We start from the raw sequence: 72,089 nt of genomic DNA, 5'->3' as shown, positions 1-72,089 counted from the left end.
GTCCAAAGTACAAACACGCACGCTCGGAATCAATGCTCACCAAACACGACATTAGCAGAAGGTGCCCAAAGGGTGGCACTCAAGAGCTAAAATTCCTTGTAGTACATCACTACGTTCATGTTTGTTGGTCAACAATTGTGTCCCGTTAGTATGTAAGATAAGATCCTGGCACACGCCCTTCAGACAAAAGTCTGATGCTCGGTTGGCCAAAAATCTGATCATGTGTACGAGGCTTAACACTCTTATTGTGAGGGATTAGCTCATTAGTGGGTTGTGGATGAGTCGTGGCATGGTGAAAAGGCTCCCCTTGGTGAAGATCTTTGTAAATACACCACACTTGTGTTTCACCAAGTCTGTGTTCACAAAGTGCAGGTATCAAAACAGTAAAATAAAACAAAAAAACAAAAAATAAACCCTTGCCACATTGGGCGTCTAACTAGAAACACAGTAACCTAACTACTTGTCCTGGTGCAGCCTACTGTTGGCCAGGTACCTGACGGCCACACAGAATAAAGCATGTGACATAGTCCAAAGTCACACAGACTTAAACTGGCCATACATTATACAACTTTCCTATTCAATTTCCTTTAGATTTACCTTCAGCCCTGTAGTGCAAGGACCGGCCTGATTGCATACAAAGTAAAAGGGTTTAGGTCTGACCTCATATTATATGGTTTCTATTGGAAAATTGAACAAAAAAATTGTATATGTGGCCAGCCTTCATCCCACCATACAAGCACATGGCTGATCCCCAGTCTGTCCTGCACAACAATCTGGTTCTAGGGTGGAGCATCCTCCCCAAGCAGCCTGGGAGTTTTATAGAGCCAAGAGTACTCAACCTGCTCCAGCTGAGCTCGTTAAAGCGAGAGTAAACTCCCATGGGTGATTTTTACCTATTGGTAAGCCTATAGTGAGTTAAGTGATGCTTAGTAGCACATTATAACTTTGCCTTGCAGGTTTAAAAAACAAACAAAAAAAAAGCCAACAGTTAAATACCGCTTTAATCCCTCCTTGAGCCAAACAGGGGCTCTACATGGTACAAAAAAAAAAAAAAAACAATTTGTACACAGCATGAATCTGAGACATGAATATGAACCTTGCTTTGTGCACTGGTGCGCAGTCATGTTGCAACAGGAAGGGACCGTCCCCAAACCGTTCCCACAAAGTTGGGAGCATGAAATTGTCCAAAATGTCTTGGTATGCTTACGCTTTAGAGTTCTCTTCAGTGGAACTAAGGGGCCAAGCCCAACCCCTGAAAAACAACCAAACACTATAATCCCCCCTCCACCAAATGATATGGACCAGTGCAGAAAGCAAAGTCCATAAAGACATGGATGAGCGAGTTTGGGTTTAAAGGGATGAGGTGACAACCTTAGCTGCAGGGAACTCAAAGGTGTTCTATCAGGTTGAGCTCAGTTCCTCCACCCCAAACACATATTAATTACACAGGTTTTGAGGCTGATTTAATGCAGAGAAGGCACCAAGTGAGTTTAATTACCATCTTAATCAGCTACAGAACCTGTGTAATTAATATGTGTTCGGATTTAAAGGGAACAGCGCAGCCGGCTAGTTCTGGGAGGGCGTCTATTGATGTCCTCCCGTGTATCTGCTTCTCGTGAACCCCCTGGGGCGTGCATCCAGAAATGTCCACGATTGCTGGGCCTGTGAGATCCAACGCATCGCGGTAAAGAGCCAATCACAGCGGACCTTTACCATGTGATCGTTCCGCTCAATGTCAACAAACCAGCCAATTGTCCGGTTCAGCTCTCTCTTCTCCTCAAACCAATACAGCCTGTGAGGAGAGGAGGGAGACAGTAAAGCAGTTTGAGTGGGCTGGATTTGGAGTGCCCACAGTGCCATCACAGTGCCCTATAATGCCACTACAGTGCTTATGAGTGCCTTACGGTGTGACTACAGTGCTCATCAGTGCTAATACAGTGCTCATCAGTGAGTGCTTATCAGTGTGAGTGGGCTGGATTTGGAGTGCCCACAGTGCTCATCAGTGCCACTACATTTCTCATCAGTGCCCATCGGTGTGTGCTTATCAGTGCAGCAGCAAGTGTGGGCTGGATTTGGAGTGCCCAGAGTGCTCATCAGTGCCATCATAGTGCTAATCAGTGCCACTACAGTCCCATCAGTGCCACATTAGTGCCCCTTTAGTGCCATCAGTGTCCTATAGTGCCACATCTGTGCCCATCAGTGCCCCTACAGTGCCCTACAGCAGTGGTTCTCAACCTCAGTCCTCAAGTACCCCCAACGGTCCATGTTTTCGGGTTTTGCTTTCCTTTGCACAGCTGCATTAAATCAATATCAATGATATGGTATTGATAAGAGGTATTTTATCAAAGGGAAATCGCAAAACATGGCTCATTGGGGGTACTTGAGGACTCAAGTTGAGAACCACTGCCCTACAGTGCTCAGCAGTGAGTGCTTATCAGTGCCATCAGTACAGCAGCGTGAGTGGGCTGGATTTGGAGTGCCCACAGTGCTCATTGATGCCACATCAGTGCCATCACAATGCTCATTAGTGCCACATCAGTGCCATCACAGTGCTCATCAGCGCCCTACAGTGCCACATCTCTGCCACTACAGTGTCATCAGTGTCCTTCAGTGCCTTACGGCGCCACTACAGTGCACATCAGTGCCATACAATGCCCATCAGTGAGTGCTTATCGGTGCCATCAGTGCAGCAGCGTGAGTGGGCTGGATTTGGAGTGCTCACCAGTGCCATCACAGTGCCACATAAGTGTCAAATCAGTGCCATCACAGTGCACATCAGTTCCACTACAGTTATATCAGTGCCGCTACAGTGCTCAACAGTGCCCTACAGTGCCATCAGTGCCCATCAGTGAGTGCTCATCAGTGCCATCAGTGAGTGCTCATCGAAACCAGTAAAGTGCTCATCAGTGCCATTTTTCAGCTGTCCCTGAACTCTCCTCTATGTTATCTTAACAGCACATGTACGCAGGGTCGTTTATAGTCCAGGCAGTTGAGGTTAGAATCATTTTTTGGAAAGCAAAAACAAAACACGTTCAGGACAGATGTTCAGAGGCAGTTGAAACGCCAAATGCCTGTAACAGCTTGTAAACGCGGTAACTCCCGTTTAGCTGCATTCCATTTACAGGCGTTTTTAACTGCTTGCCGATCAGCTGGCACTGCTGGGTGAATTGCCGTAGCAGTATGGCAGACACTTTAAGAGATATAGGGGGCGCGCCCACGGGCAACCCTGGAGCTGATGCATGTGGCCAGCAGCCGTGATGACCGTGATGACCCGTGTCCGCTCCTCAGAGAGCCAGAATGGGGATCTGTCAATGTAAGCAGACAGATCCCCATTCTATCAGGGCAGTAGAGAGGGATTAGAGAGAATTTGCTGTTCCTAATCCGCTCTGATCGCTGTATAAATGTCACTGGTCCCAAAAAAGTGTCAACAGTGTCCGCCGCAATGTCGCAGTCCCGCTAAAAATCACTGATCACCACTATTACTAGTAAAAAAAAAAATATATAATAAAAATGCCTATTGTAACTGTACTGATTAAATGAAAATCGTACGATCTGGTATCGTACGAGAATAATTTTCGTGCTTGTCCGATCGGATAATATCGGATGAACTGTCATGATCGGCTCTCGAAAGCTCCGTACTAACAATCTGATTATCGAAAGATCGATTCGAAAGCAGTATTTTTCATATGATTTTCGGATTGTATGGGCCATTAGTATCTCAAGAAATGAGAAATGAGGCCGTCAGTACATCAGGTGTGATCAATTATCAGTGATTGTGAAGGTTATAGAGTCTACAAGCTATGGTGCCAAAGACCAAATAATATACACTGATTTTGGCTATTTTTACCAAAGATATGTAGCAGTATACATTTTGGCCAAAATGTACAAAGAAAAATTACTAGTTTGTTTCTGTTTGAGAATTTTGTAAAAAAAATGCATTTTTCTTTACAAAATGTTATGTCTTTTTTTTATTTATAGCGCAAAAAATTAAAAACCCAGCGGTGATTAAATATCACCAAAAGAAATCTCTATTTGTGGGAAAAAAGGACAAACATTTCATATGGGTACAGTGTTGCATGACTGAGTAATTGTCATTCAAAGTGTGAGAGCGCTGAAAGCAGAAAATTGGCCTGGTTAGGAAGGGGGGTATAAGTGCCCACTGGGCAAGTGGTTAACAACTTAAGGATCTGAAGAATTTCCCCCTTAATGACCAGGCCATTTTTTGCCTTTTTTTGCCATTTTTTTCTGGCTCTCATGCCTACAATCGCACGCGGCGGGCAGACATCGCAACCACCGGCCACACGCATCGTGTCCCCCACCACGCAGCGTGCGTGGGCACACCTGCTATGGCTCTTAAAGGAGCCAACAAGCAGCTACGGCGATTCGTGGGAACGTGCCGACCTGCTGCAGTATAATGACGGCGGCTGGTCTGCATGTGGTTAAAGAGGGAAAAAAACAAAATGGCAAAATGCATGAAAAACTGCATGCAACAACGCATCAAAAACGTGGGTTTAAAAACACAAAGTGCACCGCAAAACGCGCCTAAAAAACCGCATCAACCACAACCGCATAAATGTGAACCTAGGCTAAAGGCAAAACTTTTATTTTAGTTTTGGATAGAATGGAGAGGGATTAGAACACCTGTCAGGTTTCTACTGCCGTCTGTGCCTTCTCAGGAGAAGTTCACCTTTTCTTGAGAAGAGGAGATTAATGGTTGATATGATCAACATGTATAAATACATCAGTGGTCCGTATAGTGAACTTGGTGGTGAGTTATTCACTTTCAGGTAAATATAGAGGACAAGGGGGCACTCTTTACGTCTGGAGGAAAAGAAATTTAGCCACCACCTACAGAAAGGCTTCTTCACAGTAAGAGCTTTGAAAATGTGGAATAGACTCCCTCAAGAATTAGTTCTGGCCAGCTCAGCAGACTGTTTTAAAAAAGAGCTGGATGCAGTCCTAAATGCAGAAAAAAATAACTGGATATTACCATTTATAGCTGATATAGGGAATACTTGATTATCATCTGCGTGGGTCAGGAAAAAATGTATTTTTCCCCCACTGGAGCAAATTAAACCTCACATTCTATCATGGTGTAGCCATGCCCCTGTACTAGTGTTTCTTAATGTTATGGTTCACCTGTCACCCTGCCCAGCCCGACATCCATATCTCAGTCTTTCAAAGACACAGACCAGTCCATAGCTTTGTTTTGTTCTGTTTTTATTTGAGGGGATTAAACTTGGATGGGAATGTGGGATGCCCAGGACTTTTAGAACAACCAATTGGTGAATTTTAGAACAGCCAATTGGTGAATTTTAAAACAATCAATAGAGACAAACTATGTATACTCCCTGTACATTTTACTACTTCAGTCTCCTCCAGCACTTTGCTTACTTGCAGGCTATTCCTCCTCCAGTACTTCACTTGCTGCAGACTGTTACTCCTCCAGGCTAGCTAGCACAACATGGGTAGGCCTGACACTGCTTCAGCCAGGCCTCAATTAACTGCCTTTTGCAGGCAGGGACCCCGGGCTACTGTGGTATAGAAAAAAGTTCTGGTGCTAGCTATCCTCTATTCAGCTACCATTCCCAGATAGCTCTCTTCAGGCCCTGCCAGCCAGCCTGGCTGCAATGACCTCTTTCTACTGCCCTTCCCACAGTCCTCTCTTCTGGTTCTGCACCCATCTTAACTGCAATCCCCTAGTTCTCTTAGGTGTGCCTCCCCAGTCCACCCGACTATGCTCACTCACCAGCCCTCCCGGCTGCAACCAGTAGTCCTCCCTGGAGACCCTTAGAAGTGTTCTTTCCTGCTGTCCTCTGCTTGCAAGGGCATCCCATAAAGTAAGTTTGGAGGGGGGAAAAGGGAACAAACTTGGATGGGACATACATTATTGAGCACCTTCTACCTAGGTAGGTGCTAGAGCAGGTTTTTTTTGGTAAGTGTAGGTAAATTTAGGCTGGTTTGGAAGCTAGGCCTATTTGTTTTGGTTTGTGTGGGCTGGGAGTGGCTCAGAGTAGCAGCTATGACTCACAGACAGCATCACCTCACTGTTATCTCCCTCTTTCTTCTAGAGGATTCTAGAAGAAGAGGAGGGGAAGAGAGGTAGAGTTGTCTGGGGTGTCTCAGTTAGACCTGACCAATCCTCAACTAGGATTGGTGGGGGGCAGGCCTGCTTGAAATACCTAGAGCCAGCCCAGCTGGGGGGAGTTGTCGGGTGAAAAAACTGAGGATGGAGTACTAGGCTTTTGGGGGCCTTTGAGGGAGCTCCCCAGTCTGGGGGGGGTGACCTTGGGCCTGGGACTTGGGTGCAGGACAGAGCCCTTCAAGAACTCATGATGGACCCGAACAGAAGGCACAGGAGGAGTCAGAGAGGACAGCAGGAGCTCGTACTGCCAGGCAAGTCTTCAGGACGGAACCACCGGTCGCAGCCAGGAACCACGGGGGGTATCACTACACATATACAAATAAATTACGTATCAAAAATATAGATCTTCTCTTGGCATTTACAGTATGTACATTGTAGCTGTGGGGACTTATGGTTAGGTATACAAACAATTTCCACACATATTAGGACCATATCATCTCCCCCTCAGGAGAAATCCTCTGTCCGCAGGATCCGTTGCTCCAGCCAGGGATAGATAGACAGCCGTCACATCCTGAAGAGTCCTACAAAACCGACAAACATTGTATCCTACCACTAACTGTACACTTTACAACATTTCTTTCAGAAGAGGGTTATAAATCCTGCTGACAGAAAAAATAACAGCAACAACACACAGGTCCAGTAGTTCTGTCAGAAGGGGGTTAGAACCCACTGACAGAACATCAAGGGGGAAAACACAATATGTGTATTATTTTTTAAAGGTAACATTCTTCTTGCAATTCCTGGTGGGAGGCGCAATTCCTGATGGGAGGTACGATATAACAACACATGTAACACCATAATGCACATTGACATCAAGATGTATGCACTGCATCACATGGATTAAAACATTGTATATATAAAACAAGGAGGAGGACAAACCAAATAAAAGGTAATAAAATCCAGCTAAATTGCCATGGTGCAGTCATTGGGCTTCAAGACAAAACAAATACTGCATCATCGTATTATTAAACAAAATACAAAATAGAACTTACTAAAAACACATTTTTTTTACACACCTTGTTTCAGTCCACTTTTTCCATTCCACTTCCAAAAAAATTCTCCCTCCTTATTCCAAAATGTCAGTGTACAATCTATATGAATTTCAGGAAACAGACAAAATTATTAGAATTATTTAGGCCCTGAAAAATATGGGCCCCTAATTTATAGATCCACCTGCTCTCCAATCTCAGAATATTTTAAACAAGTTCATCCCCTCTTTCGCTCCTATGGTACCCATCCAGAACCCAGAAAAGGGGGATGCCATGTTATTGTGATTGGTGTAAAGCATAGACGATTGGAGATTTTCCGAACATATGAGTGGAATATGGTCTGAAAATTCGCATTTCAAATGGAAATTTTGTCTTACAGCCATATGTTATGCTTTGCATCTATCTATTAAAGTTCTTGCGGTAAAACCAAGGAAACTTAGACTTCTGTAGTGTATCAATGCTTTACTAAACAGGAAAAACTGCACATACAACTGTAGGATTCACAATACAACACAATTCATAGCTTACAAAATATGCCTACAAATATAAGCATGTACAATATGTACGCATTAAGTTAACTAAGCAGTTACTCAGCTTAGGGGTTTGAGATGTAATGTCCTTCATGGTTCCTTGCTCAGCCCAACTTAAAATGTCTCCAAAGCTATCCAGCTTCCGGCAGCCATGTGTCACTCCATCGTCCTTCCAAACACATCTGTTGTCCAAACACATTTCTTTCAAACGCTAAATCTCCTCCCACTAACTTCTGTTTACATCACATCCTGCCAAGAACTTCCTGTCCCAGCTCCAAAACCTACCCAACTGGTTTATTTACATATCAATTGGGGGGGGGGGGGGCTGGCTTCCTTAAAAACATATGCTCTATATTATTCTTAAAGTGATTAATAGCCATAGCAACACACCATAAAAGCCACCGCAACCATGAAGGAGGAGATAAATAACTTCTTCTTTGTTGTAGTTAGCAATGTCTATCAGTCATAGTTTTTACATTTCAATCCATTTGCTAATGTATACATATTTGCAAGTTGAACAGGCTCCACGTTTATAGGTGACCTTAGTTCAGCAGCATAATCTGTGATTTCTACAAAAGTGACTCCAGATATATACAGTTGTGCTCATAAGTTTATATACCCTTGCAGAATTTATGATTTCTTGGCCATTTTTCAGAGAATATGAATGATAACAGTGTTGGGACCCTTACTTTTTAATACCTTTATAAATCATATAGGGTCTGGGATTAAAAGTACCATTTCAGTCTTTGCAGATGACACCAAACTATGCAGTGGAATAACGTACTTACAGGATGTCTCCAGTTCGAAGTCGACATCAATGCACTGTCTAATTGGGCGACTGTGGCAGATGAGGTTTAACCGCTTGCGGACCAGCTGCCGCAGTTTTACTGCGGCAGGTTGGCTCCACTGCGTGAAATCACGTAACTGTACATGATCTCGTGAGGTCCGGATAGCAGACGTGCGTGCTCACCTGCCGCGAGCTTCGTGAGTCTGACCGCGGGTCCCACGGATTCGATGTTCGCAGGGATACCCACGATCGTCTCACAGAGAGGAAGAACGGGGAAATGCTAATGAAAACAAGCATTTCCCCATTCTGCCTAGCAGAGGCGGCTCTAGACTTTGTGAGGCCTTAGGCAAAACTTAGACATGAGGCCCCACTGTATTATGAACTGTATTAGGAGGGTACAGTATAGGGGAGTGGACAGTACAGGGGGTAGGTAAGTGGGCATAATAAAGATATATTTTCCTCAAGCAGAGGAAAGAAAGGAAAGAAAGATGGAAAGAAAGATGGAAAGAAAGAGAAAGAAAGATGGAAAGAAAGAGAAAGAAAGATGGATAGAAAGAGAAAGATGGAAGGAAAGAAAGAGAAAGAAAGAGAAAGAAAGAGAAAGAAAGAGAAAGAAAGATGGAAAGAAAAATGGAAAGGAAAGAAAGATGGATAGAAAGAGAAAGATGGAAGGAAAGAAAGAGAAAGAAAGAGAAAGAAAGAGAAAGAAAGATGGAAAGAAAAATGGAAAGGAAAGAAAGATGGAAATAAAGATGGAAAGGAAAGAAAGATGGAAAGAAGGAAGGAAAGAAAGAGAAGGAAAGATAGAGAAGGAAAGAAAGAGAAGGAAAGAAAGAGAAAGAAAGATGGAAGGAAAGAAAGAGAAAGAAAGATGGAAGGAAAGAAAGAGAAAGAAAGATGGAAGGAAAGAAAGAGAAAGAAAGATGGAAGGAAAGAAAGAGAAAGAAAGATGGAAGGAAAGAAAGAAAGAAAGAAAGAAAAGAAAGAAAGAAAAGAAAGAAAAGAAAGAAAAGAAAGAAAAGAAAGAAAAGAAAGAAAAGAAAGAAAGAAAAGAAAGAAAAGAAAGAAAGAAAGAAAGAAAGAAAGAAAGAAAGAAAGAAAGAAAGAAAGAAAGAAAGAAAGAAGGAAGGAAGGAGAGGGGGATGGGGAAAGAATGAAGGAAAGAGAAAGAAAGAGACAAAAAGAATGGAAAGAAAGAAAGAGAGGGGGGATGGGGGAAGAAGGGGAAGGAAGAGCATCCCCTACATCAGTGTACTCACTGGGAGGCAGGAGGGACTGGATGGATGGAGGGATCAGACTCCCCTCTTCCTGGGCTTCAGCTTGAATCTTCCCGCCCACACATCCCCTTCTGTGAGGCAGAACAGAGAACACTGCCGAGGAGAGTGGGCGGGGCAGACACAGGAGGAGAGGGCGGGAGGAGGAGGGGCAGAAGCTCTCTCTCCTCTTCTGTCTGGCTGTGCGGGCAGAAGGGGGAGGGGGGAGATCTGTCAGAGCTCTACTGAGCGGCTCTCCCTGTCTGTGATCCGGAGATGTATGTGAGCTCTGATCACAGGTCTCACTTGCCGCCTGTTATCTCTCCCTGTAGCAGACCGAGGGGACTCGGGACGGAGATCTCTGCTGCTGAATGAGGCGGCTCTCTAATTAGGTAAACTAGCCAGCTGTGCGAGGCCCCTATGACTGCGAGGCCTGAGGCCACCGCCTATTTCGCCTAATTAGAGAGCCGCCTCTGCTGCCTAGTAACACTGACACTGATCACAGCTCCCTGTAATTGGGAGTGGTGATCAGTGGCGTGTCACACATAGCCCATCCCCCCACAGTAAGAATCACTCCCTAGGACACACTTAACCCCTGCAGCGCCCCCTCTTGGTTAACCCCTTCACTGCCAGTCACATTTACACAGTAATCAGTGCATTTTTAATCGCACTGATCGCTGTATAAATGTGAATGGTCCCAAAATAGCGTCAAAAGTGTCCGATCTGTCCGCCATAATGTCGTAGTCACGATAAAAAATTTTGGGGGATATTTACTATAGCAAAAAGTAAAAAATATTGCTTTTTTTTCAAAACTGACGCTTTTTTTTGTTTATAGCGCAAAAAATAAAAAACGCAGAGGTGATCAAATACCACCAAAAGAAAGCTCTATTTGTGGGGAAAAAAGGACGTCAATTTTGTTTGGGAGCCACGTTGCACGTGCCGAATCGCAAAAGGTGCTCTGGTCAGGAAGGGGGCAAATCCTTCCGGGACTGAAGTGGTTAATGTTGATGAATGTAAAGTTATGCACTTGGGGGCTAAGAATATGCATGCAACATACATACTAGGGGGAGTACAACTGGGGAATCCGTAGTGGAGAAGGATCTGGGAGTTTTGGTAGATCATAAGCTCAATAATAACATGCAATGCCAAGCTGCGGTTTCCAAAGCGAGCAAAGTCCTTTTTTGCATTAATAGAAGTATGGACTCAAAGGAGAGAGATATAATTTCTCCCCTGTACAAATCATTAGTAAGACCTCATCTGGAATATATAGTTCAGTTTTGGGCACCAGTTCTCAAAAAGGATATCGGGGAACTGGAGAAAGTGCAGAGAAGGGAAAACAAATGGAGGCATGGAGGAGCTCAGCTGTGAGGAAAGATTAGAGAAACTGAATTTATTCTCTCTTGAGAAGAGGAGATTAAGCGGAGATATGATCAACATGTACAAATATATAAGGGGTCCATTTAGTGAACTTGGTGTTGAGTTATTCACTTTACGGTCAACACAAAACAAGGGACACACTTTAAGCCCAGAGGAAAAGAGATTTCATCTCCAAATATGGAAAGGTTTCTTCACAGTAAGAGCTGTGAAAATGTGGAATAGACTCCCCCCACAGGTGGTTCTGGCCAGCTCAGTAGATTGCTTTAGGAAAGGCCTGGATTCTTTCCTAAAGGCACACAATATAACTGGGTACTAACATTTATAGGTAAAGTTGATCCAGGGAAAATCCGATTACCTCTCGGGGGTCAGGAAGGATATATGTCCCCCTGCTGTAGCAAATTGGATCATGCTTTGCTGGGGTTTTTCGCCTTCCTCTGGATCAACTGTGAGAATAGGATTGGGTATATGGGATTGTTTGATATTATTTTTTAATTATTTATTTATTTTTATGGTTGAACCAGATAGACTTGTGTCTTATTTCAACCTAACTATGCAATTATGTAACACAAAAACATTTCTTTCACTCATTGTTAGTGTTTGGCTGAAGCCATTTATTATCAGTTAACATTGTTTACTCTTTTTAAATCATAATCACAGCAGAAACTACCCAAATGACTCTGATCAAAAGTTTACATATCCTGGTGATTTTGCCCTGATAACATGCACACAAGTTGACACAAAGGGGTTTGGATGGCTTTTAAAGGTAACCATCCTCACCTGTGATCTGTTTGTGTGTGATTAGTGTGTGTGTATATAAAAGGTCAATGAGTTTCTGGACTCCTGACAGACCCTTGCATCTTTCATCCAGTGCTGCACTGATGTTTCTGGACTCTGAGTCATGGGGAAAGCAAAAGAATTGTCAAAGGATCTGCGGGAAAAGGTAGTTGAACTGTATAAAACAGGAAAGGGATATAAAAAGATATCCAAGGAATTTAGAATGCCAATCAGCAGTGTTCAAAGTCTAATCAAGAAGTGGAATATGAGGGGTTCTGTTGAAACCAAACCACGGTCGGGTAGACCAACTGAAATTTCAGCCACACCTGCCAGGAAAATTATTTGGGATCGGTAGATAAGTATTTATTAAAAAGTATTTTTAATAAATACTTATCTACCGATTTACACTATGGAGAATTTATTTTCTATTCCCCCGGGTCCCCCTTGCTGAGTGCTTTGATCCGCTGGACGGAGGGTTCCTGCTTGTCTTTCCCTTTTGAGGAGGTCGAATGTGCTGTCCCCATTGAGTGGATATCCGTATACAAGCTGGTTTATAGCTTGCCTTTGGTAAGCGTGCATTTTTATAGGTGGTGGATTCTTCACTAGGTGCTTTTCGATGATTTTTGATTAATCACCATTGGACATTGATTTGGCTTCGGGGGACTTTTCCTTTCGGTCATCGATATTTATTTCCACAATTTATGTTATCACAATTGATTTTGGTTATTCACCACTGGATACCGATTTGGTTTTGGGACTTTTTCTCAATATAGTGACATAAATTGTAAAATTATATGACATTGAACAGATTGATTTTTTATGAATACGTGTATTTAATCTAATTTTGTATTTTTATATTTTTTGTTTTACTTTCAGTAGTATATCAATTCAATCCTGTAGCGTGGTTCCTTTATATTATTTTAACTTCCCTCTCTACCCTGCTCCTTTTGGACGAGGATTGCATGGAGATCGTATATTGAGGAATTACACTCATTGATGTGCCCGCCTACTTGGTACCATTTGGAGGCCTTGCGTGGATGAGTGGGGACCTGCCCGGTACTATTGTGTCTAGCTGACACAGGTGCTGCCTGTCCATGAGTCAGATATTCACTGGACCAGTGGCAAAATTAATGATGACCGTTATGGTGTGATCCCCTCAGGACAGGTGCCCCTGACAAAGGGACGTATTGTGTCCTGAAACGCGTCGGGCTGTCTGGACTTCACATGGGATTCTATCACCGTAGTCTTCAGTGTTCTTATCGGTTTGAAAACTGTATAGTTATATATTTGTATACGATTCTTGAATAAATCCTTTTTCTATGATATTTGTACATTGTTGCCTTTAAAGTCCCAACTCTTTTGGGGGTACTCTCTTTTCTATCAATCTATGGTTAGTCCCTCATTTCATGGTAATATCATTTTTCTATTGAATGTTTTTCCATTGCACTAATTTGAGGCATATTCTAATATATATATATATATATATATATATATATATATATATATATATATATATATATATATATATATATATATATATATATATATATATATATATATTACAATATATTCATCTGGCATTCATTTTATTGTTTTATTTATAGTTCTATGAGACTTTTTTTGGGAAGGAAGTCACTAGTTACAGCACCCAGCCTTTACTTGTTGCTCTATTTCAGTGGTGATCAAATGGAAAATTATAAAGGGCCTCAAGTGCAGCCGCTAACAATTCCAAAGGATCGCACAATTGCAGTGTATTTTCCCACCTCCAAGCCCAAGAACCTTGGTCCTGCTTCATTTTTTGCAGTGTAATGCAATGCACACTGAAGAAGTTAGAGCACAATAACTCCCAGCATTGGTGTCAGTGGCTACAGTAACAACCCCCAGCACTGGTGTCAGTACTATTAACTTTAATAATGCATTTTTTTTAAAGTATGCTATACACTACTGGATGTTGATATTTTTCACCAGCACCCCATTCCTGAGTACCAGCGGGACTAGATATACTTTCCTTTTTTTCTTAGAGCAGCACTACAAGTATTAGCACACTATTAACATAGACACATTGGTGGTCAGTGGAAGTTAGTCCCCTGTCATGAGAAAAAAAAAAAGTAAAAATGTTTTGGGTAATGTAATTGTACCATATCCATATTATCTATTTACTACAAAAAAAAAAAACATATTTGGACTTAAATGGTACCAAAGAGGGACACCCAGAAGAAAATATCATGAAAAAATATTTTATTACAAATGTTAAAAAAATGGTTAAAATCATTAGACAATAATCACTAGCGTATGATATAGTCCATATTAACTGTCATTGCATATTTAACTTTGCTGGACAATCCAAGAGTTTGACGCGTTTCCCATCTCTAAGCTTCTTCAGGACCTTTTTATCATGGCAGCAAAAAGAAATTGTCAAGACAAAGAAAGCACAAAAATCTATATATGACAACATCATAATATATATAACATTTTATATTATCTGTGTCAACTTACACATTACTTATATATAAGATATAGCAAGGAGATGGTGGTGAGGTATCGGGTGTGAGTAGAAGGCTTGTGTGGTTGACAGAGCAACACTTGGAAAACCATAATGATACTTGGTAATAAGAGTATTTATCAAACCTATGTATAAATAACCAAAGGTGGTTATACAGACAGCACAATAGATGATAACTGAATCCACACAAATAGCATATCTCTCCCAAAGAACAACTTACTTCAAAATAGATCACAAAAGAAACCAGATCCATATAAGTGGGAACAGTATTATATCATATCCCAATATATTTGTCTTCCATCAGGACCAACAAATTGTACACAGTGCAAAAGCAGTCTGTACTTCCCTGTGTATATTATGTGGTCCCTAAGTTTAGAGTCAGATAGGGGTTTTCCCCCAAAAAGTTACCTGTATTCACAGCAGTCCCCTATCCAATCCTAGTTGGATAGGTAAGTATTCCTTATGTATGCCTTAGTATGTATACAGTAGCAGGTCAAGCACTGCCACATGCCAAACCATCGGAAAACACATACCCGTATTTATCGGCGTATAACACGCACCCCAAGTTTAGGAGGGAAGTTTAAGGAAAAAGAAAAACTTACATTTAAATGCCCATCAATGCAGCCTTATCGTGTCCATCTGCAGCCTTTTCAGTGTCAGTGCAGCCTTGCCCCAGTGTCCAGTGCAGCCTTGTCAGTGCAGCTTTGCCCCAGTGCAGCCTTGTCAGTGCAGCTTTGCCCCAGTGCAGCCTTGTCAGTGCAGCCTTGCCCCAGTGCAGCCTTGTCAGTGCAGCTTTGCCCCAGTGCAGCCTTGTCAGTGCAGCTTTGCCCCAGTGCAGCCTTGTCAGTGCAGCTTTGACCCAGTGCAGAATTGTCAGTGCAGCTTTGCCCCAGTGCAGATTTGTCAGTGCAACTTTGCCCCAGTGCAGCCTTGCCCCAGTGGTCAGTGCAGCCTTGCCCCCAGTGTCCATTACATGCTTGCCTTGGACAGATCGCCGCCGACATACACAAAGCGTGTCATTTTAAATATGGCTCTGCGGAGTTCGGAGGGACTCGGTGACTGGGCGGAGCCAAGATACACATAGCTGAGTGTACTCGGCTCTTCTCGTTGCCGCTCACAGTCACGCCCAGTCCCACCCTATGATGGACATAACATAGGTCCAATGGCAGGACTGGGCGTTACTGTGAGCGGCGCCGGAAAGAGCCGAGAACACTCGGCTATGTGTATCTTGGCTCCGCCCAGTCACTGTGATCTCGGCGGCGCTCGTTCAGCTCCGCCGAGTCCCTCCGAACTCCGCGGCGCCATATTTAAAACTACACTCTATGTGAATGTCGGCGGCGATCGCTCCAATAGATCACAGTTAGCGGGGATCGGCGTATAACACGCACCCACGATTTTCCCCTGATTTTAAGGGGAAAAAAAGTGCGTGTTATACGCCGATAAATACGGTAACATACTGTATAAGGTAATATAACCCCCATATGGGTTCAATATCTATCCTTTGCTTCTCACAATATGCACTTACCTAAAACACCTCTACACCTGCATCCTACCATCTGAGGATCAACATTACACCCGCCTGTTTATATAGCAAGCATTGGCACCAAAACCAATAAGTTAATTAGCCATGGGGAGGAGGTTATACCACAAATAACGTCACACGTATGGGCCCATATGCTGATTACCTTACTAATCGACCTACCAGCCAATTACCACAGTATGAACATGTATGGTACCACATGGTCTCCTCTGATTGAAGACCTGAGACCCTCCTACAGATCTCCCCTTTCTGCAGCCCCACTTGCTACCGCCCACTCCATCAATCATGTAAGTGCTATTTTAATAATGCTAAACTGCCCAGAAACACCTTTCACATACCAAACCCATTTGAATGCAGGGTCGTCATGACAGGGTTAATTATTTTTCTTTTCTGACTCCGGGCCTTTCTATATACAGTATCTCACAAAAGTGAGTACATACCTCACATTTTTGTAAATATTTTTATTATATCTTTTCATGTGACACTGAAACACTGAAGAAATAACAATGTTATATAAGCTGTACACTCACTACTTTACATCGTAGCAAAGTGTAAATTTGCTGTCCCCTGAAAATAACTCAACACACAGCCATTAATGTCTAAACCGCTGGCAACAAAAGTGAGTACACCCCTAAGTGTAAGCTAGGTCTGTTTGTTTTGATCTGTGTGGGCTGGGAGTGGCTAAGGCTCTATTCACACTAATGCGTTTTTTTATGCATTTTGCAGAAATGCATGGGAATTTTTTAACATGGGTTCCTAAGGAACATGTTCACATCAATGCATTTTTGTGCCTCTGCGTTTTTGGAAAGGGTCGGGGACTTTTTTTCATGCAAAATGCAGCGTTTTGCATGTAATAGAATTCAATGGACCCGCATCCAAAACGCAAGTATCGCGCTTTTGCCGCGTTTTGCGTTTTTTTTTTTCTTTCTTTTTTTTTTTTTTACACTGTACACAGTATAAAAAAAAACTGTAAAAAAAAAAAAAAAACGCAAAACGTGGCAAAAATGCATGTAAAAATGCATGTTCAAAAATGCGGCAAGCCCCGCAAAAAGCACTGCAGAAACGCTTAAAAGCAGCATGCATAGATGTGAATCGAGCCAGTGTAGGCTGGTGACTCACAGATAGCATCATCTTTCAGTTACCTCACTTCTTCTTCTAGAGGATTCTAGAAGGAAGGAGGGGAAGAGAGGTGGAGCTGTTTGGGGATTGGTCAGAGCTCTCTGAGAGCTCCCTGAGACACCCCAAAGAAGATTGGCAGGGGGCAGGCCTCCTTGATATACCCAGGGTCAGCCCAGCTGGGGAGGAGTTGTCGGGTGGAAGAAGCTGGAGATGGAGCACTAGGTCACTAGGCACAAAGAGGAACCAAGAAAGACAGCGGGAGCTAGTGTTGCCGGGCCATTCTCCAGGAGGGATCCACCAGAGTGAAGCCAGGAGGGCTGGTGAGTAACAGGCACAGTTGGGAAAGCTGAGGAGGCATGCCGGAGCAGACTGGGAGTGTGCAGTCTGAGATGGATGTAGAGCCATCAGGAGAGACTGATGTCATGGGCAGTGAAGTTGGGCAGCTGTAGTCAGGAGGGCTGGCAGGGCCTGAAAAGAACTGACTGGGAGCAGTAGTCCACCATAGGACAGCTAGCACTAAAAGACTTTTCTTCCACTATTTGTTGCTACACTAAAGGGGCCCTTGGTCCCTGCCTGCAAATGGCAGTTGCTTGGGCCTGACACGTTCAGAGTTGGGCCTACCGTGTGCTCATTTTAAAGGCTTATATGCAAGTTATTGCCATAAAAAGTGTTTGGGGACCCAGGTACTGCCCCAGGGGACATGTATCAATGCAAAAAAAAGTTTTTAAAACGGCTGTTTTTTCAGGAGCAGTGATTTAAGAATGCTTAAAGTGAACCAATACAAATTAAATATTCTGTAGCACCACCCTGTCAGAAACCATGAAATCAAACTGAGACATAAGTACAGTTAAATCACACTTGTTTAATAATAAAAGGAAAAAGAACAAACGTAGTCAAAACATAGCCAGAGTTCAGTAACCAAAACGGATAGTCAGCCAAGCCAGAAGTCAGGGATCAAAGTAGTGGAACAGCAAGCAGGATCTGGAGCCAGAAGGGATGTCAGCAAAGCCTGTCTTTAACCAGGAACGCAGGATATGTTTCTTGTGATGTTGACCAAGGCAAAGGCAGAGACCCTCTGGACTGGACGGCTTAAGTAGGCAGGACTGATGAGCAGGAAATGAACAACAGCTGAGTAACTGTGGGGAGAGATGAGAGCTAGCAATTAGCCGATAGCTGAGGGGCCAGCTCAGAGAAGGAAGGGCTGAGCCCAGCCCTGACAGTACCCCCTCCTCAACGACCCCCCCCCTCGGAGGACTACCAGGATTGAGGGATAAATGTCTATGGAAATCACGGAGGAGGACAAGGGCATGTACGTCCGAGGATGAGACCCAAGAGCGTTCCTCTGGACCGTACCCCTTCCAATGCACCAGGTACTGTATGCGCCCACGGAACCTACGGGAGTCAACAATGGACTGTACTTCATACTCCTCATGGTTCTCAACCTGTACAGGGTGAGGACATGGCACCGAGGTGGTAAATCGGTTGCAGACCAAAGGATTTAATAAGGAGACATGAAATGCATTGGAAATACGCATATTAGAAAGAAGGTCTAATGCGTAAGCCACTGGGTTAATCCTGCGAAGAATACGGAAAGGCCCAATAAACCAAGGTGCGAACTTCAGTGAGGGAACACGAAGTCAGAGGTTGCGAGATGACAGGCAGACCCTGTCCCCAACCTGGTAGGAAGGCACAGGCAGGCGTCTGCAGTCAGCATGGAGTCTGTACCTATCATTAGCATGACGCAAAGCCTCCTGGACTTGTGCCCAAGTGGAACGAAGACCATGGAGATGCTCCTTTAACGCAGGAATACTCTGCGGAACAAACGAGTCAGGCAACACGGAAGGTTGGAAACCATAATTCGCCATAAACGGGGACAATTGAGATGTAGAATTTAAGGCACTGTTGTGAGCAAACTCTGCCCACAGTAATAGGTCTGACCAGTTGTTATGATGGTCAGAAATATAGCAGCGTAGGAATTGCTCCAAGGACTGATTGGCTCGTTCTGCGTTGCGGGTTGCGCTGCATTAGACTGCGGGTGATACACGGATGAGAAAGAAAGCTAAATTCCTAACTGTGCACAAAAGGCTCGCCAGAACCGGGACACAAACTGACTACCCCGTCTGAGACAATCACCTTGGGTAGCCCATGTAAGCGAACAAATCTCCCGAGCAAAAATGGAAGCCAGTTCCTTAGAAGTGGGCAATTTCTTAAGTGGAATACAATGATACATCATTGAGAATCGGTCAACCACCATACGGATAACTGTGTTGCCCTGGGAGTTGAAATCCATAGACAGGTGGGTCCAGGGCCTCTCTCCATTGGGTATGGGTTGTAGGAGGCCCACTGGAAGGTGTTGTGGAGTCTTACTCTGAGCACACATGGAACAGACAGCTATGAAGGCAGTTACATCAGCACGTAGACTAGGCCACCACAATTGTTGGGAAATAGCCCAAACAAGTTGATTCCTCCCAGGGTGGCCAGCAGCCTTGGGAGAATGGTAAGTCTGGAGCAAGGCAGTACGGAGACTCTTGTGACCACTGCTTTGTCCCAAAGGTTTCTTAGGCGGAGCATGGACCTGAGCAGCAAGAATTTTGTCACCCAAAGGAGAAGTGAGACTGGTGCGAACCGTAGCCAGAATATGATCAGGAGGAATCACAGGAACCGGAACCGACTCATACTTGGAAGTGGAGGAAAATTGTCGTGACAAGGCATCAGCCCTTACATTCTTAGTACCGGGTAAGAATGAGACAATGTAATTGAAAATTGACAAGAAAAGATCCCATTGCGCCCTTCTGGAAGAGAGGCGTTTAGCCTCAGACAAGAATGTGAGATTCTTATGGTCAGTAAGAATGAGAACCAGTACAGTGGTACCTTAGAGGAGATGTCTCCATTCTTTCAGGACTAAAATGATCGCCAACAGCTCTCTGTCACTAATCTCGTAATTGCACTCCGCAGGTGACAATTTCTTGGAAAAGTAGCCACAAGGATGCATAGCACTCTCAGAGGTAGGACGTTGAGACAGAAGGGCGCCAACACCAGTCTCAGAAGCATCAAACTCAAGGATAAAAGGCAATGTAGGATCAGGATGTGCCAACACAGGAGCAGAAACAAAGGCAGCCTTGAGACTCTCAAAGGCCTTTATGGACTCCGGAGACCAACTCTGTGGGTTACCATCTTTTCTGGTCATATCAGTCAGGGGCTTGACCAGAGACAAGACATTACGAAAAAACTTCCGATAATAGTTGGCAAAGCCCAGGAAACGCTGCAGAGGATGTAAACCCATGGGTTGGGGTCACTGTAGGACTGACGAAAGTTTCTCTGGGTCCATCGAAAAACCAGCAGTGGAAATGACAGAACCTCAGCACAAAGCCAATCAAAAGAGGGGTTGTGCCTCTGTAACCAAGGATAACCAATAACCAGCGGAAACTTGGGTGAGGAAATAACTTGGAATTGGATTATCTCATGGTGAAGAGCCCCTACGGCCATGGACAACGGAACCGTCTCATGAGTCACATGGGTAGAGGTCTCCCATCAAGAGCCTCAATAGCAAGTGGAGTGTCACGCAGCTGCAGCAGAATTGAGTGCTTCGATACAAAGGCAGCATCAATGAACAGGCCTGCAGCCCCAGAGTCGATTAGAGCCTGTATCTCGATGGACGACTTAGCCCAAGAAAGGGTAACCAAAACCAGGGGCTTATCCTTTTGGATAACTGGAGATGAAACAACGCCACCTAAGGTCTGTCCGTGACTGGACCTCAAGGTTCGGGCGTTACCTCGACGGGTAGGACAAGACTTCAAAAAGTGACCTGCCTGGCCACAATAAAGGCACAATCTCTCCCTCCTCCTAAAGGTTCTCTCATCCACAGAGAGACGCGTAAAGCCCAAGTGCATGGGTTCACCTTCACTGACCGACTCGGTACCAGGAGTCATGGGAGGTGAGAGAGGCATGGGTGGGACTGCAAAGCTTGGAGACAAACATACAGGAGTCTTCCGCAAGCGCTCCTTAAAAGAGAGCCTTTCTCTGAGTCTGGAGTCAATGAGGATGGCAAACATGATAAACTTCTCCAGCTCAGTGGGTATATCTCGGGCTGCTATCTCATCCTTGATGGTATCCGAGAGACCATGAGAAAAAGCAGCCACGAGGGCCTCATTGTTTTATGCAACCTCTGCTGCCAGAGTATGGAATTCAATGGTGTAGTCAGCAACAGTTCTTGTACTCTGTTCGAGGGACATGCGGCACTTGGCAACAGAAGCGGAGCATGCGGGAACATTAAATACCCTTTTAAACAAAGCCACAAACTTAGGGTAGCTCAAGACAACAGGAATATGCGTCTCCCATAGAGGGTTTGCCCAGGCCAAGGCTCTCTCAGAAAGCAAAGATATCACAAAACCTACTTTGCTTCTGTCTGTGGGAAACGCCTGGGGTAGCATCTCAAAGTATTTCTCAACCTGGTTGAGAAACCCTCTGCATTGGACTGGATCGCCCACAAATCGCTGGGGAAGTGGAGCAGAACCAGGCATACTTCTTATAGAAGTAACACTGGAGGCGGGTGCCTGCACAAAGACACAGCAGCAGGGTCGACCTGCAACATAGGTTTTGCCAGGGTGGCCACAGTGGGAGATTCCAGGTGAGCTGTGCGACTGTGCTGTGCGAGCGTTTGTAATGCCATGGCGAACTGATCCATGCGGTGATCCAGTTCATTCAATCTGGAAAAAATATTACCAACAAGTGGATTGACTGCATCTTCTGAATTTATGGCCTTCACCTACTGTCAGGAACCATGAAATCAGACTGAGACAGAAGTACAGTTAAATCACACTTGTTTAATAATAAAAGTAAAAAGAACAAAGTCAAAACATAGCCAGAGTTCAGTAACCGGAACGGATAGTGAGCCAAGCCAGAAGTCAGGGATCAAAGTAGTGGAACAGCAAGCAGGATCTGGAGCCAGAAGCGATGTCAGCAAAGCCAGTCTTCAACCAGGAACGCAGGAGATGTTTCTTGTGATGTTGACCAAGGTGAAGGCAGAGACCCTCTGGACTGGACGGCTTAAGTAGGCAGGATCGACGAGCAGGATATGAACAACAGCTGAGTAACTGTGGAGAGAGATGAGAGCTGGCAATTAGCTGACAGCTGAGTGGCCAGCTCAGGGAAGGAGGGGCTGAGCCCAACCCTGACACCCCCCCGAAGGAGCCACTTGGTGAATTTGAATTCTCTGATCTCCGCCTCAACTCCAAGAATGACCTCAGCCCCTCTGACACACCTGGTTAAATAAAATTATTTCAAACACATTTAAGGACACATGGTAAATACCGTTATCCTGGCTTTGGATTATCACTAAAAATAGACATACACCTGGTAGTGAAAACAAGTTGCATATATTAGCACGGTTTAAAGCATATGGAAACTTACAACGCTGTTAAACCTTGCTACAAATAACTAATACATTAGAAAAGACAACCTTCAATATTTAGCAAATGCAGGTATAGAAATTGCAGTAATCTATATACCCTTAACACAGGCGCTGAGAGGGAGGAGAGAAGACTTGTCAACTTCTTAGCTCCTTCTGTGCTGTTAACACCTTTGAGAGGCAAACACACAACGAAAAGAAAAGGGTTACATAAGTACAGTAAGCACAGTTCTGTAATGTTGCAGGTCCTGAGGTGAAGAATACTAGCGTCTTCTGCTAGCAAACGGTGGGGCCCTTGTTTTGAGAGAGGGTTTAAACAAGCTTGCACGGAGAAGTAATCCTCTAGATTGAGAGAAATTGCGTGAAAAGACTCCTGCACTGTCAACTGAATCCTATACTAAAGGGACACTGCTGCAACACACAAAACTGCTCCAAAACAGACAAAACAATAGTACAATAAGGGGGTGGTGGTTGCGCTGTGATAGAAGGGGGGGGGGGAGAGGGAGGGGAGCTAAACTATAATGAATACAAAAATAACAAATGACCTAAATATATGAGTAAATTATGTGAAAAAGGACTCACAGATGCAAATATATAAATAAAGAAGTGAAATATAAGCACAAACAAATATCACTAGGTGGTGTATAACAAAAGTGCTATGATCAAACAAAAAAATATATTTAAAAAGTATTAGAATGAAGGTATATACCAGCAAGCAGTGTACAAGGGTATGTGAATCTGCTTCAAAAGGTGCATAAATCCAAAGTATATCAAATATCACGAAAACTTATCAAATGAAATAACTTGAGACGTGTATATATATGTGCTAATATTATGATCAACTGATGACATAAGTACACAAGTGAATAATTATTAACAATAAGAAAGAACAAAATGTGAATAAAATATATATAAAATTATTTGTAAAAGTCCATTAAATAGTCCCAGTAGTTGATGTTGGTGACACGCCAACACTTGGCGAAAAAAATGTTATAATCCAAAAAGAGAAAAAAAAAAATAAAGTGACAACAGTCCCACCACCAAATGTGACACTTCTGGATGCAGATAAGGTACTGATGGTGGACCGGGGAGGGGAAGGAAAGTGTACTACAAGTGGGGGCACCTCCGTGTTCCCAGGCCCCTTACCTTACAGTTTTTAGCAATGAGCGCACGCCTCAACCCACGAGCGCCAAGCTCGTATAATCCCAAGCTCTGGATCTTCCAACAAATCTCCCCGCTTCCTGTTCCTCACCGCCCGTTATGCAGAGTTATGTTGTGCGGTATAAAAAACAGAAACCGCACATAGCGTGATCCCGTATACCATATACTTTATTAAAAGAGTAACGAAATATCATGCACTTACATTTAAAAAACAGCTGGGGGGTAAAACATCCACGAGCGCCGAGCTCGTCACATCCAGCTAGTGTGTGGCAGCGTCCCGTGCTCCTAACGCGTATCGTCACGTCACGTGACTTCTTCAGAGGATCCTCTGATGTGACGATCTCGGCGCTCGTGGATGTTTTACCCCCCAGCTGTTTATTAAAAGAGTAACGAAATATCATGCACTTACATTTAATAAAGTATATGGTATACAGGATCACGCTATGTGCGGTTTCTGTTTTTTTATACCGCACAACATAACTCTGCATAACGGGCGGTGAGGAACAGGAAGCGGGGAGATTTGTTGGAAGATCCAGAGCCTGGGATTATACGAGCTCGGCGCTTGTGGGTTGAGGCGTGCGCTCATTGCTAAAAACTGTAAGGTAAGGGGCCTGGGAACACAGAGGTGCCCCCACTTGTAGTACACTTTCCTTCCCCTCCCTGGTCCACCATCAGTACCTTATCTGCATCCAGAAGTGTCACATTTGGTGGTGGGACTGTTGTCACTTTATTTTATTTTTTCTCTTTTTGGATTATAAAATTTTTTTCGCCAAGTGTTGGCGTGTCACCAACATCAACTACTGGGACTATTTACTGGACTTTTACAAATAATTTTATATATATTTTATTCATATTTTGTTCTTTCTTATTGTTAATAATTATTCACTTGTGTACTTATGTCATCAGTTGATCATAATATTAGCACATATTTATACACGTCTCAAGTTATTTCATTTGATAAGTTTTCGTGATATTTGATATAATTTGGATTTATGCACCTTTTGAAGCAGATTCACATACCCTTGTACACTGCTTGCTGGTATATACCTTCATTCTAATACTTTTTATATTTTTTTTTTTGTTTGATCATAGCACTTTTGTTATACACCACCTAGTGATATTTGTTTGTGCTTATATTTCACTTCTTTATTTATATATTTGCATCTGTGAGTCCTTTTTCACATAATTTACTCATATATTTAGGTCATTTGTTATTTTTGTATTCATTATAGTTTAGCTCCCCTCCCTCTTCCCCCCCTCCCCCTCTTCTATCACAGCGCAACCACCACCCCCTTATTGTACTAATCCTCTAGATTGTTCCCTTGGGTAGAGATTTAAAAGGGCAAACTACTAGAGATGGCTTGAAACAAGCATCCCGTGACACTAAAAAGGGAAATTGGTGTCTGCATGCAGTGTCAGTATGGTGTCAAGCAGGATGTTGAGTTTACACCAGCTCGCCAGTCCTCTGTGCGATGACACAACAATAGTCCCAGGCCTGGTTCAGGCTCTTGATGCTCCTAGCGATGTTGTAAGGCACCGGATCTCTTGCTGATGGCCGATCGAAATCGAGACTTGCAAGGTGAACAGGTAGCAGCTGACCCAATACCCAGATGGGAATCTTGATCCCTGAAAGGCGTGGGTCGTCTCTGCTGAGCTGAGTGGTGCTCGGCTGCTGAGTAGGGTCCCTGGACTAAATAATATTTGACTACGTGGCTGTCTCTGCTCCTGGCTCCATTCAGGCATCTTCACTCCTCCATCTCCAGGGAACACTCTATTGGAAGTCTCTAGAAAAGCTTGGCGTTCTCCCCCTTAGATGCTGCCAGAGTCTCTCTCTCAGTCTCAGCGGTTTTCCTCACACCTGTCACTTCACCACACTCTCTCTGTCTCTTTCTCCTCTGGCTGCTCTCCTTATTCTCCTCACAGACTCTTTTTCCCAGGCTTTAGGATACCCTTCCTCCTCTGTTGGGGCACACAGTCCCTGGTGTCAGCGTGTCTCTCTCCTCACTCTGGCACCTCAGTTCCTTCCCCTCACACACTCCTCCTCTCCTCGCTGTTAAATGTCACTGTGTCTCAGCAAAGGACCTTTTGAGCCTTGGTATCTCCCTCTCTTTTAAGCAATCTCCTCTCCTCTGTCTTCTGTCAGCACTCTCTCTCGCTTTTACCTCAGTACTTCCCTCTGTTCTGTCCCCTCAGCACTTCCTGAAACTCCCCTTTTTTCCAGTGTTCTCTGTCTCTCTCAGTTATTCTGGAAGGACCAGTCAGCATCTCTCTGTCTCCATCTTGTGGCCAAAAGGAGAAATTTCCCTGGGGGGGGGGGGGGGCAATACCCACTAGTAGACTGTATAAATATAGCAAATACACTGCCTGTACTGACTGAATATAGCGTTTACACTGTATATATAGGCTATGCTAAATGCAGAGTGTATATGTATATATACTAGTCTGAGTGTATATATACAGTGGGGACGGAAAGTATTCAGACTCTCTTAAATTTTTCACTCTTTGTTATATTGCAGCCATTTGCTAAAATCATTTAAGTTCTTTTTTTTTCCTCATTAGTGTACACACAGCACCCCATATTGACAGAAAAACACAGAATTGTTGACATTTTTGCAGATTTATTAAAAAAAAAAAAAATTGAAATATCACATGGTCCTAAGTATTCAGACCCTTTGCTCAGTATTTAGTAGAAGCACCCTTTTGAACTAATACAAACATGAGTCTTTTTGGGAAAGATGCAACAAGTTTTTCACACCTGGATTTAGGGATCCTCTGCCATTCCTCCTTGCAGATCCTCTCCAGTTCTGTCAGGTTGGATGGTAAACGTTGGTGGACAGTCATTTTTAGGTCTCTCCAGAGATGCTCAATTGGGTTTAAGTCAGGGCTCTGGCAGGGCCATTCAAGAACAGTCACAGAGTTGTTGTGAAGCCACTCCTTCATTATTTTAGCTGTGTGCTTAGGGTCATTGTCTTGTTGGAAGGTAAACCTTCGGTCCAGTCTGAGGTCCTGAGCACTCTGGAGAAGGTTTTCATCCAGGATATCCCTGTACTTGGCCGCATTCATCTTTCCCTCGATTGCAACCAGTCATCCTGTCCCTGCAGCTGAAAAACACCCCCACAGCATAATGCTGCCACCACCATGCTTCACTGTTGGGACTGTATTGGACAGGTGATGAGCAGTGCCTGGTTTTCTCCACACATACCGCTTAGAATTAAGGCCAAAAAGTTCTATCTTGGTCTCATCAGACCAGAGAATCTTATTTCTCACCATCTTGGAGTCCTTCAGGTGTTTTTTTTAGCAAACTCCATTCGGGCTTTCATGTGTCTTGTAAACAAAACAAAAACCATTGTGCATAAGTGTGTAGGCCCGACAGATCAATGTTCAAGATGGACAGAAGCTTTCAGCCTTGCTGCCCTCAAGGATAGGGGTATCCTAACAATCAGACAAAAAACAGAAAAGAAAGGGCGCACCGGCCTTGTGCATTATCCTTAAAAAAGTTTATTACAAAAGAACACATAAAAAAAAAAACCTACTCACAAGGATAGATGGAAATTTTGAGGGGACAGCAAATTTACACTGTTATACAAGGATTACACTCACTACTTTACATTGTAGCAAAGTGTAATTTCTTCAGTGTTGTCACATGAAAAGATATAATAAAATATTTACAAAAATGTGAGGGGTGTACTCATATTTGTGAGATACTGTGTATACGAGACTGTGTGTGTGTGTATAATATATATATATATATATATATATATATATATATATATATATATATATATATATCAATTACACTGCCATTAACTGAATAACCTGCCTGCTTAAAGGGGTTGTAAAGATGTTTTTTTTTTTTTTTTAAAATAACAAACATGTTATACTTACCTTCACTGTGCAGCTCGTTCTGCACAGAGTGGCCCCGAACCTGGTCTTCTGGGGTCCCTCGGCGGCTGTTTCAGCTCCTCCCCGCAAGCATTTACCACCTTCATGCGAGCTCCCTCGCACGGTGGTGAGTGCTTGCGGGCGCGCTCCCGTGATACAGCCGGCGGCTATAGCCGCTCGCTGTATCACTCGGCCCCGCCCCCCAGCGCGCCGCGTCATCGGATGTGATTGACAGCAGCGCGAGCCAATGGCTGCGCTGCTTTCAATCCATCCACTGCAGCCAATCAGCGACCAGGCTGAGCTGCAATGAAGCTGACGAGGACGAGGAGCGAAGATTCGAGGCGTCAGGTAAGTAAAACGGGGGGGCTGGGGGCGGCGGTACTGTCAAAAGTTTTTTCACCTTAATGCATAGAATGCATTAAGGTGAAAAAATTTTTACCTTTACAACCCCTTTAATCTAACTCAAGCTATCTCTCTGTCCACGCCAAATAACAAAACACAGGGCCGCCGTGTACGCTGCCTTATATAGTGTGGGGCATGGACTTAGTCCCCCTGAGCCATGATTGGCCAAAGGCACCCTGCCTTTGGCCAATTGTGGCTCTCTTAGCAGAGGGCACTGTGATAGGTCAGGTGCATGCTTTGGCCAATCATCATACAGCAATGCACTGCGATCTCGCAGTGCATAATGGGGCGTGCTCAGCACTTGAATTTGGCGCAAACACCCCATAATGTTAGCTGTTCTGCGAACGGGTGAACACCCGATGTTCGAGTCGAACTTATGCTAGACCCGAACATCAAGCTCATCCTTACTTGTGACCCTACAATAGGGATAAAACTTTTTTGCGGAAGAGAGTTTAACAAGACATGTGGCCACTTATTAAAATTAGAAGAAAAGAGGTTTAACCTTAAACTACGTAGAGGGTTCTTTACTGTAAGAGCGGCAAGGATGTGGAATTCCCTTCCACAGGCAGTGTTCTCAGCGGGGAGCATTGATAGTTTCAAAAAAATATTAATTAAGCAGCTGAACGACCACAACATACAGGTATATACACTGTAATACTGACATATAATCACACACATAGGTTGGACTTGATGGACTTGTGTCTTTTTTCAACCTCACCTACTATGTAACTATGATTATGATGATGAGGTGACTGATGCGACTTGGGTGCCAGATAGAGCAGAGGAGGAAACTGAAGGTGAGGTGAGTCCGACATCAAGAAAGAGTAGAGAGCAGCCACCCTATTCCATCACATTCTGCAGCTGTTATCTCCCAGCTAGGGTTGCCACCTCATCCCTTTAAAACCGAACACGTATTAATTACACAGTTTCTGTGGCTGATTAAGGTGATAATTAAACTCACTCGGTGCCTTATCTGCATGATATTAGCCTCAGAACCTGTGTAATTAATATGTGTTCGGGTTTAAAGGGATGAGGTGGCAACTCTACTCCCAGCCCACTGCCCAAAGCTCAGCTGTCTGGGCCTTTTTCAGCACATCTGCAGCAGATCGCACTGTTGCTATCTGCAAACTGTGTCTCAGGCACATCAAACGTGGCAAAAACACCAGCCATTTGGGTACCACATGCTTAACAAGGCATTTAACATCCAACCACTCAGCCCGTTGGCAAGAGCACCTAAAAGCCACACAAAAGAGGCACAAATCTGTCCCTCCTCCTCCTTACCCACTTCAGTCTGCCCCTGCTATACTGAGTCATTACCTCTCAGCAGCCTCCACTGACAGGGATGATGGTATAGCACAGGGTGTCCCAGGTCCTAGCAGCACACCACCAGCTGTAGACTGTAGCCGGCAAATTTCTCTCCCCCATCTGCAGCAGAGTAAAATAAATAAATACAGTCCCTGCCACCCACATGCCCAGTGTCTAAATACAAGCTTGTCAAAGCTGTTGGCTCTCCAACTTCTGCCTTTCAGCCTGGTGGATTCTGCCCCCTTCTGTGAATTTGCACAATGTGCTGTACCACAATGGCAGGTTCCCAGTCACTACTACTTTTCACGTAAGGCCGTTCCATCTCTCTACCATCACGTGGAAAGGAATGTTCTGGCATCATTTGGCAAGGCAGTCAGCCGTAAAATCCACCTTACTGCTGACACGTGGTCTAGCAAGCATGGGCAGGGACAATATATTTAGTTTACAACACACTGGGTAAGGCTGCTTGCAACTCGAAAGGATGCAGGACAGGGCTCGGTGCTGCAGCTTGTTGTGTCCCCACGTCTCCAAACAGCTGGTGATAATGATGCCAGACCTGTGAGCTCTACCCCCCTCCTCCTCCGCCACCTCCATGCCCCCTCTGTAGAATTGTCCTATGAACATCAGGTACCCCTAAGCGTTCAAAGGGCTATTCCATGAGTCAGGCTAAAAGGTGCCATGCAGTGCTTCAGCTGGTGTGTTTAGGGGACAGGAACCACACCGGAGCAGAGATTCCTGCAGCTCTGCAGGGACAGGCCCAGAGGTGGTTTACACCATGCCAGCTGGAGCCAGGAATGGTGGTGTGCGATAATGGCTCAAATCTCCTGTCCACCCTTAGACAGGGAAAGTTGACACATGTGCCATGCCTGACACATGTCCTCAATTTGGTAGTGCAGCATTTCCTAAATACGTACCCAGGGTTGCAAGATGTGCTAAAACTGGCCAGAGGAGTCCGTAGCCTATTCAGGCGGTCATACACAGCCAGTGCTCGGTTGGCTTAAATTCAGTGGGAATTCCACCTGCCTGCAAATAGCCTGATTTGTGCCATGTCTACCAGGTGAAACTCGACTTTGGCAATGCTGCAGCGGCTATACATGCAGCAGAGGGCCGTTAACGAGTACCTGTGTGAGTACGGCATGACGACAGGCTCAGGTCACCTCGTTTTTTTTTTCCCCACGCCAATGGCTGATCATTAAAGATGCATGCACTATATTTTTACCATTTGAGGAGGCCACAAGGATGGTGAGCCATGACAGCGCATGCATCAGTGACACAATTCCTGTTGTGCTCCTGCTGGAGCAGACTCTGCGTGGCATTATGGACAGGACACTAAAGGCAGAGTGTCAGGTCACCTAGAGGTTGGGTGACAGATGCACACTGTTGGGATCGGGAGTGCACCACAAGGCAGTGGACCCTACGGCTGACTGCTGCGGATGGGAGTCCGGGTGGTAAGGAAGGCAGGGCCGCTGGGACACCAACACTGATCCCACCGGGGTTAGAGCGTAGGATTCCCTGGGGTGCAGAGTCTAAGAGCCAGCAGGTGTTCACCAGAGCCACTAGAGGTGAGGATTGACTGGGCTGCAACTGGCTCCAGGTCGCGACCCCCAGGGTCCCCCAGCTCACACCCACAGTAGGCAACAGGAGGATAGGGATAGTAAAGGAATAAGCCAATGTCAGGGCCACAAGCAGACAAGGACAACAGAGTTCACGCCAAGGTTCAGGGTCACAGGCAAACAGGGATAGTCGGGGACACGCCAGAGGTCAGGGTCACGAGCAGACAGGAATAGTAGAGAACACACCAAGGTCGGTAACAGAAACAAACGTAGAGCACATGGCAGGCAGGAACAGGAAGCCAAACACGCAAAGGTTGATCAGCAGGGCTGGCCTGCAGTGCAGAGGTTAATATAGAGTTCTCTGATAGGAGCTGGGGTGGAGCGGTGCTAGAGGAGAGTTAATAAATGCAGTCAGGTGAGAGTCAGCTGGTCTTTAGAGATGAAGAGGAGGACTTCCTTTACTCTTACCCACTTTATCCATATACCATCATTCCTATGTCACAGAACACACAGGCACACACAGGCGGAGAGAGGGGAGGAGGATGAAGATTCTGGCACTTTCATAGGCTTCGAAGAAGAGGAAGACATGCGTCAATCTGTAAGCGATGGCTTTTCAGACCCAGGACCCTTGGGAGTAGTACGTGGCTGGGAGAAGGAAATTCCAGATGCTGTCATGAGTGACCCCGAGGAGTCTGCTTCTCAAGTCTCTGAAGCATGAGGTTGCCCATGCGCCCCAAATTTGCAAAGCCTGAGAAAGGACCCAAGAATACGTGACATAAAGGAGAAGGATGATTGCTGGTTGGCAACCCTCTTTGACCACCATTATAAGGGGAAGGTCTCAGAACTCATCCTGCCCCCACAGAGAGTGCAGAAGATAAAATCTCTTGAGGATACGTTAAAGAGGACTTTATTGAATGTTTTTTCTGACTCCAGTAGATTACAGTATCGTGGAAAGCTTTGTTTTAAGTCTTCTGTTAGTCAAGAGAGGAGAGTTGGAGAAGGCGTCCACCTAAGTGAGGCATTTCAGAATTTTTTTAAGTCTTCGCCGCCCAGAGCTGTCAGCTTCCACATTCCATCAGCAGCGTCTGCATCACATGGTGGACAATTGCCTCGGGGCCAAAACAGAGATGGAGAGCTTTCCAGCTGACGATCCACTGACTTACTGGGTCATGAGAATAGACCACTGGCCAGAACTTGCTATTGAGTTGTTGGGCTGCCCTGCATCCAGCGTGCTTTCAGAACGGGCATACAGTGCTGCAGGAGGTTTAGTTACTGATCATAGAACGCGTCTGTCCACAGACTCCATGGACCGTTTGATTTTATAAAAATTAATCAGTCCTAGATTACCAGCTATGAAGCCCCTGATGCCGATGTCACTGATTAAGTCTTTTTTGGATGTGGAATCTCTGCAGGACTTCGAGGCTGCCTAGCTTTGAGGGTGTTCAATCATTTCATCTGGAAGAATGTTTTTGGTATAGGTTTTTCATGGACACAATGAACAAACAAAGACCAATTTTTCAGCACCTTTTGGACAGGTGCATATCATTGCAATTTTTTTGCCTTCATCAAGAGCACCTCTATAGGGTTATGGTGGGAAGGTGCCACCGACACCCAAAGAGTAATTTTTCTGCACCTGTTTGACAGGTGCATATCATTGCAATATTTTACAGCAAGGCCAATTCTTGCTTTCATCAAGAGTACCTCTATTAGACATGTGTGATTTGTTTCGTACGAATCGAAAATTCGTACAAATTTCTGAAAATTTGTACATTCAGAAGCATCCGAAATACGAATTGCTATGCTTCTGAATTTTATACGAAATACGAAATTTCTTTTACAAATTTCGGATTCAAATTCTGTTACAACGGAAACGTGACTGGTGTTTTGTTGACCAATCAGAGGTTTTCTTCTGCTGATGAGTGAGGGTTGGGAAAATGACCTTTTTTAATATGGGAGTGGGAGACTGGTACTGGTAGTCAATGGGAGATTCAGAATCGGACAAAATAAGAATGTTTGTTAATATCGTTTCATTATTGTCATAATAATTACGATTATTCGTTATGATGAAGTTAAAAACCCAGGAAGTCAGCACAGCACAGGGATGGTGGGAGCCCCTCATAATGAGCACAGCAGGAGTACAGCCCCAGGAGAAAGTCAGCACAGCACAGGAATGGTGAGAGCCCCACATAATAAGCACAGCACAGGTATGGTGGGAGCCCCTCATAAAGAGCACAGCAGGGGTACAGCCCCAGGAGGAAGTCAGCACAGCACAGGGATGGTGGGAGCCCCTCACAATGAGCACAGCAGGGGTACAAACCCAGGAAGTCATCACAGCACAGGGATGGTGGGAGCCCCCTTATAATGAGCACAGCAGGGGTACAAACCCAGGAAGTCATCACAGCACAGGGATGGTGGGAGCCCCCTCATAATGAGCACAGCAGGGGTACAAACCCAGGAAGTCATCACAGCACAGGGATGGTGGGAGCCCCCTCATAATGAGCACAGCAGGGGTACAAACCCAGGAAGTCATCACAGCACAGGGATGGTGGGAGCCCCCTCATAATGAGCACAGCAGGCGTACAGCCCCAGGAGGAAGTCAGCACAGCACAGGGATGGTGGGAGCCTCTCATAATGAGCATAGCAGGGGTACAGCCCCAGGAGGAGGTCAGCACAGCACAGGGATAATGGGAGCCCCTCATAATGAGCATAATGAGTCTGACGACTGCCATATAGAGAAAAGTTTTTTTTTGCTTTTTAAATTTATCATAATGAACGTTAGGTTCATTAACTTTTCTTAAGAATTACAAACGAAAATTCGTATTTCGTACGAATCCAAATTGCATTTCGGACACGAATTACGAAATACGAATTAACGGCTAATACGAAACGGAATGGAATGAAACAAATTTATTGACGGCGCACATGTCTAACCTCTATAGGATTACGGTGGGAAGGCGCCACCAACCCCCAAAGACCAGTTTTTCTTTACCTGTTTGACAGATGCATATCATTGCAATTTTTTACAGCAAGGCCAATTCTTGCTTTCATCAAGAGTACCTCTATAGAGTTACGGTGGGAAGGTGCCACCGACACCCAAAGACCAATTTTTATGCATCCGTTACTTCTATTCAAAGTCAAAGTGACACCAGAATGTATCTAAAAAATCTCTAATCTTGTTCCCAGTGCACTACATTGTGGCCTCATCATACACAATGGCTCCCCACCCAGCTGTTGCTGAGCAAAATAAAGGCAGCTTGCAGGGAAAATGTCATTTTTTTTGGCTTTATATTATGCAATTGTTGCTGCAGCAGATTCTAGACATGGTAAGATCTGCCACTTTACAGGTAGACTAAGGGGACCCCCCAGGCACTATATTGGAAGGAAATTTTCATTTGTATGCTTTCACTTTAAAAATCCAAAAATCACTGCTCATTTAAAAATGAAGTTTTTCACAAACTTTTTTTTTTTTTTTATTGATACATGTCCCCAGGGCAGGATCCAGACCCCTATATCCATTGTACGCCCAATTACTTGCATATAACCCTTCAAAATGGGCAATTTTGATTTTTGACATTTGGGTGTTATTGGCTTTAATGGGGTTCGTAATTCGGGTCCGAACTTTCGCTGTGTTCGAAAGTTCTGGTGCGAACCGAACAGGGGTCCGTTCGGCCCATCCCTAATAGGGATTAGGGATGAGCCGAACATCCTCCTGTTCCATTCGCAGCAGAACATGCGAACACCGTTAAAGTCTATGGGACATGAAAATTAGCACTTTTGATTATTCATGTTCAAGGCTTATATGCAAGTTATTGTCATAAAAAGTGTTTGGGGACCTGGGTCCTGCCCCAGGGGACATGTATCAATGCAAACATTTTTTTTTTAAATGGATGTTTTTTTCGGGAGCAGTGATTTTTTTTAATGCTTAGAGTGAAACAATAAAATTGAAATATTCCTTTAAATATCGTGCCTGGAGGGTGTCTATAGTATACCTGTAAAGTGGCGCATTTTCCCGTGTTTAGAACAGTACCACAGCAAAATGACATTTCTAAAGGAAAAATTGTCATTTAAAACTGATCGCGGCTGTAATGAATTGTCGGGTCTGATATGGAAATTAAGGGGAACCCTGCGCCAAATTTAAAAAAATAATGTATAGATATATAGATAAAGCTCATTGAAAAAAAGAGCATAGGATCCCCCCCAGTCCATTACCAGGCCCTTTGGGTCTGGTATGAATATTAAGGGGAACCCCGAACCAAAATTTAAAAAAAAATTGCGTGGGGGTCCCCTAATATCCATACTAGGCCCTTCGGGTCTGGTATGGATTTTAAGGGGAACCCTGCGTCAAAATTAAAAAAAAAATGGTGTAGGGTCTCCCCCAAAATCCATACCAGACCCTTATCCGAGCACGCAACCTGGTAGGCCACAGAAAAAGAGGGGGGGGCAAGAGAGCACCCCCCTCCTGAACCGTACTAGGCCACATGCCCTCAACATGGGGAGGATGCTTTGGGGTAACAAGGGAGAAGTACATATCATAGTTACAGTGATATGTTTTGCATTATAATAACTTATACACTAGAGTTACATCATCAACTAACTGTAGACTGAAGTGTCTAATATCCGGTCCTACAGAATCCGTGTGATTGCGGCCCTCATGAGTGAGCCTTGGGTAACTCTCTTATTCCACCCCCAGCACCCCTTCATGGGAACACACTGTGCTGGAGAGCGGAATGGGTTCCATTTACTAATGTCCTGAGGACCTAGAGAGACATTAGCGAAGTATATAAAAAAAAAAAAAGAAAAGAAATTTTTGGCACATTGACCAAATGATCTTGGTTGCAAAAACAGATTGCCAAACGGGTTACATTTCAAGCTTAAAACAACAGTCACTTTGGCACAGCTGCTGTTTAGGCATGATGCATAAAGATGCTATTATTCATACGTATACCTCAGGGACTAACTACTAGGTAAAACTTACTACAACAGTTCACTCCAGTGTGCACCCACTGCGGGAGTGAGTTCTATTCATGCCTGCCAGGTATGGAAAGTCAGGGAGAGAGAAATAAGAAAAAAAAAGAGAAATAAAAAAAAAAAAAGGGGGTTGGGGGAGGAGAGAAGAGGGAGGAGTAAGAAGGAGAGAGGTGAAGTGCAGATAAGAGAAGAGTTTGGCTGTCTGCTCGGTGCCCCCACTGGTATTAAAAGTCTATTTCTAGTAATTTGGATGTTCTCTTATTCCTATGTATTTGGACCATGGATCCCAAATCTTCTCAAATTTTGCTGAGGTGTCTAGTAAAGAGCTTACTAATTTCTCCTGAGCCATTATCCATGACACTTTCCGTTTAGCTGCTATGAGAGAGACTGTGGGCTTCTTCCAAGCTTTAGCAAGGGTAATTTTGGCTCCCAGGAGAACGAAAAATACTAATTTCTGTAATGATTTTGAGATCCCTGGAATGGGATGGTTGAGAAGAGCTGTTAGAGGAGACTTGGGAATGGTCTTACCTGTTATTTTGGATATGGCGTAAAATATTTTTTGCCAAAAGGTCCTGATTTTAGGGCATTCCCACCATATATGTATCATGGAACCTTTCATGTGACATCCGCGAAAGCAGAGAGGGGAGATCGCGGGATGCATCATTGCAAGCCGGGAGGGGGTCAAGTACCATCTAGTGATTACCTTTAGGCTAGCTTCAATCAGGGAAATATTATAGATGCCTTTGAATGATCGGAAGAAGGCCGTGTGCCAGTGATCTAGATCCCATGTGTCCTGTAAATCCCTCTCCCATGCCAGCATGAACGTTGCTTTCTTATCTGTAGCAGCAAGCGAAGAGTAGATTAAGGATATTCCCCCCTTCTGCTCCAGGAGACCCCCACACCATATTTAGTATGGGGTGAACTGCGGTGGTTCGGGTTTCTCAACCCAGATTGATTGGAGAAAGTGTGAAATTTGATAAAACCTGAACCTCTCCGAATTGGGGAGACTCAGATGTTTAACGCAGTGGTTGAGGGAAAACGGCCCCGCTGCGGTAAAATATTTCCCGATCCGGTACATCCCCCTATCCAGCCACCACTGAAAGGCTTTTATGTCCAAACCCGGTGGGGAAATGCGGGGTTACGGAAAATGTGCGATAGAGGTTTGCTGTGCGATACTAAGGAAGGGCTCTTTCTGAGAGTGTCCCATATCGTCAGAGATTGTGATAAGACGGGAGACAAGACCGGGGCCCTAGCCTTTGGTGGGCACCAGAGGAGGAAGTCAATTGTAAATGTTGATACTGCCTGTCTTTCCATTTCTACCCAATCAGGTCTGGCTGTTTTGGCATAAACTGTTGATATCTGTGCCAATCTAGCCGCCTGGTAGTACCAAAAAAGATTTGGAAGTCTCAGTCCTCCCTTTTTTCTTGGGCCGAATAGGGCGTTTCTCGGGAGCCTATGCCCCTTTGATCCCCAAATGAATTTTACTTCCTTGTTTTGGAATGCTGAGAGGTGATCCTTCCGTATAGAGATCGGGAGCGCTCTGAAAATATATAAGAGACGCGGTAGCAGAGTCATTTTTACAGAGTTTATTTTACCGAGCCAGGAAATGTGGTGTGGGGACCATTGTTTGAGATCGGATTCAAATTTTTTGTAAATGGGGGGGTAATTTGCTTGGTATAGCTGTTCAAATTTGGGGGTAAGATTGATTCCAAGGTATCGAATGCTGGACTCGCTCCAAGAAAAGCGGAACTCCTCCTGCAACCGAGACACCAAAGCTGACGGGAGGGACACATTGAGTGCCTGAGACTTGGAGTAGTTGACACATAATCCAGAGATCTGTGCAAAGTCTTCTAGGAGTTTACATAGCACTGGGAGGGAGGTTACTGGTGACGTTATGTAAAGAATGAGGTCATCAGCAAAAAGCCCGCATTTATGTGTTTTTGGCCCACAGTTCACCCCCGCTATGTCCTGATTAGTGCGTATAGCAATTGCCAATGATTCAATCGCTATCGCAAAAATCAGTGGCGAGAGCGGGCAACCTTGGCGGGTCCCTCTAGCTATTTTAATAGGATCAGAGAGTTGTCCTTGTAGTTTGATTCTAGCTTCCGGGCTAGAGTATAGGGAGTGTAGTAACCCTGTGAACCGTGGGCCAAAACCCCATTGTTGTATAATTGAGAATAGGTAAGACCAAGACACAGAGTCAAACGCTTTTTGTAAATCTAGAGATAGCAACATTCCCTTTTGTGCCTCACTACCATCCCAGCCCGATTGCAGGAGGGAGACTACATCCACCGTTCTTCTGATTTGGTCAGGGCCTTGCCTTCCCGGGATAAATCCCACTTGGTCCTTATGGATGTAGGATCCAATAAAGGAGGCCAAACGGTCTGCCATAATTTTAGTCATAATTTTTAGATCGTTATTGATCAGGGATATGGGTCTATAGTTGGATACTTCTCCTTGGTCTTTGTCTGGTTTCGGTATTACGGTTATGAATGCAGCGTTCATTTGCGGGTCCAGAGGCTCTCCCTTGGTTTTGAAGTTAATGAATCTAGCAAGATAAGGCGCTATGGTATTTGCATAAGTTATATAGTATGGTACGGAGAAGCCGTCTGGACCCGGAGCCGACCGCCTCTTAAGATTTTTAATAACCGCTAGCACATCCGCGGCGGAAACTGGAGCTTCGAGTCTATCTCTGTGCTCTGCCGAAAGGGTAGGAATCGGGAGATTATTCAGGAATTTCGTCAGAGTTTGGGGATTACTTGCCTTATGTTCGCTATATAGATCTGCATAAAATCCATGGAAGGCTTTCATGACCTTCAATGGGTTTGTTGTGTGGGGTTGGCCCGCTAGTTTAATTTTGGGGAAGGTATATGAGCGAGGGCGCGGGGAGAGATGGGACGCCAAGAGAGACCCAGCCCTATCCTTCTGATAGTAATATTTTGCTCCTAGCCATGATAAACTTTTATCCGTTTTAGCTGTAAGAGCTAAGTTTAATTCTAGGCGTGCTGCATCCAATCGGGATACGGGTACTAAAGCAGGGTCTCTCTTGTGCTCCGCACATCATTTTTGGAATTTCTTTTCTAGGTTGACTATGTCTATCCCGTGTTCTTTTTTAATATTGGCTGCTATTTGTATTAATTTCCCTCTTATTGTGGCCTTATGAGCTGCCCATAAGGTTTCCGCGGAGACGTCTGCCGTGTCATTTTGATTAAAATATTCCATGATGGCCTTTTCAATTTCTACTTTCCAGGCGGGGTCAGAAAGGATGTTTTCTTTTAGTCTCCAAAGGTTGTATTTGCGGTGTGGGGTTTGGTTATTTAACAGAACACTTAACAGGGAGTGATCCGACCAGACCGTGTCAGTAATTTGTGATCTTTGGGCTGCCTGGATCAAGTCATTCGAGACTAGCAGATGGTCTATACGAGCATAGGATTGGTGGGCATGGGAGAAATGAGTGTAATCTTTTTTGGTGGGGTTTAATTCCCTCCAAATGTCAGTGAGTCCTTGTGAATAAAACAGCTTAGCTATTTTCGAGCTAGTTTTAGTTGGACGGATGTTTTGGGCGGATGGGGGTTTAGATTTGTCTAGTCCCTGGTCGAAGGCCACATTGGAGTCTCCCCCAAAAATTACAGAGCCTTCAAGCATTGGTCCGAGTGTCTTAAACATTGAGCTAAAGAATTTATGCTGTCCTATGTTAGGGGCGTAGTAAGATACTAGGGAATATAATCTGCCCTCTACGGAACCCTTAACTAGGATGTACCTACCCTCTGGATCTCGTTGGACCTTATGTAGCGTGAATCTGCAATTTTTAGAAATAAGGATAGCAACCCCTCTGGTCTTATCTTCCGCATTAGCTAGATAAAACAATGGGAACTGAGAGTGGATAAAGTTAGGTTTGTACCGGATCGGGAAGTGGGTTTCTTGGAGAAATAGAAGATCAATCTTGCGGGATTTCATAAAATCAAGTACTTTCCTTCGTTTAGAAGGAGAATTCAGCCCTTGGGTATTGTGTGTGGCCACCCTTAATAGGGAGGTCAGATTGTCAGAGTCAGCCATGAAGCAGAAGTAGGGGGACTACCCCCCATCCCTCAGCGCTTACCTGTTCCAGTTGGAGAGTGGGAACCGAAGTTGGGACCATTAAGACATCCTTTCGCTTCTTTCTGGGGGAGTGGGTATAACCCAGCAGACAGCCAACTACAAAAAAATAAATTGTTAGAGAAGATAGTAGAGAAGAGATCATAGAGAGTGGGGAAGAGGGGAAGATCAAGTCCTCTCGGGACTTGTGTGAATAGTGATGGCAACAGAGCACACCGCTCTTCACAGTGGAGGAAATGCCCAAACCCTGCTGACAGGGAGGATTCCTAACCCAGGAAACCAGTATTACCTGGTCCTTGGGATTAATGGAGGTGCAGCCTAACTGCCGCGACCTCGGCGCACCTAAGTAAAATACTGAACACTAAAACTGCTGATCGGATCTAGTCCGACCTGGGGAACCGAAGGGGACCCCGCCCACCCTTTTTTCCCACCTTCCTCCCCTCCCACCCAGGACACATTTCCGGGTGGATGAGGAGGGCTCCCTGGGCTATAGCCCATGCAAAACGAGACTCATTTTTGCGTCCAAGGCATAACATAAGGAGGAGTCATGAGTTCATACTCCGTTACCCTGTGCCTTGGAGGCCTGGGTCATAAAGTGGTGTTAAGGTTCATGTTGGTTGACATTAAAATACCTAGCTCCAGGTAAGTCCCAATAGGATTACCCCCAAGGGACTACCCTGGGACAGAAATACTTGCTTATGGCTTTCTTATTAGGAGAAGATATAGAAGGATGAGGGGGGGGAGAGGAAAAAGGGGACATAACGTCCCCTCCCTCCTCCCCCCCGGCCAAAAAATAAAGAAAGTCTCTAGCACAGACCATCCAATGCTGGGATGACCAAAGGGAAAAACAAACCAGCTTTAAAAGGAAAAAAAAAAAAAAAAAAAGTAAAGTCAACCGAGTTCGTGTAGGAGCCTACAAAGGGAAAAAGAGATCAGGGATAGCCCATCCAACATCTTCTTGACTCGAGGACTCATGGAGGTTTGGCTTCCTTGGGGCGCTTGTATTTAGGTTTTTCCCACAGGGGTTGCAAGGGGCTTGCAGGGGATGGGCGTTTGTATGACCCCGCCGCAGAATTGTTGAAGTCCATTGCTGACTCTTGCGAGATGAGGCGGAGGTCTAACAGGATCCGTTCTCCTTCTTGGAGGCTGCGGAAAGAGTAGGTTTTGCCTCTGTGCTCAAACTTGAGTGCAAATGGGAAGGCCCATTTATATTTGATTTCGTTTTGCGCCATCACCGAGAGTAGGGGCTTCAGCGCCCTCCTTTTTTGTATTGTGTTAGGTGAAATGTCTGCAAAGACTTGTACGGCGTGGCCTCTGCACGTGAGGGGCTGTTGGTATCTGCACTTTTTCATCACCTCTTCTTTAACCGAGAAGTAGTGTGGCTTGACCACAATATCTCTGGGGAGGCCATCTTTCCTCGGCGGTCCTAATGTCCTGTGAGCGCGGTCAATTTCCAACTTATGTGGAGGAATGTCAGGGATAAGTTGTTTAATGAAGTCTTGGACCGCCATCGTGGAGTCGGTTATAGATTCTGGGAGACCTCTAAGCCTAAAGTTTTCCCTTCTGGACCTGTTTTCAAGGTCATCGATGCGTGAGAGAGCAATGTCCAGTTGGTCCTGTAGGACCTGTATGTGGTTGGAGTTCTGCTTGGTTTTAGAGATGGTCTGGTCAAGTTTATCTTTAATCGCCTCCATCCTGGAGCCCAGGGCCTGGAAGTCCTCTCTAATGTCGCCCGTTATTTTGGCTGCAGTTTGGGCCAAACCTCTATCCAGCAGAGCTGATAACTGGGAGAACAGGTCAGGGGCTGTGAGGATAGAGTGGGCCGGAGTGAGCGCCATTTCAGGCCCTGTTGTAATGTGAGGGGAGGGAGGCTGCGAGGGGGGTGTCAAGGGTTGTTCTGCAAGGTGCTCTGAAAGGGCCGTGAATTGAGCCAAATGTTGAGGAGTACTCACTGGGGTCCCAGAGAGAGAGAGAGAGAGCGCGTCACTGCGGCATAGGAAAGCTTTTCTCCTGGGCTCTCTGCAGCTGTCTGTGCGCCGTGCAGCATGGCGCCCGCCATCTTGGATTTGGCCCGCTCCGCCGAGGCTCTGAACAGAGGCTCCAGGTCCTTTCTGGACGATCCGGCCGGCATAGGGTTGTTCCCCAACACTTCCTATTAGCCTTGAGGTGGGTGTTGTGGCCCACGGGGTCCCGGTTCCCCCGCTATGTGCGCCGGGTGGTCAGGGCAGTGCGGAGCTCCGGGCTCAAGCGGCCATCTTGGAGGAGTCCGCGCATGCGCCTGTCTGCTGAAGAGGTTTTAGTAGGGAAAACTGTCAGGGTTAGAAACACTACTCCTAGTGAAGATAACATCAGCCTAGACTTAGAGAAAACAGAACAGACCCCTCCTGTTAGCCCCAAACCAATTCCCAAAACTGAACATGAACCCAAACCCAAATCCCTTTATCCTGGGGAGGAGTTAGAAAGACTCAGAAAAGGGGCTTGGGAGGTTCCTTATCCTTTATGAAGGGAAGGTGAGTCTCCTGTAATAGCAGTAAGGACAGTGACAGCAGGAGACAGACGCCCATATGCACCTGTCACTGTATGGTGGGAGAAGTCATCTTCTCCTACACATGTAATGGCTTTAGTTGATAGCAGAGCTAAAGTTACACTTTTGCAAGGTAATGCTTCCCATCACAAAGGAGAATTGATTTATGTAGAAGGTTTGGGAGGACAAACTACACCAGCAGTTAGGATACGGGTGAAATTGGCTATTGGCAAGGGATCAGGATTTATGACAAATGTTTTGGTATCAGAGTTACCCGAAAATATTCTTGGGATGGATGTACTTCAAGGTCAGTCAATTCAGACTGAAAGAGGTACATTCACATTTGGGTATCCTGATAAAGTGTTTCTGGTTAGGGCGGTGAAGGCTGTGGTCAGAGGTCACGCGAAATGGACTCCTGTCTACATTCCTCCACCAGAGAAGTCAATCTGTCTCAAGCAGTACAGACTTCCTGGAGGCCACAAAGAATTTGGGGAGACTATTCAAGAACTGTTGAGAGTAGGGATCCTTAGACCTGCTGTAAGTCCTTTCTCGTCTCCGGTGTTCCCAGTAAAAAAACCTGATGGGACATATAGAATGACTGTGGATTACAGAGGTCTAACAAAGTGGCACCTCCATTGAAGATAGTTGTACCAGATATGATCTCAATTGTTGAGAAAATTGCTAAAAATGCAGGAGAATATCATGCTGTGATAGACCTGGATAATGCTTTCTTTTCAATTTTGATAGACCCAGAGTGTTAAGACCAGTTTGCTATGGTGTGGGACGGCCGCCAGTACACTTTCACTGTCCTTCCGCAAGGCTATCTTCATTCTCCAATGATTTGTCATGGACTGATTGCTCGAGATTTAAGTACCCTGAATTTGAAAGTCGCTGTGTTTCACTACATTGATGACATCATGATCTCTGGGACAAAAGAAGATGTAACTGTTCTCCAAGTGCTCTATCAACAGATGCAGTGCTTCAGAGGGTGGGCTATCAACAAAGACAAAGTCCAAGGACCTGCCACAGAAGTGAAATTCCTGGGAATGATGTGGACTGAGCCGCAGAGGAAAATTCCAGAGACAGTTGTGCAGACTATCCAGGCGCTGTCACCCCCTACTACCAAAAAGGAGGCACAGAAGTTCACTGGAGTTGTGGGGTTCTGGAGATCGTTCATCCCACATCTTGGACTGATTTGAGGCCTATGCATAATGTCACCAGAAAGAAGACTGAGTTCTCATGGGGACTGCATTCCTGGCTGCTAAAGAAGCCATTTTGCTGCATCAGGGATTAGGAAACGTGAGACAAGGAGTACCATTTCAGCTGGATGTAGTGGAGCAGAATGGTACCATATCTTGGAGTCTGTGGCAGCCAAATGAAAAGAAAGGACTGAGAGCAATACCCACTGGATTTTGGTCCAAACAACTGACAGGGGCACAGAAGAGATACGCGCTCCTAGAGAAGTACCTATTTGGGGCCTACACAGCACTTCATCATGTAGAGACCATTACAGGAAAGGACACAGTCACCATCCATACTGCATTGCCAATAGCAGGATGGGTGAGAGATAATGGACTGACCACTAGGACAGCTGTAGCCCAGAACCAGACACTGATGAAATGGAAGTGGTACCTTCAAGAAAGAGGGGGTATTGCAGCTGGAGATGTTAGAGACATTTCAAAACAGTTAGCAGGGCTTGTTACTTTTACCAGCACCTGGCCAGAAGAAGAAATGCCTGTGCTGCAGTCATCCCCCATTCAAGAGGATCCACCCTTTGAGTCTCTGTCAGAAGACATGAAGGAGTCAGCGTGATTCACTAATGGTTCAGTCATAGTCACCTCGTCTGGGCGAAATGGACAGCAGCAGCCTACAACCTAAGTACACAGTCCTGCAGGAGACCGGAATTGGAGGGTCCAGTCAGTATGCAGAGTTGAAAGCTGCAGTGATGACTCTTCAGGAGGATCCTTCTTCCCATGTCACTATCTACACTGACAGCTGGGCAGTTTTTAAAAGACTGACAACTTGGATGCCCACTTGGAAGTCCAATGAATGGATGATTCATGGAAAGTTGGTATGGGGAGGCAAGGAAGTCTGGGACTACATCTGGAAGGAAGCTCACTCCCACACCATAAAAGTGGGGCATGTTGATGCATATGCGCCCCTAGTCCCAGACTTTGAGAACTATAACAGTGTTGCAGATGAAATCGCCAAAGTGAAGGCAGTTGTTTCAATTGATCCTGTCTTGATGAACTTGGCCAACTGGGCCCACAAGCAATACTGGACATGTGGGGCAGAAAGCAACATATGAATGGGCACAGCAGATTCGATTTCCTATATCCATGGACATGATAAAGACTGTAATAGGGAACTGTGTGGAGAAGTGCGACAATGGCCATTGCAAAAGTACTCCACCGGGTTGATTAAGAATCTGCAGAGATCTGGCAGATTGACTTCATCGGTCCCCTGCCCTGGGGAAACAATGGACTGAGATATTGTTGCACTGCAGTGGACACCTATTCAGGACTTATGCTTGTTCATCCTTGCAAACGTGCAGATCAAGCCGCAACACTTCAACTGCTCCAGAAACTTGTCATTGCTTATGGTTGTCCCAAACAAGTCCAAATTGATAACGGCTCACACTTCATCGGATCAACGGTACAGCAGTGGGCCAAAGATTCTAGAGTGTACTGGTTGTGCCACATCCCATACCATCCACAGACAGCTGGTTTGATTGAAAGATACAACGGGCTATTGAAGGACCAGATATGCAAACTTACACCCACACATACACTAAGGTGGTGGGATCGGGTCCTCACACAGGCAGTCATGTTGTTAAATCCTAGGCCAATAGCCAAAAGCACACCATACGAGAGGATAGTAGGGGTTGGGGCACAGATTCCACAGCTGCAGTGCAGAGTTCAGTATTTATGTAAGGTTCCTGAAAGAACAGATACCATGTTACTGCTTCCCATGACATAGAAACCAAGAGTGACGTATCTGAAGCTGAAGCCTATCTAGGAATGTGAGGGAATCTGGAAGGAAGGTTTGAAGTTACATTTGCATTGGCAGATGAGCTTTAAGTAGGTGGCTGGGACTCTGACTGGTTAGTGGATACTTCTCAGCAAGAGTGGAAAGTGAGGCTACATAACATCAAACCTTCCAAAATAAACATCAGTTATCTTCTGGGAAATATCAGTATATTTCGTCTCCTCCCTATTGATGTTCTTTGGGAGGGTCAGAAGTGGGTACAGGCAGGGGGCAAAGTGTTAGTCAGATATCCAGGCAAGAAGCCATTTAGAGGAGAGATTGTAGTTGAAGGGCTTGGATCTACTGTTTATGTATTATTAGAAGGAACAGATAATCCGCATTGTTTTCCACTCCACAGGCTGTCTCTGATTTGATCCATAGGACATGATGGAAAGAATGATGGAAGATCACAAGAGCTGTGGATAGGGATGAGCCGAACACCCCCCGGTTCGGTTCGCACCAGAACCTGCGAACGGACCGAAAGTTCGCACGAACGTTAGAACCCCATTGACGTCTATGGGACTCGAACGTTCGAAATCAAAAGTGCTCATTTTAAAGGCTAATTTGCATGGTATTGTCCTAAAAAGGGTTTGGGGACCCGGGTCCTACCCCAGGGGACATGTATCAATGCAAAAAAAACTTTTAAAAACGGCCGTTTTTTTCGGGAGCAGTGATTTTAATGATGCTTAAAGTAAAAAAAAAAAAGTGAAATATTCCTTTAAATATCGTACCTGAGGGGTGTCTATAGTATGCCTGTAAAGTGACGCGTGTTTCCCGTGTTTAGAACAGTCCCTGCACCAAATGTCATTTTTAAAGGAAAAAATCTCATTTAAAACTGCTTGCGGGTTTAATGTAATGTCGGGTCCTGGCAATATGGATGAAAATCAGTGAGACAAACGGCATGGGTACCCCCCAGTCCATTACCAGGCCCTTTGGGTCTTGTATGGATATTAAGGGGAACCCCGCACCCAAATTAAAATAAGGAAAGATGTGGGGCCACCAGGCCCTATATACTCTGAACAGCAGTATACAGGCTGTAGGTTTGTTGTTAAGTAGAATCTCTTTGTAATTTTGAACGGGTACATTTTTAACGTGTTTAGCTCCAGCCAAAAAATCTTTTTTAAGCTTTTTGGAAAACATAGGGAAGGGTTATCACCCCTGTGACATTTGTTTTGCTGTCTTTCCTCCTCTTCAGAAGATTTCACCTCACTTTTTGTCCCAATGGATTGGAAAGCATCAGTGGAAAGGAGAAATGTTTTTCCCATATTAACTCTTACAGGAGAGAATTTCCCTTCCTAGGGGTAGATTTATTCTCACTTCCTGTTGTCTCCTTCCGTTTGCAAGTAGGAGTCGTTTGTAAGTTAGTTGTTTGAAAGTAGGGTCCTGCCCTATATACTCAGCAGAAATTTGGGCCTTAGGTGTTGCTGTGGCCACAACACTGTAAGCCCTCACAGGGCTCTGCTGTGAAATATTAGATCAAGAATTGTAATTACATGCCCCTGTTGAACAGGAGCTGAAAAATTAGGCCTTAGGCACTGGTGCTGGTGCCACAACAATGCAACCCCTCACAGACACTCTAGTTGGAATGCAGGAACGAGCCCTGCTGCAAAGTATTGCATCAAAAATTGTAATTACACGCCCCTGTTAAACAAGGGCTGAAAAATTGGGCCTTAGGCACTGGTGCTGGTGCCACAACACTGCAACCCCTCACAGACACTCTAGTTGGAATGCAGGAACGAGCCCTGCTGCAAAGTATTACATCAAAAATCGTAATTACACGCCCCTGTTAAACAGGGGCTGAAAAATTGTGCCTTAGGCACTGGTGGTGGCACCCAGAACCAAAAATGTTCTTACAAGCTATCAGCGTGATGATTGAGGAGGAAGAGGATAATTACTCAGGGATAGTCACTCAGCATCAGCATAGGCAGTCTTTGAAGGGATCTGAGATTTCAAAAAAAATTATTCGGTTACATCAGCATCAGGTGCTTGGTAGCTGGTGGTGATCCAAGACTCATTCATTTTTATGAAGGTCAGTCGATCGACCAAGTCAGTGGACAGACGCACCCTGTGATCGGTTACCACGCCTCCAGCAGCACTGAATGTGCGTTCCGAAAGAACGCTGGATGCAGGACAGGCCAGTAGCTCAATTGCATACTGTGCAAGCTCTGGCCAGCGATCCATCCTCAAGACCCAGTAACCCAGAGGATTTTCGGTGGGAAAGGTGTCCAAGTCTGATCTTGCCCCTAGGTATTCCTGCACCATGTAAAACAGACGCTGGCGATGGTTGCTGGAACCGATCATACCTTGGGGCTGCGGACCAAAAAATTGTCTGAACGCATCGGTCAGACGGCCACCTTCTCCACCGCTCCTTCTTTGACTGACCGAAGCCTCAGCAACACGTTGTCCAGAAACAGGAGTTTGTAACCTCCCAGTCTCTGGGAACGCGTTGCACAGACCTTTCTGCAAGGCCTCCCGAAGATGTTTCATCCTCTGCTCCCTCTGCGATGGCAAGATAAGGTCCGCAACCTTACCCTTGTAACGTGGATCAAGGAGGGTTGCCAGCCAGTATTGGTCCTTCTCCTTGATACCACGAATACGAGGATCCTTACGCAGGCTTTGCAGGATCAGGGAGGCCATGCAGCGTAGGTTTGCTGAGGCATTCGGTCCGGAGTCCTCTGGGTCACTAAGGACGACATGGTCCGCAGCCACCTCCTCCCAGCCACGTACAAGTCCATGTGTTTCTTGGGACTGATCCCTTAAAGACTGCTGCTGATGCTGAGTGCCAGGCTCCACCTCCATACTGACACAATCTTCCTCCTCCTCCACCTCCTCTTCCTCCTCGTCCTCTTCCTGTGTGATCGGCGGGCACGCAGGAACACTGTCTGGATAAAGGGGGCCTTGAGAGCTAAGGAAGTCCTCCTCTTCCTGCCTCTGTTCTGCCTCAAGTGCCCTGTCCATTATTCCACGCAACAGGTGGACAAGGGGGACAGTGTCACTGATGCATGCACTGTCACTGCTCACCATCCTCGTGGCCTCCTCAAATGGTGACAGGACAGTGCATGCATCCCTGATCATGGCCCACTGGCGTGGGGAAAAAAAAACAAGCTCCCCTGACCCTGTCCTGGTGCCATAGTCGCACAGGTACTCATTGATGGCCCTCTGCTGCGTGTGCAGCCACTGCAGCATGGCCAACGTTGAGTTCCACCTGGTGGGCATGTCACAGATTAGGCGGTTCTTGGGCAGGTTAAACTCCTTTTGGAGGTCCGTCAGCCGAGCACTGGCATTATATGACCGGCGGAAATGCACACAGACTTTCCTGGCCTGCCTCAGGACATCCTGTAAGCCCGGGTACCTGCCCAAGAACCGCTGCACCACCAAGTTAAGGACATGAGCCAAACAGGGCACATGGGTCATTTGTCCCTGTCGGAGGGCAGAGAGGAGGTTGGTGCCATTGTCGCAAACCACCATTCCTGCCTTAAGTTGGCGTGGCTTCAACCACCTCTGAACCTGCCCCTGCAGAGCTGACAGAACCTCTGCCCCAGTGTGGCTCCTGTCCCCCAAGCACACCAGCTCAAGCACCGCATGGCATCTTTTGGCCTGCGTACTTGCGTAGCCCCTTGAACGGCTACGGAGCACCGCTGGTTCCCAGGACAAAGCACAGGAAGAGGCCATGGAGGAAGAAGAAGAGGAGGGGGTGGAGGAGAGAGGTGTGTCACAATCATTAGCATTTTGCAGGCGTGGTGGCGGAACAACCTCCAACACTACTGCACCTTGTCCTGCATCCTTCCCAGCTGCCAGCAGAGTCACCCAATGCGCCGTGAAACTTAGGTAACGTCCCTGTCCATGCCTGCTGGACCATGAGTCAGCGGTAATATGCACCTTACCGCTGACCGCCCTGTCCAGCGAGGCATGGACATTGCCTTCCACATGCCGGTAGAGAGCCGGAATCGCCTTCCGTGAGAAAAAGTGGCGTTTGGGTACCTGCCACTGAGGAACCGCACATTCCACAAACTCACGGAAGGGGGCAGAGTCTACCAACTGAAAAGGCAGCAGTTGAAGTGCTAGCAATTTTGCCAAGCTAGCATTCAACCGTTGGGCATGTGGATGGCTGGGAGCAAACTTCTTTTGGCGGTGCAGCAGCTGGGGCAGGGAAATTTGCCTGGTACAATCTGACGTCGGTGTACCAAAATCAGATTGCCCACAAGTACGTGGCTGTGACACACCTAATTCTACACCTTCATTCCTCTCAGTGCAGGTCTCAGAGAGGACTGAAGGTCTAGTGGGGTTGGAAATCTCAGCTGATGAGGAGCAAGCAGAGGTCCTCTTTGTTCTTTGGTGTGGGTCTTTTAGATACGCTTGCCAACGAACTGCATGGCAGGTCAACATATGTCTGGTCAAGCATGTGGTACCCAAGCGGGAGATGTTTTGGCCACGCGAGATACGCTTGAGACATATGTTGCAAATAGCAGCGGTGCGATCTGATGCACTCGTCTCAAAAAAGGCCCACACCAAAGAACTTTTTGAATAACGCGCAGAGACTGCAGCGCCCTGCACATGTGGAGCTTTGGGGTGTGATGCAGTCAATGTGCTGCCCTTAGGCTGGCCCCTGGAGGGCATCCTGCCTCGTTGGTGATGTGCCGCCTCCTCCTCCTCCTCCTCTCTCCTATCAGGCACCCACGTTGAGTCAGTGACCTCATCATCCCCTCCCTCCTCATCACTGGAGCAAACCTGGCAGTATGCTGCAGCAGGGGGAGCATGACTGCCAGATTGCTGTCCTTCTTGGGCACCCCCTCTGTCCGTGCTCGTGTTACTGCCTTCATCGAGCTCAGTATCATCATCAGAGCCTTCCAAACGCTGGGCATCCTCCTGGAGCATGTACCCAATACTGTGGTCAAACAGTTCGAGGGACTCCTCAGGAGGACATGGTGGGGCTAGGGAAGGAGTCACTGATGACATTGAGCCGAGGGAAGAGGCCGCTGCTTTGCCAGACAAAGTACCCTGGGCATGGGTGAGAGAGGATGAGGAGGATGAGGACGGCTTGGTCATCCACTCGACCAAGTCTTCCGCATGTTGCGGCTCAACATGGCCAGCTGCCGAAAAAAAGGCCAAGCGTGTCCCATGGCCACGTGCTGATGAGGATGCACCGTCTCCACGACCAGCACTAGACACAGAGCCTGCTTGCCCTCTCTTATTGGCTTGTGACTGTCTGCCTCTCCTTCTTGGCCTTCCAGACATACTAATGGCCTGTAGCTGCACTAAGCTGGGATATATATATATGTACTGATACTGCAGCTAGCAAAATCAACAGCCTGCCTGTAGTATGAGAACACCACCAACCTTCTACAGGTAGCTTTAGCTGAACACTGTGAGGTGGACGCACCCCACTAACTTGTAGGTTTAGCAGAACACTGTGAGCAGGACGCACTGCACTAACTGTAAATAGTCTAGCTGCCTGACTGTGGTACTAATAGTATCAAAAGAACACCAGCAATTTTCTTCAGGTAGCTGTATTTACTGTAACAAGACAAGCCTGCCTGTCAGTAAGAAGATAACAGAAACGGATCTAGCTGAACACTGTGAGCAGGACGCACCCCACTAGCTTGTAGGTTTAGCTGAACACTGTGAGGTGGACGCACCCCACTAACTTGTAGGTTTAGCTGAACACTGTGAGCAGGACGCACCCCACTAACTTGTAGGTTTAGCAGAACACTGTGAGCAGGACGCACTGCACTAACTGTAAATAGTCTAGCTGTCTGACTGTGGTACTAATAGGATCAAAAGAACATCAGTAATTTTCTTTAAAATACTGTAACAAGACAAGCCTGCCTGTCAGTAAGAAGATAACAGGAACGGATCTAGCTGAACACTGTGAGCAGGACGCACCCCACTAGCTTGTAGGTTTAGCTGAACACTGTGAGGTGGACGCACCCCACTAACTTGTAGGTTTAGCTGAACACTGTGAGCAGGACGCACCCCACTAACTTGTAGGTTTAGCAGAACACTGTGAGCAGGACGCACTGCACTAACTGTAAATAGTCTAGCTGCCTGACTGTGGTACTAATAGGATCAAAAGAACACCAGCAATTTTCTTCAGGTAGCTGTATTTACTGTAACAAGACAAGCCTGCCTGTCAGTAAGAAGATAACAGGAACGGATCTAGCTGAACACTGTGAGCAGGACGCACCCCACTAGCTTGTAGGTTTAGCTGAACACTGTGAGGTGGACGCACCCCACTAACTTGTAGGTTTAGCTGAACACTGTGAGCAGGACGCACCCCACTAACTTGTAGGTTTAGCAGAACACTGTGAGCAGGACGCACTGCACTAACTGTAAATAGTCTAGCTGCCTGACTGTGGTACTAATAGGATCAAAAGAACACCAGCAATTTTCTTCAGGTAGCTGTATTTACTGTAACAAGACAAGCCTGCCTGTCAGTAAGAAGATAACAGAAACGGATCTAGCTGAACACTGTGAGCAGGACGCACCCCACTAGCTTGTAGGTTTAGCTGAACACTGTGAGGTGGACGCACCCCACTAACTTGTAGGTTTAGCTGAACACTGTGAGCAGGACGCACCCCACTTACTTGTAGGTTTAGCAGAACACTGTGGGCAGGACGCACTGCACTAACTGTAAATAGTCTAGCTGCCTGACTGTGGTACTAATAGGATCAAAAGAACACCAGTAATTTTCTTCAAAATGCTGTAACAAGACAAGCCTGCCTGTCAGTAGGAATATAACAGGAACGGATCTAGCTGAACACTGTGAGCAGGACGCACTGCACTAAATGTAAATAGTCTAGAAGATAACAGGAATGGATCTAGCTAAACTGAATACAGTGTATATATATATATATGCAACACCTGGGATGCATATATATACACAATACACTTTAAGTGCAGCTAACTGACTGACTGTCCTGCCTAATCTAGCTAACTCAAATGAAATGACACTGTCTCTCTCTCTCTCTAAGCACACCGGAACACACTGCACAGGGCCGCCGTGCAGGCGGCCTTATATAGTGTGGGGCGTGTACTAAATCCCCTGAGCCATAATTGGCCAAAGCCTCCTTGGCTTTGGCCAATTATGGCTCTCTGTTAAGGCGGCGCTGTGATTGGCCAAGCATGCGGGTCATAGTGCATGCTTGGCCAATCATCAGCAAGCAATGCACTGCGATGCCGCAGTGAATTATGGGCCGTGACGCGCCACACGAATTTGGCGCGAACGGCCCATATCGTTCGCAATTCGACGAACGATCGAACAGCCGATGTTCGAGTCGAACATGGGTTCGACTCGAACACGAAGCTCATCCCTAGCTGTGGAGAGCAAGGCCTTTGATGTATTACAAGCCTGGACTTGTTTCTAAAGAACTTTAGAATGGACTTTCTAATGAACTTTTAGTTAAAGACTGAAACACCTTCTCAATGACAGACATATGGGAGGTGTTTCATTCTAAACATTCATTTTCCTTGAATGCGTTTTCTTAGTAATGAAGTGACTTTCTGTGTGTAGTCTGAGAGAAAAATCAAGGGTGGAATGTGTTGCATTTGATATAAAATATAATTTTCTATAAGACTCATAGCATTCAGGTGTCACAGAGAGACTTTCTCAAACAAATGTTGTTGGAGACAATGCATTGTGCCAGGTACTCAAACATCAGTGAACCTTTAACCTTGGAGTTAAGCCCCCTAATATTCCATGAGATCACTTGTAGTTTAGACATAACCATGTAATGTATACCATAATGAAGGATATTTCCCATATTGCAGTGAGGCTGACCATATCTTAGAAACCTGCGACCCTAACATAACATGAATCAATAACAACAATACAGTGCCTTGCAAAAGTATTCACCCCCCCCCCCCCGGCTTTTTACCTTTTTTGTTACATTACAGCCTTTAGTTCAATGTTTTTTAATCTGAATTATATGTGATGGATCAGAACACAATAGTCTAAGTTGGTGAAGTAAAATTAGAAAAATATATACATAACACTATTTTTCAGAAATAAAAAAAATGATAATTGGCATGTGCGTATGTATTCACCCCCTTTGTTATGAAGCCCATAAAAAGCTCTGGTGCACAGTGCGCAGGCGCGGGATTCCCAAGATGGCCGCGTAAGCCGGGAGCTCCGCTCTACCCAGCCCAGCAAGCCACCCAAGAGCCGGAGTAAGGCCGCCTAGACGCCCACCACTAGCAGTTTCGGATCCGGGAGCCCCCGCAGCATCGACCCAAGCTAAACAGCTCGGTCCGCAGGGACCTGGGACCGCAGTTCACAGCAGAGGACTCCCGGGCCTTGTCCAAGATGGCGGCCGCTGCACAGCACAAGGAGCCGTATACAGGGGGACACGTGGAAACAAGGCAAGTGATAGCTCCTGCCACTTTAGCCTACACACCCCTATCCGCTCTCCACAACCATCCTATGGGGACCCCATCCCCAGCTTCTACAGCATCCCTCTTAGAGCGCACCTTTGAGAACTACCCCCTGTCCCCACTGAACACTACACCACCACATCAGGGCTCTGGGACTTCCAAAGGAGACCCAGAGGGTGCTATACCCCTTAATGCAGGAGACTTATTCCTCAAATTCTCGGATCTACTAGACAGAGGATTAGCAAACACAGCCTCAAGAATCACAAATGAGATAAGATCTGACTTTCAAAACTTGGGAGCAAGGATGGAAGCTATAGAACACAAATTAGATATCACAGTGTCCAGAGCTAACCAGAACACTGAGTACATTCATGTTATTCAAGAGCAGCTCGAGGTGGCACTGAATAGAATCGACGACTTGGAGAACAGGTCGAGAAGGGACAATTTTAGAGTCAGAGGTATCCCTGAATCAATTACAGACGTTCCCAAAGCAATCCAGGATTTAATCAAATCCCTCATCCCTGAGCTGCCCCCCATCAAATTAGAGCTGGACAGAGCACACAGATCCCTGGGTGCCCCCAGAAAAGACGGATCTCCCAGAGATGTGGTCGTGAAGCCACACTTCTATAGCGTGAAGGAAGAAATAATGAAAACTTCTCGCCAGCAATCCCACATCCTTTTTCAAGGACAGGAAGTGCAAATTTTCGCGGACATTTCCCCCATGACCATCCAGAAACGCAGAGCCCTGAAGCCCCTTCTGCTGGTCCTCTCCCAGAAGGAGATTAAATATTGGTGGGCATTCCCTTTCGCCTTAAAATTTACCCTCAAAGGTAGAACCCACTCATTCACCACATTTACAGAAGGCGAATGAGTCCTCCTTTCACTTAAGCTCATCTCTTTAGACTCTGAGATGGACATAACCAACACTCAAGCGGGTTCTTCCAAACGTCAAACTCCCAACAGCCCTATCTCTCCTGCCTGGAAATCCAACAAAAGCAGGCGCCTGAAGGAACAAATGCCAACCTGAGGATGTCTAGTGCAAGAACTCTGCGACACCCCTTTTCCTCCTTGTGATCCACTGACCCCTGTCTCATTCATCCCTTATGATCTCCACCTCACTCGGATCTTTCACAAAGAGGCCTCAAGCCTTCATTTCAACACCCCAGCAGTCCTACGCACCCAGTTCCCTAAGTTCTACCGCCGTTCTTATCACTTCCCCACACCTCATGGGTGATTAAAGGTTCAGCTCATCGATCCCCACAAGAACGACCTCCTCGGATCGTAACATCACATCCCCATCGTCCACTCTGGAACCCCCAACGCTAGCAGGACGTTTCGGCCCCTCCCCACTATTTTATACCCTCACTGCGGACTGGCTAAGCCCACAACAGGAATTGGACATCTCATATCCCCTTTCATCTTCCCCTCCACAGAGGATTCCATGACGTCCACAAGGAAGACTCTTTCTGCATCATAGGCCAGCATGGCTCCTAGTTAAAAACATCTCAGTTTTTTCAGAACTTGAATCTATTATGTTTTCCTTTTGCATCTTTTTATTTTTTTTCACAGCCTATTAATGTATGCAAGATTTCAAGGGTGGCTTGGGCTGTGGTAGCTGCCCTGCGACTTCTTCCATCCCACGAAAATGGAATTCCCATTCTCGTTTGATGGACTGGTGGTCCGCCTTCAGGACCACCTAATTTTGTTTTTTTATTGGAGCACGGAAAGGGGAATACCTTCTCCCCTCTCCGTCTCCGGCCTACTATAGGTCATTATGTTCATATTCTCTTTCTTCTTCTGCCTCTATGTTTTAACCCATCTGTGCTTTTCTCTCCCTCCCCCCCCCCTCCAGGGTTGACGGATCGTCTGCAGCACCTTCTCATCCAGCATCTCCAGGTCCCGAGCTTCACTTTTCACTCGCCTTCTACCCAGCCCTCATCAATATGGTCAGGGTAAGTGATCTACCATCAGAAGCACATTCATTACTCATAAATCATGCCTAACACCACTCTATCCTCCTCCCAGATAAAAATTATTTCTCATAATGTCCAAGGCCTCAACTCCCCAATCAAAAGGAGGAAAATCTTCCAATCATACCATAAACAAAGGGCATCAATAGTAATGCTCCAGGAAACGCATTTTCCCTCTCACTTCTCCCCCTCATTCCTACATGCGCACTTCCCCTCGTTTTATTTAGCAAACGCTGAGGATAAGACCAGGGGAGTCGCAATTCTATTTGCTAAAGACTGTCAATTTAAAGTAAGTCGGACCCATAGTGACCCTGAAGGAAGGTACTTACTAGTGAAAGGTCAGATCGCAGACCAAACTTTTTCTCTTATATCCTATTATGCTCCGAATAAGGGACAGAATGCATTCTTCACCTCGCTTTTCCAAACACTAGGACCCCTCTTGGAAGGAACGGTAATATTTGGAGGAGACTCGAATGTCGCCTTCGATCAGAGCCTTGATAAATCTAAACCCCCAGCTAAACAGCTCTCTAGGCCAACTAAAATCAGCTCTAAAATTGCTAAACTAATTCACCAACAGGGTCTCACAGATATCTGGAGAGAACTCAATCCCACATCAAGGGACTACTCCCATTTCTCAATACCCCATCAGGTTTACTCCAGAATCGACCATATTCTAATCTCCTCCATACACATTCCCGCTGCTATCTCAGCTAAAATTAAGGATACTCCCCTCTCTGACCACTCGATGGTCTCTCTATCCATCCAAGGCCTGCTCCTCAGACCCTCGTCTCCCATTTGGCGCATTAAAGAACACATCATTAAAGATCCCATTCAGATCTCGGTACTAACCAAGACACTAAAAGAGTATTTTACCCTGAACAACGTGGACGACATCTCGGCCGAGACCCTCTGGGCAGCCCACAAAGCCGTGATACGAGGCAAACTTATCCAAATCTCCTCCCAACTTAAAAAGGAGAGAACCATGGACATCTCAAAATTGGAGAGAGATTTTCTCCTCCTGCGCAAAAATCACAAAGCTAACCCGTCCTTGGTTCAAGTTGACCAGCTTGACGCTGCTCGGATTAAACTAAACCTGGCGCTCACGGTTAAAGCTGAGAGTTCTCTGCGTTGGAATGGTGTGAAATTCTACCTGAATCAGGACAAAATGAGCACGATGCTAGCTTCCAAGTTATCCCCTAGGACCCGTCTCTTCGCTCTCCCCAAATTAAAACTACAGGATGGGTCGACTTCCCAAAATCCCCATCGAATCTTGGATTCTTTCCAATCCTTTTACTCACAACTGTATAGAGCAAATGACTTCCATGATACACGAGCTATAGAAGCATTCTTAGAGCATCTGCCTATCCCCACTATACATAAGTCCCACAAAGAAATTATGGAAGCATATATCACAGTAGAGGAAACTTTAGAGGTCATTAAAAATCTGAAAGGGGGTTCGGCTCCAGGCCCAGATGGTCTTTCCAATCTTTATTACAAGACCTTTGCCAAGACTTTAGCGCCACACTTAACTAGAATGTTCAACTCCAAACGAAAGGGAGATCCCATGGACTCCCAGATGAATGCAGCCTTCATTACTGTTATCCCTAAACCCGACAAAAATCCGGACCAGGTAGAAAATTACAGACCAATTTCACTAATAAATAACGATTTAAAAATCCTGACAAAAATTTACGCCAATAGACTAAATACACTTATCAACTCTTATATCCACAAGGATCAGGTGGGTTTTATCCCCGGCAGACAGGGTCCAGACCAGGTCAGAAGGGCCATAGACATAGCTTCAATTTTGCATTCGGGATGGGATGGAGGCCCAAATCAGGAGGGTCTCTTCCTTTCCCTAGATCTACAAAAGGCCTTCGATTCTGTGACTCGGCCCTTCATATTTGCTTCCCTTAAATTCTGGGGGTTCGGTGAACACTTCATAGGAATCCTCAAATCACTTTACTCAGAACCGGAAGCGAAAGTTAAATTACAGGGCTTTCTCTCATTCCCAATCAAAATTGCCAGAGGCACAAGACAGGGCTGTCCCCTTTCCCCCCTCGTGTTCGCTTTAACAATAGAAACACTAGCCATAGCAATCAGGTCAGACCCAAACATTAAAGGTGTCAACTGTGGCTTGAATACCCATAAATGCGCCCTCTTCGCAGACGATCTTCTTCTATTCATCACCTCTCCAATAACCTCCCTACCCAACATTAACAAATTGCTTCAGACATTTGACGATGTCTCAGGCCTACGAGTCAACATGGCCAAATCACAGGCAATAAACATCTCCCTCAATTCAGCCTTAGCTGAGAGATTAAAACTGGCCTTTAATTTTAATTGGAGGGATACCTCAATTCGATACCTAGGTATAAACCTTACACCCAGAATGGACTCAATCTATCAAGCCAATTTCCCCCCCATGTATCGTAGATTGGAAGAAGACATACGAATATGGTCTTCCCACAAATTATCGGGGCTGGGGAGAATCCATGCCATCAAAATGACCTTATTTCCCAGAATTCTGTACCTATTTAGAGCCCTACCGATCGCGATTAACAGAAATCACCTCAAGATCTTTCAGGGGAAGATTATAAAATTTATCTGGGGGGGGGAAAGGATATAGATTCACTAGAAACACCCTTTATGCCCCGAAATCTAAGGGAGGGCTGGGCCTCCCTGAACTATTCAAGTACTATCAAGCAGCTAGACTTGCCCAACTCTCCACCATATATTTCAGGGGTGAAAAACCCGACTGGATACAAATAGAATGCCAAGCGGTTCCTACCCACACACTAGACTTTCTACTCTGGACTCCCAATAAATCTAGACCTCCCATCATGGCACCCACACTTTCACACTCCTTCAAACTCTGGGATAACCTGATCCAGCTTCCCACTTTAACCTCACAGCTTCGCCCTCTATCACACATATTCCACAATTCCCTTTTCAAGCCGGGGTTAGAAATCAGTGGTGGCTTGATAAGGGGATGTACCGTATTGGACATTACCTCGTCGCCTCCGGACCAATCTCCATGAAACACTGTATTGAAAAACTAGAGCTCCCCGACTCCGAAAAATTTAGATTTCTCCAAATCTCCCATTTTCTTCACACTATTTGGGGGAATTGATTTGTCTTTCCAGAGTGCACACCCTATGAACAATGGTGTGGACAAGCAACAGAGCAAAAAGGAGGCATATCCCTGATATACGAAGCTCTTTCAACTCCCCCATCCAAACTTACATACATGACAGAATGGGAGAGAGACGTGGGCGAGTCTTGGGACCTGGAGATCTGGAATAGAATGAGCACAAGAGCCTACAAAGGTATAGTTAATATTGCATTAATTGAAGCAAATATGAAAGTTCTTACAAGATGTTATCTGGTTCCTTCCAAACTTGCACAGATGTTTCCTTCCTCGTCTCCCTTATGTTTCAGAAAATGCCAAGCCCAGGGCTCCATGATACATATTTGGTGGGAATGCCCGAAAATCAGGGGGTTCTGGAACAGGATCTTTTACCTGATCAGAAAAATTACGGACACTCCCATCCCTAAATCCCCCCAGATAGCTCTCTTAAATGGTCTTATTCCCAAAATTCCCAAAACAACTGCTAAACTTATTTCTTTCATTCTGACAGGCGCCAAGCTCTCCATAGCAAAGGCTTGGAAACAACCAGGAGTCTCTCTGGCGGCTGCCAAGAGAAAGATTTCGTGGATCATGTCCCAGGAAAAATTAGTCAGTGTCTTAGCAGACTCAAATAAAGCATTTTTGGCTGTCTGGGAACCCTGGGCGAGGCATGTAGGCATCTCTCTCATACCGGGAGTTGAAGCATGATATGATACTACTGTTTCATTGAAGTCTGTCAACCCACCCCACCCTCCATCCTTCCTCCCCTTCCGTCTTACTTTCCGCCTATTTTTCTCTCTTTCTTCTTATTTTCAGGAAGTTGTTAGTATATATTAACAGAAAGTATTTGGTTCCAAACGGTTTGCTCCAGTTTACTTCACACTTGACTGCGATTAGTTGGTCTCTCGACTCATTTTCCGCAGGTTAACCCTCTAGCCGGATCCCTCAGGATACACTTTTGGCACCCCTGGTTCCATTGGCTTTTGGCCATGGAGGGCTTGGGAAGGCCCCCTCACGCAGTCTGGGACCTTTACTCTCCCGGAAGGCGCGATGGGCCTTAACAGGTTAATTACACACCTTATGATTAACTACAGCTGTTCGACGGTGCTCGACACAGTTTGTTCCCGTTGGGGGTGACGAGCCTACTTTCAGTACCAGGTGTCTCCTTATTATGTCTGAGGGCTCTTCTCTCTGTTTTCATGAATAAGCAAAGATTTATTGTTAACCTCTCTGTTATTGTTCATTTTATGAGTATTGTCACAGAGGTGGGCTGCGCCCCTCTAGCAATTCCGTTCTATGAAGTGTAATGTACTGCTCTTCAATAAAACTTCATTATAAATAAAAAAAAAAAAAAAAAAAAAAAAGCTCTGGTGCAACCAATTACCTTCAGAAGTCACATAATTAGTGAAATGATGTCCACCTGTGTGCAATCTAAGTGTGACATGATCTGTCATTACATGTACACACCTTTTTGAAAGGCCCCAGAGGCTGCAACACCTAAGCAAGAGGCACCACTAACCAAACACTGCCATAAAGACCAAGGAACTCTCCAAACAACTAAGGGACAATGTTGTTGAGAAGTACAAGTCAGGGTTAGGTTATAAAAAAAGATCCAAATCTTTCATGATCCCTAGGAGCACCATCAAATCTATCATAACCAAATGGAAAGAACATGCCACAACAGCAAACCTGCTAAGAGATGGCCGCACACCAAAACTCATGGACCGCGCAAGGAGGGCATTAATAAGAGAGGCAGCACAGAGACCTAAGGTAACCCTGGAGGAGCTGCAGAGTTCCAAAGCAGAGGCTGAAGTATCTGTACATGGGGGGCAGGAGGCGGAGCCTAGCGGAGCAGACATGCATTGTTAGAGCTCCACACCGCTGAGGAGAGAAGAGAAGGACAAAGCGGAGCCTGCAGGCTCAAAAGGTATCCATTTGAACCTTTTTGCCCCAGGGAACAAACTGTGAAAGTTTGGGCAGGAAATATGGTACTGGGAGGAAACCGTGGCAGAAATAAAAATCACCTCACAAAGAGCTCACAGGCACTCACTGCAGCTGAAGCAGCTCCAGTCACCTCACAAGATACAGCATCAGGGCGCTCTCACAGACAGAAAATGTCACAGCAAGACTCTCCATTTGAGTCAGATACAGAACAAATCCTCTCACAAACTTCTCCACAAACCTCCTCAGTATCCTCAGTAATATTATTACAATTTGAAAAGATGCTTCATAAGGCTTTAAAACAAACCTCAGACCAAATAATAAAAAGCCTAACCAAAGAAATAAGAGAGCTGGGAAACCGCACCGCAGCCTTAGAAATAAAATTGGATGAAATTGAAATTACAACCCAAGAAAATATAACAGAATTGGAACAATTAAAAGAAGAGAATTTAATACTTCAAACTAAGCTCGAAGATTACGAAAATAGAGCCAGACGTTCAAACTTGCGCATAAGGGGAATACCTGAAACTGTGACAGACCTGCAATCTACTATTACTGCTCTATTACAAGAACTAAAGCCAGATATCCCTATTGAACGTTTAGAACTGGACAGAGTACACAGAGCCCTCACAGCCAAAAAGAAAGATGGACCCCCACGTGATATAATCACAAAATTTCATTATTACAGAACGAAAGAACAAATACTAATTGCTGCAAGAGAAAAAAAGGAACTTAATTTTCAAGGACACAATTATCAAATTTTTGCTGACCTATCCCAACTTACTATTACTAAAAGACGATCCATGAAACCCCAACTGATGGAACTGCAATGCCACAACATTATGTATCAATGGGGCTTCCCCTTTTCAGTCAGATTTAACTACCAAGGTACAATTTACAGAAGCAGATCAGCAGATGAACTACAACAAACCCTTTTAAAATTAAATCTGACAGAACCCACAAGCAGCAACACTCCTACACGCAGAAGAATGGCATCATCTTCACCTTCAGGCAGCACCCAGAAAATTTCAGAACAAAATGGGAATCATCATTCTCACAAAAGAAGCCGTTATGCCACATTATCCATGGACCAAGAAGATTCAATGGACTGACATCCTAATTCCTGATATCTCTTCATTTATTATACTAAGAGATGGTTCTCTATAAAAAACCTGTATTTATCACTGAATGTAACTGCATTCTGATAGTCACACACTGTGTGGGATCATGTTACATTCCAGTTATATTTCTTATTACTTCTGATTCATATAGCCTTAGAATATATAAGTGAAATAAGGAAATTCTTGTTCAGTTATATATTATCAGGTAATAACAATAGATTTATTACTTTTTAGGACAAATATGTTCAATAATCCAGAAGTAATGGAAGCTTTTTCTTTCTTTTCTTAAAACAAATATATTATTACCTAACTAGTTCCTAGAATTATGTTTTTGTTTATTCTAATCTGAAGCAATACAACCTCAATTTTATGAGTTAACATATCTAAACAGTTACATATGAATAAAATATGTAATTGTTTACTCTAAAAGGGTTAAAATCCCCAAATAGTTCAAACTATCTTCATCAATACCAAAGTTATTAACAGTACCTTTCTAACTGAATTATTTAGCCTAGGGCAAGACTAACCATATACAACCACCCTGGAATAAATAATTTCAACAAAAACTATATTCTGCACTCCAATTAATGAAACATCATTTTGATGTCTTTTGACATAGCACTTCTCTCCTGTAAGCGGAAGATCCGTGTACCCCCATTAGCCCTCCTCATTCTACCATATTATGTGGGAGTGTGACGAAGGCACTTATTCCCCTGAGAGAGATATTTATTCTCTTTCACGGGTAAATTGTGATTACTTGCAAAAAATAATTTATACAATGTATCATCTAATCTCATATGTTTTTTGTTTACTCTTTACTCCAGAATTCACTGGTTTCTTTTCTATCTATTCATCTCTTCAGTCCACACAGGTTGATCTGCGCAGTCAGCTCTGCATAACAAAAAGTAAGTCAAAACTATTTGATCTATTGCCATGGCACCACTGAATATACTTTCCCTGAATGCTCAGGGAATAAATGTTCCTCAAAAAAGGACCAAAGCCTTCCGTACTTTCCATAACAAGAAGGCTCACATAGTATGCCTCCAAGAAACACACTTCACCAAAGATTCTACTCCAAAATATATTTCTCCTTTTTATCAACAAATTTACACGGCTTCTGCCTGTACCAAGCAAAGGGGAACTCTAATTGCATTTCACCGATCCACACCATTCACCTTATCATCAGAAATTAAAGACCCAGAAGGTAGATACCTGATACTCATGGGTTATATAATGGATACAGCAATCACGGTGATTTCCTACTACGCTCCTAACAAACAACCTACACCATTCCTCTCACATATATTACAAGTGATTAATACACACAAAATAGGAACAGTGATAATGTGTGGGGATTCGAACCAGGTCCTCCTCCCATTTCTAGATAAATCACCTTTTACACCATCCAAAATAACCTCTAGATTACCTTTTTCTCAACTTCTTTCCAAATACAATCTGGTAGATTCATGGAGAGAAAGTAACCCAATGAAAAAGAAATTCACTTATTTCTCGCACCCTCATCAAACCTTCACCAGAATAGATCATATTTTTCTAACAATAGGAATGATACCAGAAATTATTGCATCAGATATAATTCCGATTCCGTGGTCTGACCATAATGCAGTATACACTACTATAGCCTCAGCCATACCAAAAGCGCATGACCCAACGTGGTACTTACCGGACATAATGCTCAAACACACACTACATCAGATGGCCATTGAACAAGCTTTAAAGGAATACATATCAATTAATAATACAACAGACATCTCCCCAATAACACTGTGGGAAGCTCATAAGCCTGTCTTGCGTGGTACAATACAAAGACAAATGGCACTATTTAAACGGGAACGCAAAAATCTAGCAAAAAAACTAGAACTCAATTTTAATGCAGCCTACATATCATTTCAAGATAATCCATCTCAGAGTACAAAACCTCATCTGGAAAAATCTAGATTGGAATACGATCTATTTCTCACTGAGTCAGTTGATAAATCCCTCAAACGCTCCAAACACAATTTCTACATGAATACAAACAAACCAGGTACATATTTGGCTCGGGCATTAAATTCAACTAACAAATCTTTCAAACCAATACGTTTGAAATTATCAAAAAATGTTTACACTTGTAATCCAGTTAAAATAGTCCATAAATTTCACTCACATCTCGCAACTTTATACAAGACAAACAATGAATTTAATCCTACAGAGGCTGAATCCTTCTTCTCAAAAATAACCTTACCTGAGTTATCTCAGAATCAAAAAAGCAGTTTGGATGAGCCTATAACTATAGATGAAGTTGCTAACGCCATAAAAGACCTAAAACTTAACAAAAGACCAGGCCCAGATGGCTACTCGGCTTTATACTATAAAACATTCTCAGAAATACTCTCTCTCCCATTCTCACTGAAACTTTTAACAAACTTCTAGATGGACATTCTTTTCGGCAAGAAACACTAATGGCAATTGTTTGTATGATCCCAAAACCCCTTTCTGATGATACTTCCTGTGTGAATTATCGGCCTATCTCTCTGTTAAACCTCGATATTAAATTATTAGCAAAAATAATAGCAAAACGCCTCAATAGCATTATAGGAAAATTAATACATAGAGATCAAGTAGGCTTCATGCCAAATAGACAGGCAGGCGATAATATACGCAGGGCAGTGTTATTGGCACATATTGCTAAAAAACGGAAAATCCCTTTATGTTTTCTATCTCTCGATATTAAGAGGGCATTTGACACAGTATCCTGGCAATATATGCAATATTCATTACAAAAATGGGGTTTTGGACCCCACTTTTTAACATGGATCAAAGCATTATATAATAAACCCAAAGCCTATATAAAATATGCTGGATACAAATCTGAAGCCTTTAATATCGAAAGAGGTACCCGACAGGGTTGCCCATTATCTCCCTTATTATTTGCCCTTATACTCGAACCCATGGCCCAATACATCAGAACAAACCAAACTATAACTGGCATTGAAGTAGGAGGTATTACACACAAATGATGTATATTTGCAGACGATATATTACTTTTTCTATTATCACCACAGGTCTCTGGTCCTAACTTAATACCAGCTCTTGATGGATTTGCAGCCCTATCCGGCCTTATGATTAATCCTAAGAAATGCCTAGTGCTTAATATTTCACTCACAAACATGGAATTGATCCCGGCTAGGGCTGCACTCCCATTCACATGGGCAGAAAAATCAATCCCATATCTTGGAATTCATTTAACAGCATCTCATTCTGACTTATTCTCAACCAATTATCCTCCTGTATTAAGACAGATCACAAATCTAATAAAACAATGGTCGCAACTTCCTTTATCCTGGATAGGGAAGATTAATGCAATCAAAATGACTATTCTACCCAAATTGCTTTATCTATTCAGAGTCCTCCCTATTCCAATTCCTTCCTATTTTTTGAGAATAGTACAAAAAAGAGCAACTTCGTTTATATGGGGCTCTTCTAAACCACGTATACCTATACACACACTACATCTTCCCAAAAATAAAGGAGGCCTGGGATACCCTAATTTTACTAACTACTACAGAGCAGCACATTTGGCCAGTCTGTCCAAATACCATGCAAAACAGGAAATCCCATTATGGGTATTTATAGAGGCTTCAGAAAATGACCCTCTATTAATATCAAATTTATTATGGCTTGATCCTAAAGACCGCTTTAAAATTCATAATCCCATAACTAAACACTTCTTATCTCTCTGGGATAAACTAAAAACCAAATATCAGTTACAATCTCCACACAATCCTCTCCTTTCTTTTATCAGAAATCCGGCCTTTTATCCGGCATGGATCTACCCAAATTCTTTTAAAGCTTGGATAACATCAGGCATTCAGACACTAAATGACTTCATAGCATCTAAATCATTCCTTTCATTCCCATCGCTTAGAGAAAAATATGATCTACCAAACTCAGAGATATTTAGATATCTCCAAATCAAAAATTTCTATACACCATTCCTAAAGGGGGATACACCATTATCCCAATTATCCATTTTTGAATCAATCTGTACAAAAGATCCATTTGCTAAAGGTGCAATTTCATCACTTTATAATCAATTATATGGAGTAGCAAATCTTAATAGACCCTCTTACGTTCAGAGGTGGGAGGAGGACCTGGGACGAACTTTAGAAGACACGGACTGGTCTAACATATGGCTCACATCTAAGTCATCTTCACCCAACATCTTAGCACTGGAGACAAATTATAAAGTCCTAACTCGCTGGTACCTTGTACCCGCTAGAGTGGCAAAATATTCACCTAATACCTCAGCTCTTTGTTTTCGAGGATGCCCAGAAATAGGCACATATTTACACATATGGTGGACGTGCCCAGTAATCCAAACCTTCTGGAAGGAAGTCTTCGTGATTGCATCTAAAATATTTAAAAAAATAATACAACCAGATCCATATTTAACTTTACTTAATCTAAAACCGGAATGGTTAACACTCTCTCAATTCAAACTTATGATCCAACTAATAACGGCTGCAAAACAAACAGTGGCCAAGGCATGGAAATCTCCTACATTGGTACTAGCAGAAACAATTCACAGAATGAATAATACAATGTCCCATGCTAAGATGGTAGCCATCGATCAAAATCAAATTCCAAAATTTGAAAAACTTTGGCATCCTTGGATAAAACAACAGTTCCTGTCAAACTTCAATGACTCTGTCCTGTTGCCATGGTAACAGATTAAATGACTTACAGAGACACCCATTCTAAGACTTCAAAGAGAACTAAAAAGAATAATAAACTGACGAGCGGGACAACCTTGTGGACCATACCTCTACCTTTCAACCCTTTTTCTTCTTTCTCTTTCCTTTTCTCCACCTTATGATTAAAGCTCATTATCAGAATTTATTTGACCTATATACACTCTACTTGTAAACAATATGTATAGTAGGTATAAATCATTTAAATACCTACAAAAGTAACTAAGGAAATGATATATATCTTTAATTTAGGTTTACGTGAACCCAATGTTTAATATTTGAAATTTCATGATATTTACCTATATAAACCCTACTGTAAAACAATGAGCTTACTTTATAGATCCTTGTAAACTTACTTTATGTATCTTTATAACATTGTATACTCAATAAACTTCTTTTGACAAGGAAGTATCTGTACATAGGACGACTATAAGCCATACACTCCATAGAGTTGGGGTTTATGGCAGAATGGCCAGAAGAAAGCCATTACTTTTAGCAAAAAACAAAATGGCAGCTTTTGAGTTTGCGAAAAGGCATGTTGGAGACTCCCAAAATGTATGGAGGAAGGTACTCTGGTCTGATGAGACTAAAATTGAACTTTTTGGCCATCAAAGAAAACGCTATGTCAGGAGCAAACCCAACACATCATATCACCCAAAGAACACCATCCCTACTATGAAAAATGGTGGTGGCAGCATCATGCTGTGGGGATGTTTTTCAGCAGTCGGGACTGGGAAACTGGTCAGGGTTGAGGGAAAGATGGATGGTGCTAAATACAGGGATATTCTTGGGCAAAACCTGCACCACTCTGTGTGTGATTTGAGGCTAGGATGGAGGTTCACCTTCCAGCAGGACAATGACCCCCAAACACACTGCTAAAGCAACACTTGAGTGGTTTAAGGGGAAACATGTAAATGTGTTGGAATGGCCTAGTCAAAGCCCAGACCTCAATCCAATAGAAAATCTGTGGTCAGACTTAAAGATTGCTGTTCACAAGCGCAAACCATCTATCTTGAAGGAGCTGGAGCAGTTTTGCAAGGACGAATGGGCAAAATATCCAAACGGTAAGATGTGGCAAGCTCATAGAGACTTATCCAAAGCAACTTGGAGCTGTGTTAGCCGCAAAAGGTGGCTCTACAAAGTATTGACTTGGGGGTAAATAGTTATGCACATTGACTTTTGCTGTTATTTTGTCCTATTTGTTGTTTGCTTCACATAAAAAAAAAGAACTTCAAAGTTGTGGGCATGCTCTGTAAATTAAATGATGCAAATCCTCAAACAATCCATGTTAATTCCAGGTTGTGAGGCAACAAAGCATGAAAAATTCCAAGGGGGTGAATACTTTTGCAAGGCACTGTATATAGATGAGAAGGAATAATATTTTGTTTGCAGCTGTAGATTGGATACCAAGGTGACTGATCCGGCCAGAAACCATAGAGAAAATAAGACATTCCTTTTTTTATATGTTATATGTCCCAAAAACAAGGGAAACGGGTAAAACACCCCTAACCCTCCTGGCCCCCAATCTTAAACATTTGGGGGCTTTGTTCCCAAAATCAAAACTGCAAAGCAGGGGGGACATGGTGTAGTGACCTGGGCCCTATAGGGATGTGCCATCGACCTCAATAGGATTTTACAAGTGGAATGACTGCAACAGTTATCCAGGAGTAGTTGTCTCTGGTTAGTAGACAGTAGCATGAGGCAATGATTCATCAGCATTTCGGGTGAGGAGTATCAAAAAAGGGGATCATAAATAGGCTTGTGTTCTCTGTTAGCAACCAAGCAGTGTGGTATGGATGAAAAAAAGAAAGCTGGAAAGAAGGATAATCACAGGTCAGCAAGGAAGAGATCTCCGATTCTGGTGTCGCTAATCAGGAGGTCCCAGGGTGTCCACCCAGTGGGCTGCTTCTTTTGGATCTGTGAAGAAGTAGGCCTTGCCCTTATGAATGACCCTCAGCCGTTCAGGATACAGCATGTTATAGGGTAGTTGGAGGTCTCGCAGTCTACTTTTAATGGCCAGGAAAGTAGCTCTCTGCTCCTGCGTAGCCACTGAGAAATCTGGGAACATAGTGATTCCATTGGAATTGAAGGATATACAGCTGTTTACTCGGGCAGCCCTGAGGATCGCTTCCCTGAAGTGTAGTAGTTTGAAGAGCATGGCACGTAGTGGATCCCCAAAAGATAACGGGCACAGGGGAACTCTGTGGGCTCGCTCTATGGCGAATAGTGGAGAGGAGTTGGAGGCGCCAAAGGTAGATGTTAACCACCTCTCCATGAAAGCCTCATGGCCATGCCCTCTGATCCCTCCGGGAAGCCCAAAAAACGCAGATTATTATGCCTCAGGCGGTCCTCCATATCCGTTAACTTATCAGTGGTATAATCTTGGGTTTGGCATAATTCCTTGACAGAAGATTTAGAGGATGACACCTGTCCTCTACAGGCTTCTATGTGTTGTTCTTTATTGGTCATTCCATAATGGAAATTATGTATATCTTGTTTCAGGAAGGATAGATCTGTTTTGATAGAGTCTATCTGAGTGGTGAGGGAAGCATGGCTGTGCTGAATGGCCTCCATGATCTGTGTCAGCGTGGGTTCTGCAGGGCCTGTGTCAGCATGATAAGCGCTGGGGGAGAAAGGAGCTGTGTCCTCAGGCTGTGAGAGCAGCAGGGGATCATCAGGGCTAGAAGCAGGGGGGTTCCGTGACTCACTCTTCCCTGGTGCAAATTGCGCTGCTGCAGATGTGGAGGATGGCTTGCTGTGTCCCCATCCATGAGGCTGGCTGGTGCCATTTTGCTGCGGTTCACAAGGGGAGAGTATCGGTGGGAATTCTGCTATATCATCCAGCGCTGGGCCATATTTTACCATCCTCGGGTGTTCCCAGGGGTCTCAGGAGATTAAGGATGCTCGTGGGTCCCCACAGGAGCGGTCAGGTCAGCAGGATCAGGCTAGGATAGAAGCGGGATAGACAGAGCTCAAGCAAGCTGCTTCCTCGCATCCAGGTAGTCAGCCATGCCCCAGTACTGCACATTACTAATGACATTAATTAACCCCCCCATCGCCACTCCAGGTCGCTATAAAAGCTTAACACAACACTATATTAACATGTCACTGACTACTAATGGTGAGGGATGTTTAAATTAGCACTACTACTGACTATCAGTGCAGACAGACTAAAGTGGAATTTCACCTTAAGCGTAACTAGCCTTAAAAGTGCCCCCTCCTAAGACCTACATTGACTAACCAATTTTCAAGCTGCTGCTTTGCAGTCACATGATCTCCCATGTCAGCTAGAAGCATACACAGGGGAGAGGGGGGAGTGCCAACAACAGCTGGAACATGGGAGCACATAACTGATGCCATCACTCCAGGCTTTACCAGCCATTATCAGTGCCAGTGGCGGACTGTGCATTAGGGGCACACAGGCATGGCCAACCCCAATGCATGAGTCTGGCCCCCTGATCTACATGAAGGGACACCGGACCATGGATTCCAATGGATGGTGTATTTTTTTTTTTTAAGTACGTGATTAGAGCCAGAGGCTCTAATAGGCTTCAAAAAAGGGTGGGCTCCAGGCGTAGAGCATTGCGCCCAAAGCCCACCCAGTGGTGTGACGATAACGCATGAGTATTTGTTATCACCACACTAATCCTCCTCCCAGCCCAATCAGGAAGCAGGTCTAAAACCCGTCATCTGATTGCCTGAAAGGACAGGTGATCCTATTGGATGCCTAGCAGGAAGAAAGAAGAGACACACAGTAGAAGCATGGAGGACACAAGAGCCGCCCCCCCATCCCACAGCTCGCCGCTGTCACCCGTTGCCTGACCCACCACCAAGATGGGGAAAGTGCCAGGAAGACAACGAGCGAGCGGGGGTTGGGTTACAGTTAGTTAAATGCCGCTGGGGCGAGTTTAGGGTTGTGCTGATTAAGTGTCGCCGGGGGGCAGCAGTGGTGTTTGTTTGCCACCCCCCCAAAAAAAATCCCACCAGGGATTGGTCAGCTGCCGCTGACTCACACAGAAGTGGACCAAAGTAACCTGAAAATAGATAAGCATATACATTTTTTCTGCACAGGATAGTATGTTGACATTACAGTATGTGTGACAAATAGTGCCTCATGCCCTAGAACAGCTGTAGGCATAAATTTCATTTGAAGTTTTTCAGATATTTCCTGTAAATTACCTACTTAAGAGTAGTAAAGAATGCAAACAAGTTACCCTTTACAAATGCTTAATATGAACAATGCAAAAAAAAGTATCTAATGATGATAATTAGACTTAAAAGGGATCTTAAGTATTTATGGGGTGAAGCCCAAAAAATCTCTGCACTAACCCAAACTAAAAAAATTCTAGAAAAGAAAACCTGAAACTTTTTTGTGACTACTTACTGTCGCGTGTTCCCACACCAAAATAAATGTTACTATGTCCCCAAGTGCAGCTCAACAATAGTGTGATAAAAAAGAAAGCAACAAATTATTGACAATAATGAAGAATCTCATAAAAACGTGATTTACCACTTCAATACCGGTCACTTTTACCCCCTTCCTGTTCAGCTTTCAGCACTGTCACGCTTTGAATGACAATTGCGCGGTCATGAAACACTGTACCCATATGACATTTTTATCACTTCTTTATACACAAATAGAGCTTTCTTTTGGTGGTATTTAATCACTACTGTTTTTTTTTTATTTTTTGCTAAATAAACAAAAAAAGACAGGAGATTTTGCAAAAAAAATATGTGTTTTTCTTTGTGTCTGTTATAATAACATTCTATATGCAGTATACAAACATTCTGTTTATAATTTTGGAAATAAATAATCTTTCTTCATAAATTTAGGCCAAATTTTATTCTGCTACATTTTTTGGGTGAAAATAACCCAAATCAGTTTATATTATTTAGTCTATAGAAAAGTTATATCTGAAAAACGATCAGTCCTGATGTACTGAGATCTAAATTTCTTGAGGCCTGAAAATGCCAGAACAGTAAAAATACCCCCAAATTACCCCTTTTTTTGAAAGTGGACAGTCCAAGGTATTTAATAAGAGGCATTGCAAGTTTTTTTAACCACTTCCCTAGCGCTGTATAGTCATATGACGCCCGCAGGAACCCTTCGTCCCTCCGGGCGGGCATCATATGACGTCCTGGGATCCCCTGCATTGTGGAGAGCGCCCGCCCGCCGCATCACTTGGGACCCGATGCGCGTGCTTGGCGGCTGCAATGTCCGCCGGGCACCCGCGATTGCTCATCACAGAGCAGGGACGTGGATCTGTGTGTGTAAACACACAGATCCATGTCCTGTCAGGTGAGAGGAGACCGATCTGTGTGTTCCCATTACAGAGGAACACCAATCGGTCACCTCCCCTTGTGAGTCCCCTCCCCCTACAGTTAGAACCACTCCCTGGGACACACAGTTAACCCTTTGATCACCCCCTAGTGTTAACCCCTTCCCTGCCAGTCACATTTATACA

This window comes from Aquarana catesbeiana, linkage group LG08 (assembly GCF_042186555.1).
Source record: "Aquarana catesbeiana isolate 2022-GZ linkage group LG08, ASM4218655v1, whole genome shotgun sequence".
NCBI lineage: Eukaryota > Metazoa > Chordata > Amphibia > Anura > Ranidae > Aquarana > Aquarana catesbeiana.
This window is presented reverse-complemented; position numbering follows the sequence as displayed.